The sequence below is a fragment of the Emydura macquarii genome, unplaced genomic scaffold (assembly GCF_026122565.2).
Source record: "Emydura macquarii macquarii isolate MOO-44397 ecotype Brisbane River unplaced genomic scaffold, CSIRO-AGI_Emac_v2 contig_2681, whole genome shotgun sequence".
Taxonomy (NCBI): domain Eukaryota; kingdom Metazoa; phylum Chordata; order Testudines; family Chelidae; genus Emydura; species Emydura macquarii.
Genome location: NW_027132818.1, coordinates 1,198,157 through 1,270,245, shown reverse-complemented (window position 1 = coordinate 1,270,245; position 72,089 = coordinate 1,198,157). Strand labels below are relative to the sequence as shown.

General features: G+C 43.3%; 2 long non-coding RNA genes across 2 annotated transcripts; one reads left to right on the top strand and one right to left on the bottom strand.

Moving 5' to 3' along the window:
- The first annotated feature begins 6,472 nt into the window (after positions 1 to 6,472).
- LOC137164702 (uncharacterized) lies at positions 6,473 to 12,950 on the top strand. Its single transcript, XR_010923169.1, has 3 exons — positions 6,473 to 6,576; positions 8,262 to 8,404; positions 12,747 to 12,950. It is a non-coding gene; the product is annotated as an uncharacterized lncRNA (long non-coding RNA).
- Positions 12,951 to 47,510: 34,560 nt separating this feature from the next.
- LOC137164703 (uncharacterized) lies at positions 47,511 to 64,559 on the bottom strand. The gene is made up of 3 exons (XR_010923170.1): positions 64,428 to 64,559; positions 49,658 to 49,857; positions 47,511 to 47,643 (listed from the first exon to the last, which is right to left on the bottom strand). It is a non-coding gene; the product is annotated as an uncharacterized lncRNA (long non-coding RNA).
- Between the last annotated feature and the right edge of the window lie 7,530 nt (positions 64,560 to 72,089).

Here is a 72,089-nt window from a genome sequence, read left to right as displayed (position 1 = left end):
CTCCCACAGTATTCTTATCAACAAGTTACAGAAGTATGGCTTGGATGAATGGACTATAAGATGGATAGAAAGCTGGCTAGATCATTTGACTCAATGGGTAGTGATCAATGGCTCGATATCTAGTTGGCAGCCGGTAACAAGCGGAGTGCCCCAGGGGTTGATGCTGGGTCCAGTTTTGTTCAACATCTTCATTAATGATCTGGAGGATAGGGTGGATTGCACCCTCAGCTAGTTTGCAGATGACACTAAGTTGGCTGGAGTGGTAGATACGCTGGAGGGCAGGTATAGGATACAGAGTGACTTAGACAAATTAGAGGATTGGGCCAAAAGAAATCTGATGAGGTTCAACAAGGACAAGTGCCGAGTCCTCCACTTAGGACGGAAGAATCCCATGCACTGCTAAAGACTAGGGAACGACTGGCTAGGCAGCTGTTCTGCAGAAAAGGACCTGGGGGTTACAGTGGACAAAAAGCTGGATAAGTGTGCCCTTATTGCCAAGAAGGCTAATGGCATATGGGCTGCATTAGTAGGAGCATTGCCAGCAGATTGAGGGAAGTGATTATTGCCCTCTATTTGGCACTAGTGAGGCCTCATTTGGAGTACTGTGCCCAGTTTTGGGCCCCCCACTACAGAAAGGATGTGGACAAATTGGAAAGAGTCCAGCGGTGAGTAACAAAAATGATTAGGGAGCTGGAGCACATGACTTATGAGGAGAGGCTGAGGAAACTAGGGTGGTTTAATCTGCAGAAGAGAAGAATGAGGGGGGATTTGATAGCAGCCTTTAACTTCCAGGGAGGATGGAGCTAGGCTGTTCTCAGTAGTAGTAGATGACAGAACTCGGAGCAATGGTCTCAAGTTGCATGGGGAAGATCTAGGTTGGATATTAGGAAAAACTTTTTCACTAGGAGGGTGGTGAAGCACTGGAATGAGTTACCTAGAGAGGTGGTGGAATCTCCATCCTTCGAGATTTTTAAAGCCCAGCTTAACAAAGCCCTGGCTGGGATGGTTTAGTTGGGTTGATCCTGCTTTGAGCAGGGGGTGGACTAGATGATCTCCTGAGGTCCCTTCCTACCCTAATCTTTTATGATTCTATGTGTATATACGGTGCTTAGCCCAATGGGATCCCTATCTCAGTTGCGGTCTCTAGTTGCTACTGTAATACAGACTGCAAAAACAGTTGTGTCAGGTACTCAAAAGGAGTTTAGCTAATAGCAGAAAACTCCTGTAAGTTAACTAAACCATCATTTATTTAATCTCAGATCTCCAGAAGTCCAAGGCTAAAGGCTACTGACTAACCCACTATGCCATCTTTGTGCTCTGCTGTTAACAGAAAATAACGTCACTGTCTTCATTTTAGTGAAGGTTGATACTAAACAATTTGAAGCATGTACCTCTGGGTACATTTTTTACATATGGGGACTGATCACACACTCATTAAAGTTAATGGCAACCTACCTGTGAGTCATGTGAGAAGGACCAGACACACTGATGATAGACACTCATAGCACTCACTTTTCTAAAATACCAACATGATTAAATCATCATCGAAGAGGTATTGGATCCTGAGGTAGGGAAGTAAGTCTTTTTAGAGATGGGGAGACTGAGACCTTGTCTACACTACAGGTTGCTTTGGTATAATTTACGTCGCTCAGGGGTATGAATTATCCACATGTGCCACTGCACGTGCTGTAGTGGAGACATAGCTGGAAACACAGATAATTAACCAGTGGCTGCTAGCCCAAAGGCATGAGCAAGGCATTGGAACACTTAGATGGTTGTTTGTACTGCAGTAGTGCCTAGACTCACCCAACCAAGATCTGGGCCTCACTGTGTGAAGCTCTCTACAGGCCTATAAAAGAAAGATGCTGGTCAGGGAAGAGCCTAGCCTCTGAATGGATGAGACAGACAACAGAACTTTGTTACTCCCATTTTGCAGACTTAAGCATAATGAGGTTTGGTCCCTGACTAGGGCTTCTAGGCACTACCACCAGGGCCCAAGCATAATTTTTTTGGGCCCAGTACAAACTCGTGACATGGGCCCCCGCCCACACACATACCACAATTCCTTATCCCGTACGTACAATCTCATGAGCCATGAAAATTTTTTTCCTCATGGTAATAGGGGTTGCAGCCTGGGCTGGGCCCCCCCGGGCCTCCAAGCCCTGGTAAAGTGTACCCTTCGCCCCCCCCCCGCCATGTGGGAGCCCTGACTACCACAATAGAAATAATAATAATAATCAAGCACATGACCAACCTTTGCCTCTAATTAGATGAGAACTTGGGAGTTTCTGGCTCCTAGATCAATGTCTAAGACAATGCCAGCTTTCCGATTAAAGTTTCTGAAGTAGGGTGTAAATTATTTCCATAGGAATCCCTTCTATTTCACTACATGCAATTAACTGTGGCTCCAAACAGGCTTTTTTTTTTTTTAATTATTTCAGTGTGAATTCACAATTAACCCTCATTTTTAAGTCTCTTCACATGAAATAATCCTCTTATTTAAGACAGCTGTACTCTGGCTTGCAACTGCTTTGAAATGCATTACAGATTCACTCGTCAGAAAACACACCTTGCTATAAGATGAGACATGAAGTCCTTAGCTTCCTGCTTAAACTGAGCACAGTTATGTATGGAAGAAATCTTTCACCACATAACTAAAATGCCCATAAACCAGGCTGTATGGTTCAACACTTCATTTGAAAGCTAAATACAATCAAATATGAAATTCCCCATGCCCATCCCAGTCCATTTTGCGGCACAGAAGATATCTTTAGCTCCTCCCCCATTTTACTCCTCTGCTCCTGACTGTGGAAAACAGCACGTCTGGGCTGCTATTGGAGCTTCTCAGGGTATGTCCACACAGCAAAAGCTGGAGTTAGCTGGAATCCAGCTGGTATAGGTAACAATAGCAGTGAAGACAATGCAACATGGGCTTCAGCACAGGTAGTACAAGCCTGACATGGGCCCTGGGGAGGTACTGGGCTTGCTAGCCCACTCTGAAGATTTATTCTAACATTTCAAACCTCTGAACAGCTTCAGGGGGGAACCCACCTGCTAGAGGAATATTAGCTCATGCTCCGCCAAATGTGGAATTTCTCCTCCCTCAGTGCTGGAGCAGGCAGGATTCAATGCTGGGCCAGAAGCAGGTTTTCTATCCATAAACACTTCAGAATATTTTTAACTTGATAGTCTCTCTTTAATGAACAACAAGTTGTACTTTCACTGGAGATGACCAATAACTGCTCAGTGATGCCTGCTCTTACTGGAGGTGAGTCTGCTGGAGCACATTGCTGAAAATCAGTATACCACTGTAGTTCAGCAGTCCATCTTTCTCAAATACAATTTTGACTACAATGAACAGAGTAAATTCATTAGCTTTGCAGTGTAACAATGACAAAAAGAGTCTCTTTGACAATCAAGTGCCACAAAGGAGGAGCTTTGAAGAAGATTCCTCTCTCCTGGAGAGGGATGAAAATCTACAATGCTAAGGAGAAGAAATTTTTCATTTTAGATTTTAAGATTAAACCTGAGGGATTGTTTGTGCTGGACAGCTGCCATGTGTCTTGTATCAATAAGTGAATTTCAATTGCCTGGTTCCTAATCATGTTTTTAGGTGATTGTTCTCTAGTGTAGCCCTCTGATTTCTTGGTGGATTAGTACCTAATTAAGTATGTGGAACAGCAGTAATTCAGAGCAAATTAATTGCTAGGACTGGTTTTGAACTTGGTAAGTAATGGCAAACAGTGAATTTGCTATATCTTCAAGAATTACATTCTCTGCTACCTTCTCTGTTTAAAGTATAACCCCAGAAACAGACATTAGAATTTTGGTATTATAGTTTGTAATGCAAAGAAAAAGTGTCTTTGGGACCTGATTCTTATTTACATTACCAGAGCAAGGTAAAAGGGATTTAAAGTGGGCAGAAATTACATTTACAATGACATAATCTAGGACCATTTTGAGGCCCCTTTAAACTGCCAGAGTGGTGTAAAGAGGCTTTTGTGTAAATGAGAACACAGAGAACACAGAATATCTTCTACTCACTGGTAAACACAGTGGTTTCTTCAATGGTAAGGGAAGGCTAAAGTAAGGAGGGATCCTCTCACAGCACTGCATGTTGACCTGGACCAAAGGGCACATTACAGGAAGAACTCCCCTTCACGCTAGAGTAAGGAGCTCAGGGTGAGGCTGAAATTTCACAGAAGCTTGAACTAACTGTGTCTGTGCTCTTGGTTTGTTCTGTGGCTACATGGAAGTCTTCAGTCTCCAGGACAATTAGTCTGGTACCTTTCAAGATCACGAAATTGAAAGAAAACACTGTAGTTTTGAAATATGGCATAGAGGGAGGTGACACTGCATGCTAATGACATATTTTTGATTGCACTAAATGCCAAAACCTCAGGCCACATTGTGGTGGGCCTTCATGCTGATGAGTGGAGTGGGAAGATGGTGGAAGGAGCTTCTCCCCCATACCTGCACGGCCTACAATTGCAGTCCCTAAGGTGAGGGTTGGCCTTGTGGGCTGGGAGTGGGCTGGGTGCACATGGGGAAAGTGGCTGCATAATCCTAAAGCAGCAATCTGCAACCTTCCATGTTCACCTGGTAACTACAGAAGAGATAGTGTCTTAAAGGTAAGACTGAGCTCTGTATTAATGCATAATAAAGCTGCACTGTTAAAACCGTAGAAGTCAAGGAATGCTAAAGCTAAGGCTCTGGCAGCAATATTAACTAGGCCGTGTTGCACAGCCTGTGTGTCTTATAATGCACGTTATAACCAGAGCAGTAACGAATCCATTTTTATTATCTAATCATTGTTCAACTATCGAAGACATTACATATTCTATGCACAATGCAGCCAAGTTAATGCTGCTGTTGGAATTTTCTATAGTGCCTGACCTTTTGTCATTTTAACAGTGCAACTCATTCTATTTATGTGCTTTTTGGGTTTACTTTTCTTTTTTTAAGAAGAGACATTATTCGTACTTAATGATGTCAGCACTGAAATGGTCCAATCTATGCCCTACCGTTCATACACCACTTACGTGAGTGGGTGAGGGAGCAGTGAGTCCTAACTTTTGTTGCTGTTGTTTGGTTGGAGGCAGTTTTCTGCAAGGCTGTGTTGATAGTGGGCAGCAGCACATCTGTTTTACACTGTGGTTACACAGTAGCGTTGTCCGAGAATTCTCCCATAGCTGCCCGGCTGTCAGCCGGAGCAGGACTGAGAAGGTTTCACCACTTAACTGGCAAATCCTTCAGGTGTTGTGCATCATGCTGCTTTAAGTAAAAAGAAGGGCATCTGAATTCAATCCAGAACAAGTCATGTCGGAACATGAGTTTATTCTTCTAAACTTACTCCTTTAAAAGTTCTGGTGTGGAGAAAATAATATCAGATATCGCACATCCTGAATCCTAAGGGTCTGATCCTGTGTCACAGAAATCAAAGATTTACCATTAATTGTGATGGGAGCAGGAACAGGCACTGAACTACTAGATAATAAACTGTTTTCAAGTGTGGCATCTGGCATTGTTGTTGTTTATTTCCCCTTGGATGCTAAAACCATATGCGATAGTTAGTCTAATTTGCATGGCTGTGATGGGGCCTACAGTATGGAAAAAAATAGTACTATAACTGGGAGGGCCTGATGATTTTTACCTTATAGATCAGTGACCATTTCTCCCGGACTGTCTGAAATTCAGAATGAGGAAGTACAAAATTGGGTCCACACCATCAAAAAAGAGCTTATGAAAGCTACATGATGTTCAAAGAGACTAAGGACACCTAATTATGGCTTTTCTGTTCATCTGTCTAATGTCATGGGGCTTGATCATGCTTCTCTATAGATTTAGAAGTCATTTTCCTTCCCCTCTGCAGTAATAGCTGCAAAAACTTCTCAAAGCTCCTTAGATGAGAACCAGAGCTAAATGTTCATGTCATAATACCCTTATATCCAGTTATCCTGGTTCATCTCAGAGCCTCCTATTGTATAATAATCCTTAAGCTCCAAGTTCTGCTGGGGGGGGGGGGGGGAGCAGGGAAGAAAACAAAATCAAGCAAACTATTTAATTAAATGATATCTGAAGCATAGTTTAAAAAAAAAAAAAAAAAGAATGCTAATTGACTGAATTCAAGTTGAAATAATTGGACATGAGCAGTGTGTTTTCTCTGCATTAAAATAGTTAAGAAGGGAACGTGTTTTTTTTACAAAGTGGACTTTTGTGTTTGTGAAAGGTTTTATGTTCCCAGATCCAAATAAGCCAATGATGCCTCTTTAATTAACTAAAGTGACATTAATTGGGTCAACAAGAAACCTTATGTAACAACAAAATGAATTGATTTAGCACAGTGAGTGAGCGGGCCCTTGTAATCAATTGCCACTAGCCATTCCTGGCTGCAACTGCTCCCAACTGAGCAAGGTTTTTGAACTCCCAGTGTTCCAGGCTTAAAAGAAGGAGCAATCACAGACTCAATCTCCACATTTCTTACGTACAGCCTAAGATGTCGTCAAAGCTAGAACAACTGCCATATACCAGAGATATAGAGATACCTGAGGGAGCCATGTAATTGTGAAGGTTTGGGTGCGTTGTGATTCTTGTGGTAGTGAGTAAGAGGAGACAAAAGAGGGAGAATTTAAATCAGTGGCATAAACCAGCGGCTGAGATATTAAATACCAGGTTCTGCCTGTAATTTGTCTTGCTCAGGCAGTGTCAATGGACAAGGATCTTAATCTTTGATTTATCCTGAAAGGGAGGCAGCTGTTGGTGGGATGCTTTCTAGGAGGGCTCCTAAACTTTGTCATCAACTCCTTCCACTGCTCCAAAATTTGCAGAGCTTCAGCTTGTCTATTTGGTGGGGCATTTGGGAAGAAGGCTTGAGTCTGGGGGGATATTTTCCATCTTTATTACTGGAAGAGTTTGGATGGTTTATCTCTGCCATGTAATGGTCTGTGGGAGACTTTGTAATTCCCCATTGGATGAATCACTTGGGTTCAAGGCCAGTTTCCACTGGTTAAGTGCTCCACTTCAAGGAGCAATGCCTAACTGATTTAGGAGCCTGAATTTAATATTCAAAGGGGATTTAGGCACTTAAGAGCCTAAATCCCATTGCTTCAGTAGAATTCAGACTCCCAAGTGATTACATCCCCTTTGAAAATGAGATTTAGATTCCAAAACCAGTTAGCATTGCAACACTGAGCACCACGCTGCCTAAGTACCTTTAAATATGGGCCCTAGTGCATAAAAACAATTTTTCAGAAGGCAGGGTGAACATCTGTGGATGTTTTGCACTTTAGAACATTTGACCGCCAAGGTTTGGCAGAGTGTGTTATTTCCCACTGGATGAACGCTGGGGTTCAAGGCTGATCTTACTTGCTTGCTTAATTACTTCAGTTCAAGAAAGTTGCAAACTCTGCTGGCAGAAGTTGTGTGAACTGGTTACTAAGATGTCTGTGTTTTACTGAAAACCATGTGTTGTCTTTATATCACATCTATAATTTTAGTACAGTATAGATCAAACTTTTCAAACATGGGTATCTAAAACTAGGTACTCCAATCCATATTGAGACATCAAAGGACAGATTTTTAGAGGTATTTAGGTGCCCAACTCCCATGGAAATAAATGGAAGATACATGCCTAAATTACCACTAAAAATCTGGCCAACAGTTAATATCTTGATTTTTTTTCAGGAGTGCTGTGCTATGATTCGGAGAGACAGATCTTAATGACTCTTAACTTTAGGGGCCCAAGTTTGGTAATTTTGCCTATCATCTGTATTAAAAAACCAACCAGTCTACAGCGAGTTTTCCGCACTCAATGTAAATCATGTCTAAAAAAAAAAAAAGCAAATTAGAGAATTCCAGGTACCATGATTCTCAATAAAAGATAAGGTTGTAAGCAGACATCAACTACATTAAAATATCCAACCTGATTGTTATATGTTCACAGCCTTAACTGTATCTTAATTCCCAATATAATGTTAATGTCTAATAGAAATAGATTACAGTGCATTCAGCATGGAAAAAAAACATAACCACACACTTACCGCAGCACACCCCACCTGTGTAAGGTTTGGATGGTGGTGGTGACTTTAGCAACATTGGCCAGTTTTGAAATGTTTTCAGCTCTTTTATACTATCACTGTACAATATATTAATGCAAACTGACCTTTTTTGCAAGTGACATACAGCAGAGCACAGAATGATGGTGCTAACAGATGTTTAAAAATACCTTCAACCAAGTAACACTTCAGCTTTTATTATTCCAGAACTAACATTGGAAGCTGTTGGAACTTTGCCTTCTCATCTGCTGGATCTTTGCATTCTCATGTGCACATGATGTTCCTACTAGCTACAGAAAATCTCTGCATTGGATAATTTCTGATGAAGATCAAGTTAGTTACTCTAATACGTGAGTTGATGGAAGGTTTGGTTTTGTCCTCTTGGTAGTATAATTCTTTTTGCATCAACAGTACAGCAATTGTCATTGTAAACCAATGAAACTACCTTCTTACTCTATTCCAAAATATTAGGTCTCAATATATTGCACTGTTGACACATAGCCAATCCTATCCATTAATTAAGCAGAATTATGTGTCTGAAGAAAGTGTGCCACTTAGGTGACAAAAACCTTCACTTTTTTCTCTGGCTCCGATAAAGCAAGGTACTTGAGTATGTGTGTTACTAGAAGCATATGTATAGTCCCGTGGTCTTAATGAAACTATTCAGATACTCAGTTATGTACACGTCTAAGTACTTTGCTGAATCAATTTCTATCCTCTCCTGTCTTGGTATTCATACTGCACCAATGCCTGTGTTTTCTGAGTACCTATGGCAATGTATGTGATGCTAATTACAATGTTAATTTGAGAGAGGTAGCTTTCAGAACTTCCATAATATAAATTACATCTTTAGAATGACATATCAACATATATGTAGCAATCCATGCTGGCCGAAGTGTTTTGTTTGAAGTGTATTTTCAATGAAAAATGTCTTTTTTTTTTTTTTTTTTTTTTTTTTTTTTGGTCAAAATAGAAATTTCCATGAAAAATATCTGCTTTCAGTGGAATTTTTCAGAGAAAAAGTTAAGAGCTTTGGTTTTCAGCAACCAAAACTTGAAAAATTTTGCCTGTCTGGACAAAGATTTTCAGAAAAACTAAATATTATTAATTGACTAGCTGAATTTATTTGGCTTTTGTTTGCTGAAAGTGGAAAAAATGTTTGTCTTTGGGGTTTTAATTTTTTTGACAAATGTGAAATGTTGAAAAATCTGTGATAAAAATAAATTAAATTTTCATTTTTATTTGATATTTTTGTGGGGGCAACCACAACCAGTTCACCAGCAATCAGTGTTTCAGGCTCTTAAAAAACATTGGTATTGGACACACACCTAAAGCTATCAGTGAGAATGACAGGCAGACTAGATTTTTTTGTCTTCATTTCACAGACATCAAAACCTTTTGACAACAAGGAAGAAAGTCATTAAATTGTTTTCTGGAAATAATGTGACATGTAGGTACTGTACTTTTTATCAGAGATGGGTTCAGTGGAAGCTGTCGATGCTGTCCTTAGATATAGGTCTCTTTGTGCCAAGGTGATATGGGTTTGCACTGCATTAGCCCATGTTTGTGCTCTGTGGCTGGAATTATAACCTTGTTCTATTTAATATTAACGCCTGTGACACCACTACCAGAAATATTTTTCTGGTTGAAAAAGCAAATATTTTAAGTTGATTCAAAGGTTTTTTTTATGTCTTATCCCTTCATAGGGGTAAGGAGTTGCACAGTTGATTTTAGTCTGAAGTTTCCAAAATATTCCCTCAGCAGTGTTGTATGTCTTCAGTCCCCTGTTATATCAGCCCTATCCTCTATTTCCTTCTTCCATGTCTCCTTTCTCCTCCAGTCTTCCCTTCAGGGCCTTTCTGTTAGTCCCCAGACTTCTTTGTTGCAGAAACATAGCACTGTGTAGACCTAAAGGGGCCTCTTCTAATTCCACGTTTGTCTGGGCATGGTCCATTGATCAGGGCCACCAAAAACAAGAGCAAACTAAAGAGGGACACATGTAAATTAGCCAATGTGTATAGTAAAGAAAGAGATCATTTTGTCATAGAAAACCAGAATGGATCCATCTTACTGTTATATTGCAAAAGCCCAGCTCAGTGTCATGTCAAGCAAGTCCCATGTCTTAAGATATGCTCATTGAATTACATGGAGCAAATTCCACCATGGGACATTCCCCCAGGATTCCCATTGACTTTAGTGGAAACTATTCCGACCTATATGAAGGCAATATTTGGTCCAATTAATTTCCAAAACTTTTACTTTTTTTCCCCAAACCAATAATAATCCACAATGCAAAAATAATAATAACCCCCCACCACCAAATTCTCTGCAGTGTAACAACCATTTTCTGCAAGTCCCTGTGTGCTACTTTCATGAGTGATACTTTCATAATTTTGGAAAGCATTGGTTTCTTTCGCTGTTGTTTAAATGACTTCCTGGAAGCTTGAAAATGGAATCTGATTCTTTACTGAAATATTTTTCCTCCATTGTGAACATGCCAATTTGTTATTACAGAGTTGTGCATGATTGCTAGGCTGCTGGCATTGTTTGGTTGGTGAGGGGGAGGGGAAGCTGAAGTACTTAACTTGAGGAAAGCAGATGTGCAGAATGATAGCATGGGTTTTGCAAACAGTAATAAGGGGCCCAGTTCCGCTCCACTGAATTCAATAGAAGTTTATCTTCATTGGTAGCAGTATCAGGCCCAATGTTATGTTTTGGGCCCACTGATCTTTACACTGTCTCCTTAAGAAACAAACAAGCTGATTTTCACATGATTTTCAGTTACTAACTAATTATAGTATTAGCGAAAACATTCTACAGACCAGGGCTGAGCAAACATGTGACAATCTATGTGATGAATTTTGCCTTTCTTCACCATTCACAATTTGTTCATGAACAGACTTGGAGGGTTTTTTTTAGAAATTTGTTTACTATTCATAATTATTTGAGGAATGTTGCATGCAAACCCACTTGCATCTGTGAATTACTCTCAATGTATTTACTGTATGTACTTGCTATTAGTTATCATCACTGTCTCGTTCAGGCAGAAGAACAGAAAAGATTCATTGAAATCTTTGTCAAAAGCAGTCCTTCATTTTGGTGAATAAATATTTGTTTTATTGATGATTTTTTTATCAGCTCTGCCACTGTGAAATTAGTCACCCACTGTTGACTTTGTTCCCTGATTGGATAAGTGCTATTGTAATGGAACAAGGAGAGAGTGATTGAGATGGTAAACCAAGGATTCTTGCAGGAAGAGGGAGAGCAATTTGTGTAATTACAAGGACCTAGACTGGCAGGATTAAGGAATTTTTAGGACAGTTCAAAACTTCCTTTCTGGGCCCCTGGAAATAGACCTTTCCTGAGACTTCACTGCTAGGCAGTTACGATATTATAGTCTAGGATCAGCTTTAGAATGTGTTTTTGAGTTGCAGCATGGTTAAGTGGATACGGCAGTGATGTAAATTCTAATCCAAGCTCTGCTCCTGACATACTGTGTGACTTTGGGGAAGTCACTTTACCTCTCTTTCCCTTCCCATCCTTTATCTTGTCTCTTTAGACTGTAAAAGCTTTGAGGCAGACACAGTCTCTTACTGTGTGCTAGTATAGTGCCTAGCACAATGGAACTCTGATCTCAGCTGGGTCTTTAGGTGCTAATGTAATGCAAGTAATTAATAATAATAATAATTTTTCTCTTCCATCCTCCTCCTCATCTTCTCTCCTGATCTCCTTTATCTTCATCTTTCCATTCTTCTGTTATCTTTCTACCTCCATTTTCTCCCCCAATATTCTCAGGCTCTCTTGCCTACCTTGCTTTCTCCTTGCCCCTCAGCAAATTTTAAAGATGGCTGCTACACTACATCTGTTTATAATACACATATTGGGCTAGGTTGTGCCTTACAGGCATTGGTCTGTGTTGAGTACAGTGCAGCACTATCCCAGCTGCAGCTCTAGAAAGGATTGTGCTTGATTATTATTATTATTTATGTTGTGTTAATACCCAGAGGCCCTATTTTGCTTGACACTGTTACAAACATATCATATGAGACTGTCCCAGCCCCAAAGACTCACAGCCTAAATAGACAAAACAAAAGGAGTGGAAACAGGCCCTGAAAGATGAAGCTACTTGTCCAAGGTCGCACAGCCAGTCAATAGCAGAGCTAGGAATAGATCATAGGTTTCCTGAGCTCCAGTCCAGTGCTCTCTAATGGAGACCCAATCCCTCTTAGACTTCTCAGATGAAAAGAGAGAGTGTGGATGCTTTATCATCCTTTAGGAAGCTATATCAGGCTCCAATCTGGGCCTCTGGTTGGGATGAAAGCTGCCTGACTCTTGCACAGAGGGAATGTCCTTTTGCCATCTGTCCTCTTGCACACCCACCCGGGGTCAGCAAAGTCTAACTCCTTACACTTAAGGATAATTTAGTACATGGTAACCCCCTACTTCCCAGGAATGAGAGATGACACTGGTAGCATTCTCAAGCAATGCCTCATTTGACAATATGGCACTTATAATACAGTGTCCTGTGGCTATCCTGCTTACTCACATTGACATCATAAGATATGGGAATATTTTTATAATAATGTATTTTCCAGAAACCCTCGGTTCAGAAACAAGAGTTTTATTGTAAGTAAAAAGTGTTTTAATACATGTTTTATTGATACCCTGTACGTTCCTCTTTTCATATTACAGGACATCTCACGAACCAATTTGGCTTTGGGCTACAGAACATCAAAGTTAATCTTTAGTTTTATTTCTATCCCAGAAACCATGAATTGTGAAGCAGATGCCCTATAAATAGAAGTGCCCTTGGGGGAGAGGCAGATATATTCTCCTTATAAAATGCTGAAATGTGAAATAACAAAATAAATATTAAGAGATTGCCAAATAAATGATTCCCACTCCTTTGGTCTAACTTCAAAACAGAGTAGGCTGATGGTTAAAACTACACATTGTATAAGTAGTTTGCTTTAGAGCATATGTAACCATACAAGGCAAGGGTTCTTCGGCAAGCTTAGTGATTTGATATGTTTCCATGTATTTTATATATAAAAATATACACACACTGCTCACTATGAGCCACTATGGGCTAGTGTCAACGTGAGTCATTTCAGTGGGGTTTGGGACAGGCCCTAAGGGCCATCAGATTTGATGGTAAAACTCCCATTTGCTTTGTGTGTTAGATTGAGCCCTAATGTACTGAATTTCTTTGGGTAACACCAATCTCAAAATTTAGGAGGAGAATCAGGGTTTGTATCATGGTGTGACACACATCAGTTTGGACTAGAGCATGTAATCATTAGCCTAGCTTTTTAGGAGGCTGTTGGATGCATATGTGAAGCTGCTGGTTCATCAAAAGTTTCTGGAAAAACAAGAGTGAATTTTCCAAGTGCTTTGGAACATTCTCACAGAGTTGGCCTTAGTGTTTTTTGTCTGCCCCGCCCTCCTAAATGTAATTCTGATTCCTGACCATAATAATTACATCACTGTACGCAGGGTCATTGTAAGAATTTGGGGCAGTTTAAATGAGATGATTCTTTGGGATGCACCCTACATTTAAGCTGCACCATGGCATGTCCGTGAAGCCCAAAAATTGAATTGTGAGGAAGAGCAGGGGGAATGGTTAAAAACAAGTTACAGAACCATCTGGAAAAGTGTCAACAGGGTCAAAACGTCAGAAACAAAACCCTGTAAAGTGGACACAGCCATAGTCCTGTTGACAATGGGATCTATTCACTACCACCCATCCCCAAAATGATAGCTACAGACTTTGTGAAATGAACCAAACGTATTTTCAAATGGACAATCGCTGTCTATAATCCTCATCGGGACTCCTGCTGTGAGTTTCCAGCAGCTGCTTGTACTGCTATTGGGGCAGCTGCTGTGTATCTTTCCATCAAAATTCATGTTTTTGATGCCAAGGCAACCAAACGCCCCCATTGTCAGAGGATCCTGAAGGTTCCTCTGGGGAACTGAAGACTCACAACACACAAAGGCAATGGAGATTTTGCCATTACTTTCAGCGAGAGCAGAACTGGCCCTTTAAGCTGCAATTATCTTTTTGACATAGAATCTAAATACTATTTTGTCTGGGTGTCATTCAGAGAAAATGTGATTCAACTCATCTCCTCCCACCTTACCACAGGCACATCCCTTCTTTTGTTGTGTGTGAATATACCTCAGTTGTTATGCATTACACTAATTTAAACTATGAACTGGTATGTGACACCATAGCACATAGACAGGGTTTTCATTAGAGGGATGCTTGCAAGGTGCTTGTAGAAGTAGGTTTCTGTACAATCATCTTTACTCAAGCATCTGCTGTGAGAAACATTGCTGCCTGTATGACCTCAGGAATGGTCACGACAGCCAGGCAAGAGCACACAACATCTACATTTGGCAGTGTGCTTTACATTTATCCCAGGTCATTGAGCTGGGAAAGAACTCTCCTCCCTTCCTTCAGCTGGCTGGGGACTCTGATGAGCATACTCTGGGGGATCCTGACATCACTATCAAGCGCTCAAGTGCCAGAGCCAGCTGGGATTGGCTGTATTTTGTTCCTTTCTTAAATATTCGAGTGGTATCTGCAGAGATATAAGCAACACGTTGTTTCTTTCATCATTTGCTGTTTTAAAAAAAAAATCTTTCTGTGTATCCTTGATATCTTATTTGGAGATCCTGTTATAATAACCTACAAAAATCATTTCTTTGAGGTTGCTTATGGCACTTTCAATAAGCATCCCACATTGTGATATAGAAATGTGCATATCATTAATGCAAGGACATTTTTATGGGTAAACGGAAAGGAGTGTGTGCAGAGGGAGTCAACAAACTGAATCTTTTTTTTATTTCTGAACGATTATATGGATTTTACTTTTTAGTTTAAATCCTAAAACTGCTGATTCACTTGCAGGTCTTGCATGTGGCTATTTTATTTTCCATGCATTGGATCTGCACTGAAGCAGATGCAATACTGGAGTAACTGTAACCATTTTAAGCTTGATCTAGCTTTAGCTGACTTTGTGCATTCCTACACAATCTGGGCCAGACCCTCAGCTGGCCTAAATGGGTGCAGCTTCAGTGATGTTAATAGAGCTGCTCCCATGTACACCAGCTGAGGGTCTGGCTCTACAGTTACATTATACATGTATTAATTACTCTAATGCAGGGCTTTCAACCTTTTCCATACCACGACTCCATTTTCCACAGAATACCTCCAGTCTAGCCAGGACCCCCCGGACATTTAGCAATATGGGAAGTACAAGGTGATTGTGACTGCCTGACACCTTTTCTAGTCTACATAGGTTTAATACAGTGCTTATCACCACAGCATCAGAGTGCCTTCCAGTAGTGCATTAAGCAACATGACTGCACATTGGTCACGTGGCATTAGTTCTCTCATCATCTCGCCAGAGGGAGAAGTGTGTGCAGTGGAATATCTTATTTTGGTGGTTTTAAAGAATAAATATACTTGTTGCTATGTGTTTATGTGAGAAGTCAAGGGCAAAGAAATGCGCTTTGCGTACGGAGTGGAATGTGGAGAAGTTTGTGATGGTGCTGAGTTTCTGCGGGGAGTTCGTTCCACAGTCTCAGACCACACCCTGGAGAAAGTTCTGTCTTCTGCACAGATGAGCTTTTTTCTTATTGAAGAGCGTTTCATTGTGCCAGAGGAGTGGAGATGTCTACCCTTTGTCCCAGAGCTTTATATGATCTTTTAGATATCCTGGGCCCTGGCCTTGGAGAGCTAGGAAGATAAAGACTGAGACCTTGCACTTGATTTGAAATTCTTGGGAAGCTAGTGCAGAGAGCAGAGGACAGGTCTGATGTACTCACGCTGGCCTGTGTTGCTGAGGAGATGTGCCGCAGCATTCTGTACTGGATGGCATTTCCTAAGTGCTGAAGGTTTGCATTGCTGTAGCCTAGTTGAGAGATGACGAAGGCGTGAATAATTGGTCATGACCCACTTCCACATGAGATCACAACCCTTAGGTTGAGAACCCCTGCTTTAATGTTACATGGCTGCTTATCCCCATGGCCAAAATCTCTTCTTCCTGCACAGTTAAGTAACTTTCTGCAAGCTAGTTGGTTGCTGACCTCAACCCCCCAGATGACAGCATTTCAGTGATGTTGTAATTATATGGGTCCTGCTCCCCTTGAAGTCCATGGCAAGATCCTGTTGACTTCAGTGGGGCAGGTGTGGGCCCCACTCTTCAAATGTTTTGGGAAGCTTTGAGATGAAAGGCACTACATATGTGTAAAATATTATTTTATTATTATTCTTTAGCTAATCAATTTTGGAAGACAGCTGTACATTCTTCCCTCTGAGAACTGATGAAACGTGAAAATCACTTATTTGAGATAAAACCCACAAAGTCAACACAGTAAATTGTGAGTTATTCAGTTGCTAATCTGTGAAATGAGCTAGGTCAGGCATGCTTAGCTCCTGTGATAAATTGTTATTCTTGGAGATCTCATCCCTTCATGGAAAAGTACTGAGCCTGTTCTCTGCTCTGTTGTTACACTGTGATCGGCATACAGCTGCAGGTCAGTGGAAAATTGGAGAAAATCAGCTGCATGTAGGGCATTATTTTTAGATGCTGCATTTCTTTGACTTTGCACAACTCCCTGTTAAAAACAAGGCCTTTATAAACAGTTGTTGCACCATGTACAATGAAACTGTTCTTTAGAAATGAGATGCTAAACAAAATAAACAGAAGAGAAACAGATCTGTAAATCTGTTCAATGTTCAATCATGGGATTAGAGGGAGATTTCAGAATTAAAACATGGGAATCTCCAGGAACCATGTGAGCTGCTGTAAAGTGAGACACCTCCTCAATGAACTTTTAAGCTTGGGGGATCGAACTCCAACTGGATCTCCCTCTTTTCCTCCATGGGATGTAAGCTAGTTTGTTTTATAGGCATCACTACCTGTTGTGACGTGCAGCAAGGATCAGAGCTCGATAGTAGCTTTCTCACAGTACCAGTCTGTCATCACAACAGGGGAGCTAATGTGAACAGTTGCCGGCCCAGGTCTGTCTAGAATAGTAATTAGACAGGTCTAAAATGTGCTAATATGTTTTCCCATACACGACACATAAAAACACATACTCCCAGTCTAGATGACTTTTAGGTTATGGAAAATAATGAAGAAAGAGAGAACAAATATAAAATCTCCATGGGCAAGAAAGCAGTATGTCTCTCTCACTGTAAGATCCTCGGTCTCCAAACTCCTTACAGCCCTGCCTCTTAGCAGACAAGTAGATAAACTTGCCATTAAAAACGGAGTAAACAGATAAAGGAATTGAAGCCGTATGCACCATTGGTACATTGTACACTTTGGATCTGCCTCTGCAGGGCATCATGGCGAATCAGTGCTAAAAAACAGATTACTTCATGGCTTTTACTTACCCTGACGTTTCAAGTTTGGAATGCAACTGGTTAGTGAAAAAATAGGGTATCACACAGTCTGCTGTTAAATGCAGATCCTGGGAAATGGTCAATAACATACAGTGTATTTTTGTTCTCATACCGATATTTTCTTTAGCATTGTTTCTTTTTTGCTTGACTGTCTCTCCTGTGCTCTCAGTGCTGCCCCTACTGGTGCCAAGACAGCATGAAGGAGAAAGCCACCTGACTCAGATAAAGAAGGGCCAAGAGCCTCAGTTGGGGGGTGGAGGAAGGGCAGTGGAGGAAGTAGATTGAGACTAGGAGCCTGGTAGGGGGATTATTTATATTGGATGTGGAGAATCTGGGACAAGGAACCTGGGAGGCGGGGGAGACTGGGACTGGAATGAGGAATTCAGAGGGTAGAGACTGGGATGCCAAAAAGAGCATACAAAAACTATAGGGTTGCGTACCTCCCAAACACCCTTTCCTGGCTTGAAGTTGCTCTGCAGGCCCCCTGCCATCAATCTTTCTCCTCTTCAGGGCTCCCCAACTAAACTCCACGTGGATCAATCCCACAGGCCCTTCTGGCAGAGATTTTTCTATATAGCTGGGCTTGCTTTTTGCCTTTAGCTGTATCTCCCCCTCTTCCCCCCAGTTACTGCCAGGCTTCCTGTCTCTGGCTGTCCCTGCAAAGCAAAATCCACCACTTAATCTGCCCACCTCCCTTCTGCTTCCTGCTGATCTTTAGGAGCGAACAGCTGATCTCTCACAGGTGTGCCTCTTCAGTAATCAGGGTTGGCTGGGCCCAGGATGCTAGCCCATAAAGGGGAAAGTCACCCTGTTACACTATATTAAAAGGAAGTTAAATTTGCAAAGTCAAGCACTCAAAAGTTAGGAAATACCAGAATGGAGGTTGCCTGTGCAACATTAATTTGTCTCCATGTACATATGAATTATGATGCAGCCTTTTTAATTACAGGATCACATACTATTTTTTTCTACTGGATCCTCGGTTCATTCAATGCACAGGATGGATCTGCTCTGGGAATGAATCAGGCTGTAGTGAAGGAGTCTCTTGCCTGTAGGACCCTGTCTCATTTGTTGTAGAAGTTGGAAGGTGTGTACCTTGTGCAGGTACTGGGATGAGTTGGAAGATATGTAATAAATAAGGCAGGGGAGTGCATGAAGAGAAGGGATGGTCTTCTAGTTAAGGCCGGTGAACGCTGCCCAGGATAACTGGATTCTATCCCTGCCACTTGGTTGAGGGGGCAAGATTAAGTAACACAGGTGGAGTTCTGTGCTACTAGTGGTAGAAACCACTCCCTCCTCCTCCTGCTGCCTCACTGAGCTGCCACACAGGCATTCCACTCCATGCTGCACTGCTATTTCCTTTTGCAACAGAGACGTGGTAACCACACGGAGCCAGTAGGAGGTGCAGCAGAATAGAGCGGTTATGTTTCTCTTGGCCAAAGCTTGTTGGGAGGAGAGAAGGGATCCAGCTGGCTCAGGACTAGCTGGTTGGGAAAAGACGCAGCTCTTTTCTCCCTGCATTATGGACCGCTTATTTTCATGCCCGTTCACATGATCGAGAGAGAGAAAACCAGAAAACCCCTGCGCAAGGAAGATCACCTCTCTGACCTATGTACATTACGGAGAGTAAATAGGTAAAGCTGGGGGAGACTGGAGCTAGGGTGGGGGAAAGGAAGGTTGTGAGGGCACCAGACAAGTACAGGGCTCAGGGGCAAAGTGGGGCATTTTGGAGGGCCAGGGAATAGTGTAGGGGTGTATGGGAGATATGAAGGATTTGTGAGGGCAAGTGTGGAGGTTCTGGTGGGATGGAGTGAGCCATGCAGGGTTTGTTGGGGAGAAGAAAGACTGTTGAGAGTTTTGAGGGGTGAAGGAGCAAAGGGTGTAGGAGTAAGTAAGGGCTTAGGGGGACACAGGAACTAAGGGGATATATTTTTATTTCTCTGGCACACAGTGTAATACCTTGTATTACACCCTGAATCGCCTTTCTCCCTAGTGTAGACAGGAGCTGGGGCTTATAAAATCATAAAGAAATTGACAGGAAAGAGGAGAAATTGAAAGTGGAGATATCCAAAAGAAAGGGAGAAGAAGGGAGTGGGAGGGCAGGGAGAAAGATTAGGAGCAGCAATGCCAGCTGAGAAAACCATATCTGGAATCTCTCAGTCAAATCATTTCAAGGTAGGAGAGGGCAAAAATCCTGCAGGAAACTTTTCAAAAACACAGAACATTTCTGTTCTTTTTATGTCAGAAACCAATTGTTCAACTTGCCCGGAAACTTCTAGGAAACCTTCACCCTAGCAGAGGACCCAGCATGCCCATTAGGAGGTAGATTGAGTAGAGCTTATTGAAGTTGAAGGGTTGGGGAGGCTGGTTTTTGTATTCAGCTGTATAATGGCAAGTGAAATTCAACCTTAACTGTGTTGTTGCTACTGTGTCTCCCCAACAGCTACTGGAAACTGTGATGGCTATTAGGATACCTGAAAGCTGATGAGTTGTTTAAGTTTTTGAGAGCCCGTAAGCCTCCTGTTTTGATTATTTACTGTTTCAAAAGTGGGATGTAGGCAGCTGAGGCTCTGAGAAAAATCAGGGAGGCCAGCACTCCTCAAGGTTATTTTGATTTGTTTAGTCCCCCGAATTTAATACACAGTGGGAACTGATTGCATTTCTCCTCTTTTTTTATGTTATTTTCTATTCCTTCATCACATTGCAGGAGAGTGTTCCATTATGTCCTAAGGGCAACCTCCCTCTCAGAGTCTGCTTGTTTTGGTTGTGTTATTTACAGGCCTAATCTCTGCTTCATATGTCTGAGGTCTGATTTACAAAAGAGACTAATGTAAAATGACACCCCTTTTTTAATCCCCCACCCTTAACCATACAGGCATGGAGCAGGATGTATTTCTTTCTATTTGACTATGAAGTCTGTACTCCCAAATTCAGACCTGTGGCCTGTTGAATCCCCTCTGACCATACAGCCAGGGAGATGACTGGATAGATAGTTATTCATCTCTTTGGTGTTGTGATTGAGCATCACAGTTCACAGTTAGTTTACAGGTCTCTGCTAATCAGCTGAGGAATCAGAGTGGTTCAGCACAGAGGGCATGGCAGAGGGCACCATACATGTGAGAGATGTCTCCAAAAGAGACATCATTAATGTTACTTGGTTGTTAGAGTTACCCCTGTGTGAACTTTGGGACTCAGGGGGGCTGAGTGCAGAGAGTTAGAGTGCCGGGTGCAGAAATCTAAGGTACAGTGTGCACCAAAAGCTAAGGGCTGTGTGCAAAATGGCAGGAAAACAATCTATAAAGGTTCTGCAGCCTCAAGGTTTCTGGCTGTCCATCATAGTGGCAGTCACTTGCGCGCGTACCCACCTGCTGGAAAGAAGAAGAGAAGGAAGAAGTTAGCTTACCTGAGTCCTGGAGTCCATTGGTGTTCCAGTGTTCCTGTTCCTGTGTCCCTGATTCTGTGCTCCTGAGTCCCACCCTTGGTCCCGGCATCCATCCTTTCATCCCTGTGTGTTCCTGTTGTGAGTAATACCCGTTTAGCTGTTTGTTTCCAGGTTTATGCTTACGAGGGGAGTTGGTTCTGATTCTCAGGTAATAAATAAATCCATTTCCTTGTTCAAATAATGCTGTGAGCGTCCTAATTAGATGAGCGAATGATAGATGTCGCAGTCTTTGAACGAGCACCTTGGATCAGCTTAAAATAAATTTAAGCTGTTCACTGGATGTTACCCTAGGTATAAACAGGCCCATCGGCTGTGGGACTAAGTGAGGATCTGATTCAATCAGCCCTCGGGATATTTGGTAATAATTAAGAGACAGCTGTAGCTAGATGCTTTCTGCTTATTACACACCTCCCAGCCAGGCAGTTCTGCCTGCACACTCCAGACATCTTCCACAGAGATATTTCTGTCTCATTTGTCAAGAGAGAGGCAGGTAATAACGATGCTTCTTTACTGAGAATTGCTTCTGCAGATGCACTCCTGGGAATATGGCTTAGTACAGCCTGTAGAAATACCTATAGCAGATCACAGGAAATTCTGAGGCTGGATTCATTAATATTTATAAAGCATTTAGAGCACCTTCAAGGGAAGATGCTAGAAGTGCATTGTGTTATTTTTAAAACCCAGTTAATGCAGTGCTTGTGGGCACTGCACATCACAAAACGTGCTCCTCAGAGCTTGTGCATCCAAAGCGCAAATCTTGTGACAGACTGAGGTTAATAGCTCTGAAAGTGCTAGTCGTATAGCTCAGAGTATTAAACATGCAGCCCCCCCGTCTGCAAATGATTCCAGCTTAGTGGAAGTCAGTGGAGTTCTGCAAGCGTGCTGGGGTCTGCTCACACATATCACTTGGGGTTATGTGTACACTGCAATTAAAAACCCGCGGCTGGCCCTTGCCAACTGACTTGGGCTTGCTGGGCTCAGGCTGCGGGGCTGTTTCATTGCGGTGTAGACATTCGGGCCCAGGCCGAAGCTGGAACTCTAGGACCCTGTGGGGTTGGAGGGGTCCAGTGGTCAGGCTGCAGCCTGAGACCAAAGGTCCTACACTCTGTACCGTAATTAAACAGCCCCTTAGGCAGAGCCCTGCGAGCCTGAGTCAGCTGGCACTGGCCCGCCGCAGGTGTCTAGTGGCAGACACGTACTCTGGCAGGTTTGTTGCCTGAGAGGAAGCCTTTAGATTTTTTTTTCCTTTCTCTTTGGTTTATACTCATCCTCTCTTGCCTCTTTTCCCCATTTCTTTACAAACCAAAAGAAGGAAATTATCCCCCTCCTCCCAAATATATATTAACATAATATTAACATTATGATTTGAAATACTCAAAAGTCCAGAAACAGCCAGCAAAGGGTTTCATAGTAACAACATACAACGGATTTTCTTTTTTAAAAAATGTATGACTTTAATGCATTCTAATGTATTGCATTTTTCTCTGTGGTACTTGTATTGCATATATTACCGTACGGTCTGAGCACCTCGCAATTTTTCGTACATTTATCCCACCACACTTCTGTGAAGTAGAGTTACTATTAATGCCCATTTTACAGATGGGAACAGAGAGACTAAGTGACTTGCCCAAGGTCACACAGGAAGCCTGTGAAGAACAAAAAATTTAACCTGGGTCTCTTAAGTCCCAGGCTAGTGCCCTAACCACTGGACCACCCTTCCTCTCCCATCTTCCTTTGGGGCTGCTGAAGACCTTTATGTTAGCATTAGTCTTTGTGCATTTGCTGTATTCGGAAGAATGCCTACTGGAGCACTGGGAAAGCTTACACCAGGACGAGAGCTGTGACATCATTTATAAGGGTATTGCGAGGGTGCCCACCTGCAATCATGATGATTCACTGGGCAGTGAGAAAGAGCTCAGAGCCAGGGACCTGACCTTTTTTTATTTATGTTTTAAAAATGTTTTTATTTGAATGTACTTATAGTGATAAATATATAGGGCTAGATTTTCAGTAGAGCACAGGGCCAAATTTTCAGTGGGTGGGATTTTCAAAAGTGCACTGCATTGGGATAACTCTTCTCCCACTGAAGCCAAAGGTAAAAGACCTGTTGACTTCAACGGGAGCCGAATTGGACCAACAAGGAGTGCTTTTGTAAATTCCACCTTTGCAAGTGCTCAGTGCACACAGCTGGGTCAGATTTTCCAAAGTGCTCAGCACACAGCAGCTCTCAATGTGATGTATATCACCTGAATGACAAAAGAGTTCAGCACCCAGTGTGCTGAGTTCTTTTGTTGATCTGGCCCATGATGTAACCGTACAAATGACAAATTTGTATACAATTACGCTATCTGAAGATTCAGCTATCGGCAAATACAGTTTTCTTAAAATTACCAGCCAAAAATGTTATGTCTATTATAATTTGAAAAAAGTCCATTATATTTACAGTTTACTCATCATGATGGTTTCAAAGTATGTCCATTGTTAGCGAGGGTAGGAGACAATTCATATCAAATGAGTAGTAGATTAGATAATTTCACAAACATTTTGCAGATGTGTAGATTGCATGTTGCTCACGTTAGCTCTTCCTCACATGCTCACGGTCTAACTGATTACCATAGCTGGGGTCAGGAAGGAATTTTCCTCCAGGTCAGATTGGCAGTGACCTAGGGTTTTTTTGCCTAGCCCTACAGCAGGGAGTACGGTTCACTTGCCAGGATTATCTGGGTATATCACACTTCAGCATTACCTTGTCATTGAAGGGGCCTGGGCATTGTTGTATCTCAGTCCCTGTGTATCTCAAACAGCCTGTGGCACATGGTTGTTTAGTCTTCTGTGGGCTATAATAGTTTGGTTTAAATTTGATTGTTGCATTTAGGATGTGGGTGCAGGTATATCACAGGTGTTGATGGTCTGTGATATACAGGAGGTTAGACTAGATAATCCGGTGGTCCCTTCTGGTTTTAAACTACATTGCAAAAATCCCCCTGCGGCAGTGATTCTCAGAGCCTAAGTCAACTGACTTGGGCTCGCGGGTCTTGTGGTATGGTGCTATCCAGAGCAGGGTAGACATTCCCGCCTGGGATCTGAATCCTGGGGGGGAGGGTACGAATTTCGGGTCAGTCCCAGAGGGGAACTCCGCCATCCCTTCTCTAATCAGTTCCTAGGCCTTTATCTTCTGTCAGGGAGGTATGGAGAGGCCTTTCATTTACTGGGCTTTCAAATGGTTTGTATACTCAGAGGGAGAAAGAGACATACAGGCCCTGATTCAACAAAGCACCTCCTCTGTCCTCTGGGCAGGCTGTAATTCAGAGGTTTGGGACTCAGCTCCTCCCAGGCCTAGACACCTTCCACTGGCAGAATACGCCTTGTCCTAATGTACTGGGAGTAGAGTGCAAGAATCAGAATTGTGCCTGGCCCCTGGACAAATGTAGGAAGTGGGGAGCTCTCCTGACGCTTATGCACTTAGATGGAGCTAGTCACAATCTAACCTTTAGTATCAGTTGTGTCCAAACAACAAAAAAGCTGTAAAGTGCCAAAGACAAAATAAAGCATCTACATTTCACCTCTGTCACCAATAGAGGGCCTACACATGTGCAGGATAGTGATGCGCATTTGTGTAGTGAAATGCTCAAGATATGCACGGACTCCTTAGGGACATGCACACTTGGCATTTAACAAATCCCCAAATTCCAATTGCCGCTGTCTAGACCTGGCACTATATTCTTCACCAATTTCAGTGCCTTTGGTCAATGCATTTTCAGCACTGACCAAATGAGGTTGTATTCTGTATCCAACTGGAAGTAGAAGTGCTTGTGTGTCATTGCTAGTCTCTAATTTTACGGCTAGATGCTGCTTTTGCATGTGTGCAGACGTATGGCTTTCATTGAAATCAATAAGAGCTGCAAGTACATACCTGAGGTTTGCTCCTACTGCTATTGGAGGGAAATATAAGCTTATTGCTGGCAAAGTTTGCAGATGACACAAATAACGGTGGTGTGGTAAGTAGCGATAAGCACACACCAGTTCTACAGAGCAATCTGGATTGCTTGGTGCACTGAGCTCACTTGAACAACACTTGATATGTGTTTTAATACTGATAAATGCAAAGTTTCACCTCTAGGAAATAGGAATGTAGATCACACTGATAGGATGGAGGATTCTGGAATGCTGGGGCTCAGAAAAAGATTTAGGGGGTCCTGTTGGCTAACCAACTGAATGTGAATTTGCAATGTGATGTGGTGGCTAAGAAGAGCAATGCAATCCTGGATGTATACGAGGAGGAATATCGAGTAGAAGCAGTGAGGTGTTATTACTCTGCACAGTTTTAATGAGGCTATTACTGGAATGCTGTGTCCAGTTATGTGTCTAATGCTGCATTCCAGTAATAGCCTCATTAAAGCTGTGTAGAGTAACAACACTTCACTACTTCTACTTGATAATGTGTCCACACTATAAAAAGGATGTTGACATATTGGAAACGGTTCAAGACAGAGCTACAAGTGTGATCAGAGGTCTGGAAAACTTGCCCTATAGTGAGACACTAAAGAATCTCAATGTAATTAGCTTAACAAAGAAAAGCTAATGAAGTGGCTAGATCACACTCTGTGAGTACCTATGTGGATAAAACGTTTCTGATAGTAAAGAGAAATCTTTAATTTAGTAAACAAAGGCATAAGAAGATCCAGTGGTTGGAACCTGAAGTTAGACAAGTTCAGACTTGAAATAAGACACACATTATTTTACCCTGAGTGTAATTAACCATTGAAATAGTTTTCTTAGGGATGTGTATATTCTCCATCACTGGTATTCTTTAAATCAAGAGTGGATGTCTTTCTAAAAGAGAGATGTTGTAGCTCAACCAGCAGTTATGAGCTTGATGGGGGAATCGTGGTGAAAATCTGTATGTTATGTAGGATGTTGACTAAATGGTCATAATGGCCCCTGCTACTTTTAAAATCTATTATTATGAATATATTGAAATCAATGGCAAAACTCCCATTGACTTCAAACAGGTGCAGGATGGGGTCCTTATTGAGTCACAGCAGAAGAATGGGACTGACTCGTATTGCATCCTACCATGCAGAGCACATTCATAGAATAAACAATGTATCTATACTTTTGCAAGGTAAGTAGTGGATGCCCCATTAGTTTTAGTACATTAAATTTAGACTGGACAAGCACTTGCATAGGTTTGGGCCAGATGACTAATAGGTCTTTCAGCTCTCATTTCTCCACTGGCATACAATATGACTTCTTTTATATAATTTGTAGTTAAATGCAACCTTCTTAGAGTTTGATTTCCTGACCTACTTTCATTGTGTTGCTTTTTAAGGAACAGAGAAGGATGTTGTTTTCAAAATAAAGTGAACCTCTTAAAAAACAAAACCAAATCAAAAGACCTTGTGATGTTATGGAATCCAAGAGTTTTTGAATAATACTTCTATACTCCATATAGAAGAATAAACGATGGAGCTTTTGAGAGGCTGGGAAATCAACATGTTATGTATTTACTCTTTCTTACAAGTGAAGTCAATGGCAAAACGTTTTGGTAATGAATGGTAAGTTATTCATGGATTTTTGAAGAAGAAATAACAATGTGCCTTGTGTGAATGTTAAGTACGAATAACCTACAATAAAAGGAGATTGTGAGTCACACACAGATTTTTGAATTATTGATGTTCTAGGGTTCTCAGTCTTTAAGAGCTTGTTCTATTTTTTCCAACTCCTTGTAGGCAAATAGAATGTATATGTATGTATGTAAAAACATTTCCACAATCAGATTCAATAATGATTGCTGTTTGAAACTGTCATTAAATAAACTTATGAACTTCCTTTCCAAAGCATCTATTTTTAAACAACCTGCAGCCATCATTTTCCCAAAGGTCGTTCAGGCATATCTTGTCTGCTCCAGCCCAGTACATTTCCATTAGCTACAAGCATTGTACTATTCTGCATACACCTTGCTTGCTTTAGGCATTTCCTAAAGCTGACAATGGGATTATGATTCACTGATGTACTATGTATTGTACTGTGTGCATATATTAACACAAAACTGTTAAAAATTAAGGCTGCCAAGTCAAGCACTCAAAAATTAGGAAATGCCAGAATTAAGATTGCCTGTGCAACCTTAATGCAACCCTCTTATACGTTATGATACAGTCTTTAATTACATGATCACATGCTATATTTTTTTCACAGGACCCCTGATTCCTTCAGTGCACAGGACGGACAGAACTTATTGACTTAGGTTGCTATTCAACATTTCTGTTTATCCTCATCCTTCGGTGTGTGACCCCAGGCCATATGTATGGTACACCATGCAAACCCTGACGTGAATACAGAATTATTAATTTCCTTAGTTCCGCCTATATGTAATTTATTTGATTATATTGTGTGTAAGTATTCAGGATCAAATTCACCCATCTGCAGAGGGTCAGGACAAAGCCTATGCACCACTTAAGTCCCACATAAGCCCACCAAATGAGGCTAAAGTAGGATGTAAGTAGTGCATAGTCTTTACACTGGCCTACTGCATATGGGTAAATTTCATTCATATTGTACAACCTATGTAAAAAGCAGGGTTGGTAGCCCAGGCTATAGTTAGGATTGCCCACTTTCCATTACAAGATGCTGTTTTCAGTTGCTTATAACATTGCCAAACTTTAACCATTTGGGCTGAAATTTTCCCTGCTCCCTGTTTACCACTGGATGAATTTTTCGGGGGAAGTTTAAGCTAAAATGGTTCCACTGTTTCTGAGAATAGGATTAAGAGAAAAATATGTTTTCCCTGGTTAAGAATTCTTACTACCATTTTTTTGAGACTCTCTAGCACCCCCATGCTTTCAAAAAATGGGCTTGAAAGTTGGCAGTGGGGTTACGCTAGCATCAGGTATGTGCCTTTTCCTGTCCCTGTGAAAATTCACTCAAAGTTTGATCAAGTTGTAAGTCTCTGAAACCTCTCAGTTCACACATGCTCAGTAGAAACTCGTTAAAGTTTGGCAGCTAAAATCTCCAGACCATGCACCATCTCCGCACAGCTCTTACTTCTAATCAGACTCAGCACAAGTGCCATCCACACAGTACCACTAAGCATGCTCTATCCTGGGATTGCAGAGGCTGAACAGGACTTTCCCTGAGTGGCTGTTCTTGGCTGTTGGAGGCTACTGCTGTATTGGACATCAGAACTAAGAGAAGGGAGACTGTTTCTCTTATGTTCTTATAGGTCCCTCTGCTGGAGCTGGGGGAAGGAGGAGCAGGAAACTGCCAGGCTTGGCTGAAGAGGGGCGACAAGTTGGGCAGGGGAGAGTAGGTTGTTACCAGGCCATTTTTTAACCAGCCTGGCAGGTTTTCTACTGCCCTTGCCTGTAAAAAGATTTCATATGCCCCTTTTTTTCCACGTTAGAGTGCTATATAATTCACACCCTCAAGTCCATTGGTGCTGTGTTAGGGTAAGATAATAAAAATGATAAAATAACATCAGAATACACAATTGTGTTATTTTTGTGTGTAAAATGGTTCTCTAAAACATGTTAGTAATAATTGACTATAGCCGATGCTCGGATGCTCTTTTTGGTGGGACTGTGCAGCCAGTGGCTATTTTTTCTGTGCCTCAGAGGTGGCAACCCTAGGAGTGAGGGAAGAGACATAGGCTGGGGGCAGGAGCTGGTGAAGGGAATAGAAGCTTGGCAGAGAGAGGGTTTAGGAGTAGAGGGCAGGAAGGGGAACAGAGAGAAGAGCAGGGAGGGGGGTGGGAGCAGAAGACAGGAGGTGCAGGGAGTAGAAACAAGATGGAGAGAGAGCAGCTGCAGAGAGGGGAGGGGAGCCAGGAGGATAGGAGAACATGGAGAAATGGGCAAGAACCAGGAGGAGTAGAGAGTGAGGATCTTGAGTAGGAACCAGGGGATAGCACAGAGGAAAAGACAGGAGCAGGAGCAATGGGGGTGATAGGAGGAGGAGAAGAAACAGAGACAAGTCGGGGGCATGGGACAGAAGGGTCTGTTACCATTAGCACACACTCCCCTATAGAACCTGGAATTGAACCGGTTTTGTATCAACATTCCTTTGCTATCTAGTAAATAGCTTTGAAACCCACTGGCAAAGTGTGCATCTCCATTCAAGAGTGGATGGTTTTTCTAAAAGACGTACTCTAGAGAATTATTTTGGGGGAAGTTCTATGGCCTGTGGTATGTAGCAAGTCAGACTAGGTGATCACAATGGTCCCATCTTATGGCAGGTCTGCGTAGAGGATAATAATGTTCTCCTGCTATCAGTTACTCCATTAGTTCAAGTGGCAGAGGACTGTGCTGCGGATCTGAAGAGCTCAACACTTTTGACGTCCCATGTAAGTGTCAAGATGTTTCCACACCATGACATTTTTGTTTTTAAATTTTTTAAAAATTGTAGGAAATGATGTTAAAAAATCCTACATTAAAAGAACATGAAGGTTGCAAAGTCAAGGAGTCCAAATGTTAGGAAATGACCGAATTAAGGGTGCCTGTACATCCTAAATTCAGCCCCTTTGTGCATATGCATTATGATAAAACTTTAAAGATCATATACTATTTTTTTCTGTAGAACTCCAATTTCATTCAGTGCACAAGACGGACAGTGCTCATGAAATGATTAGCTATTAGATATTTCTATTTGTCCTTACCATTCAATATATGGCCCTGGGCCTTATTTACTACACACCATCCAAATCATGCACAGAACACAGAATTATTCATAGATTCTAGGGCCAGAAGGGGCCTCCATGATCATCTAGTCTGTATAACAGGGGCTATAGAACTTACCCAAAACAATTCCTGTTTGAACTAGAGCCAATCTTGATTTAAAAATGTACATTGGGTGTCCAGTTCCACTAACAGCATTGTGAATCCCCCTCATCTCCTAAACTCATGATATGTAAGTAGCCAGATTAGGGGTGTCTTCTGTGCAAAAGTACAAAGGAAAGAAAAGCTCTTTCCATCTTTTTTCCCTCCCCATCCATACAACTGGATAAGAAAAATCAGAATAGGGCCCTATGAATATATGAGAGTGTCAAGAGAGTCCTCCAAAGAGATTAACATTCAAAAAAAGGGATGACTGCTTCCCAAGTGCCTTTCAAGTGTTTGTTTGTAGCTCTCCGTACCCATCAGCGTGGGCTGAGTGGTATGTTGCTAATATTTTGAACAGTGAAGCATGATGAAACTCTGCTTTAAAATAAAATTTGCAGGGAATTCATTACAGTCCTGCTGTCTCTTAGGAGGCACTGATGAAGCAAATGGTTCAATGCAAATAAAAACAAAATGGTCATGAAGGAGATTTCCAGGCAGAAAATGAGTTTCAAAATATCAACTGAAAAATGTGCAAATTATCTTTTTTTTCAGATGCAACGTTTATACCAAATGATCTTTATTGGTTTGTAACGACTTCCTGATCCCCCACACTGCTGTCCATCTTCATTTGCTGTTATGTTTCATTTAGATGTTAAGGCTTTCAGGGTGGGGATCTATTCTGTTAATGTTTTTAAAAAGCTCCATGCTCATATATGGAGTTGTATTAACAGTAAATGTGATGCTGTATAAAATGGAAGATAACTAGTTACACTAATTCAGTTACCACTGTTACAAAATTGCAATAGATCTTGTACAAAGTATGTCATTTAAAGTATCAATGGAATAGTTATAATCGGTTAAGTATGATTATCCTGTTTAAATCCATGTATCGTCTGAAGTGATGAATATTGACTGTGTGTTTATATCTCAGATATGTTTTGTTCTTGGGTGACACCCACAAGGCAAACTTGCATCCAGATTACCCATCCCTGTGTTGGGCCTCTCTACGTTGATGGGCCATTGAAGAGACTCTGGTCACCCAGTGAACCCTCCTGGAGACATTTCAGAGAGCACGGAGGCAGTGGCTGCACCAGGATTCAGCAAGGCATTTAAGGACCTGGATAAGGACATGTCATCTAAGACTCCATCTTTTGCCAGTAACTTTCCATGCACTGAGGCTGAAAGTATAAAAGGAGACTGTGACATCACTCCTTTGTCTTCAATCCTGCTCCACTTCTCTGGACTGTGATTTCTAGTAACAAGGAAGCCCTGAACAAAGGACTGATGACCCCCAATCTTTCTTGGGTGATACAGAGACACTTATTGCAAGCTAGCAGAATTACCATTACTGCTATGAACCTGATCTACAAACTCTGAAATCAGTTGTAAAGCATATGATTCCTTTAACCATTTAATAACTCTCTTCTTTTCTTTTTATTAATAAACTTTTAGCTTAGTTTTACTAAAGGATTAACTGCAGCGTGGTATTTGATGAGATCCTGAAAGCATATATTGACCTGAGTAAGTGGCGGGTTCTTTGCAATTGGAAGAACTTTATGTGTGATTTCTGGTTTTAATAATCATTTATCACAAAAGTCCAGTTATCTGGGTGGTATGCCAGGGGCTGGAATGCTTCTTGTTCTCAGTGTGGTGATACAAGAGCTCACTTTTGTTACTGGCTTGGTGAAATCTAATTATATTACAAACTGCCAGTTTTGGGGTGTGTCTCACCTGTTTCTTGCCGTCTGTCCTGACTTTGACATTCTCAGTGGTGACCCATAGCAGGCAGCATGACTTAATAACATGTCACCTGGTCTGAAATGTTTCAAAATTGCTATATTAGGGGGCCAAAGGGTACTGGAAAATACATTCTTCTTCAAGTGATTGCTCATGTCCATTCCAATATAGGTGAGTGCATGCCACTGTGCACAGTTCCCGGAACCTTTTTCCCCTTAGCAGACCCCGTAGGGTCGGCTCTGGTGCCCCCGGAATCCTGCGCACATGCTGCGGTATATGAGGCACCACCAGCCGTACGGCCCCTCAGTTCCTTCTTTCCGCCTGTGATGGTTACTGGAACTAGCCTTGCACTCGCAAGTACCATTCTCCATTGTTTGAACTTTGTTTTCTGTTCTTTATCTTTTAGTTAAGTAGAGTTAAGTAGTGTAGTTAGAGTAGGAAAGCCCTCAGGGGCTTAGGGTGGCCGGGCCATGCCCAGGTCACCTGGCTTTAAGCCGTGTGCCTCCTGCAGAGCAACCCCCATGATCGCTGCCTTAGGTGCTTGGGGGAAGAGCACAGAAAAGAAAAATGTAAAATTTGTAGGGCTTTTAAACCGCGGACACAAAAGGACTGTGATATTTGGTTAAAAGACATTCTAATGGAGGCAGCACTCCGCCTGGCCTCCGAACTGGCTTGATCTTCATCGGTGCTAAGCGTGACCTCAGTGCAGAGCGCACCCCCTGCATCGACTTCGACCTGGCGCTGAGGGGCTTTCCCGGCACCGAAGAAATGGCAGCACACAGAGCGCGAATGCTTCCCTGTGCCACCGGTACGGGCAGGGTCGAGTGCGGAAATGCACCAGCACGGCCCGTCGAGTCCCCTCCAGTGCCTGCATATCCGAACAGGGAGCCTCCCCCAACTCCTGGGAGTGGGGGAGTGCCCCTGCCGGCACCGTTGACACCGGAGGCTTTCCAGAGCCTTGCTGGCCTTGCCTACGCCACCTCCGCCCCCACCCCCCTCAGCCAAGGGAGAGAGGGCAGGTGTTCCGGGGCAAGCCTGTGTTGGGTCCCCCCGAAGGGCGGTGGAGACCCCTGGTAGGGGTGGAACAGTCTCCCACTGGACGGCCATTGAGAGTAGAGCGAGGACGCTCCCCTAACAGCAGCTTCAAGTTCATCTCGTCGAGCAGATCCTCCCCTCGGCACAGAAGTCAGTCCCTGACACCGGAGGCAGCACAGAAAAAGCTGCACCGCTCAAGGTCAGCCGTGCGGCATGGGGATGGTTCCAGGTCCCAATCCCCGGTACCGAGGAGGTTGCCCACAACTAGGCGGCGCAGGACCAGATTGAGGTCGGAGAGCTCAGTACTGAAGGGTTCGCCCACATCGGTGCGATGAAGAACCTGGTCGCCCTCACGGAAGTGCAGCATCTGATCGACAGAGTTGGGATTGGCACTGCGATGCTCCTGATGGCACTGCTCCCGTTCCCCTAACGGTAAACAGCACCAGAAGTCGTCGGTGTCAAGATGGCGTTTGACGACTTTGAGCTCTTTGGAGCACTCCTCCGTTCGCCGGCACCGACATCATTGCTCCAGTGGCTCAGGGTCCCAAAAGGGGGGCAGCATGGGAGATGCTTATAAGGCCAGCCGATGTACCCACGAGTCACCCCAGCCAGAGCCGCAGCCAGCCCCTGGTTGGCCACAGGGTCTCTGGCAGCAACAATGGCCTTATTGGGGCCCATGGGGCATCCAAATGGGACCGGGACCACAGTCCGTCCCCTCATCGGGGTCCAATCTGAGCCTCCTGCACTGGACAAAGCCCATATAGACCATTCCTCGGATGAGGACTCGGACCCAGGAGAGGGATCCTCCATGGATGCACCTCAGGGGGGTAACGGTCACAGGTTGCACCTTGGCAGTCCTCCTTCTCCTCCCCAGATGAGGCAGCCTCCAGGGACCAAATGGCGCCACTGAGGGACTTCAGGGCGCACCAGGAGCTGCTTAACAGGGTGGCCTCTAACTTAAGGCTAGAGGTTAAAGAATTAGTGGAGGAAGAGGATACCCTCTTCAACATGCTGGGGGCAGAGGGCCCAGCAAGGGTGGCTCTGCCCATCCATGACAGGGTCCTTAAAATTGCCAAGGCCCTGTGGCAAACCCCTGCCTCAGTCGCCCCTACATCCAAGGGGGCTGAGAAAAAGTACTATGTCCCGGCCGAGAGGTTTGAGTTCCTGTTCACGCACCTGGCCCCGGGAACCCTGTTGGTTGATGCTGCCAACCAACGGGACAGACAAGGTCATCAGGGGTCCACTCCCAAAAACAAGGACAACAAGAAACTGGACTTGTTTGGGAGGAAAGTTTATTCAACGGCAGCCCTACAGTTTAGGATTGCCAACCACCAGGCCCTGCTGGGCAGGTACAACTTCAATTTATGGGACTTCCTCAGACGGTTCGTTGAGGCTTTACACTAAGACCAGGCCGCAGACTTCACCACGGTCCTAGATGAGGGGATCATAGGGGCTAGTGCGGCACTGCAAATGTCCAGCGATGCAGTGGACTCGGCGAAGGGCAATTTTGATGGTGCGTCCGAGGGTGGCACCCCTACCTTCTCCCTGGATCCGCCCCGCCCCTTTCTGCACAGACTAAGACCTTTCTATGCAAAACGGGCAAGCATTACGTCGAACTGTTGTGTCCTTGGGATAGTCTCAGGGGGCTATGCCCTACAATTTGCATCACCCACCCCCAACAACCCTCCTCCTCCATCTCTCTTCAGGGACCCCTCTCACTAGCAACTCCTCGTACAAGAGGTGGACACCCTCCTCAACCTGGTAGCAGTGACAATGGTTCCTCAAGACAGAAGGGGAAAGGTTCTATTCGAGGTACTTCCTCATTCCCATGGCTAAGGGGGGGGGTCTGAGACCCATATTAAGCTTACGTCGTCTAAACAAATACATCAAATGACTCAGGTTTTGCATGGTTTCTCTAGCCTCCATCATCCCTTCTCTGGATCCAGGGGACTGGTATGCCCCCCTCGACCTCAAGGACGCATACTTTCATGTATTTATCCTCCCCAGCCACGGGCGTTTCATCCGTTTCACAGTGGCTGGCTCCCACTACCAATTTACAGCCCTACCCTTTGGCCTCTTGTCAGCCCCCAGGGTGTTCACCAAATGCATGGCGATAGTGGCTGCTCACCTGAGGCGCAGAGGTGTGCAGATCTTCCCTTACCTGGATGACTGGTTAATCATGGGCAGATCCAGGTCACAGGCGCAGGACAGTGTGACCCTTACCTGCTCCACGTGCAGCAGGCTGGGACTGCTCATAAACAAGCAGAAGTCCACACTAACTCTGGTGCAGCGCATAGAATTCATTGGGGCCACCCTGGATGCTTCCCAGGCCAGAGCCTTCCTCCCACAACTTCAGTTCGAGGCTATGGCAGCGATTATCGCCCAGCTGCACCAGTGCCTCATGACAACAGCCAGGCACTGCCTACAACTGTTAGGCCACATGGCAGCCTGCACGTACGTAGTGAGGCTAGCTCACCTGAGACTCAGGCTGCTTCAGGCATGGTTGGCCTCAGCATACGTGTCAAGCAGACACCCCTTGGACTGGGTGGTCACGGTTCCCCCGCCAGTCTTAGCCTCTCTAGACTGGTGGCAGACTCCTAGGGCAGTGATGAGGGGTGTCCCCTTCAGAGACCTGGTCCCGTCAGTCATCCTGATCGCCGATGCCGCAGATGTGGGATGGGGAGCCCACATCAGCGCCAGTCTGGACACTTGGGCTCTGGACGGGGGAGGAAAGACACCTGCACATCAATGTAAAAGAGCTCAGGGCCATTTGACTAGCGTGCAAGGTGTTCCTTCGATTCTTGACGGGCAGGGTGGTGCAGGTGCTGACAGACAACACTGCAGCCATGTTTTATGTAAACAGACAGGGGGAAGCACGCTCCACTTCCACTTGTTTGCTGCTCACCTCCCGGGGGGTTAGGAACGACGAGGCGGATCACCTCAGCAGGTCGTTTCTACCCTGCCACGACTGGTCGTTGCACCCGGAGGTCGTGACTTTGATCTTTCAGAAGTGGGGTGTTCCCCAACTGGACTTGTTCGTGTTGTCCTGGAACAAGAAGTGCCCGAGGTTCTGCTCACTCCAGGGTCGCGAGCTGGGATCAGTATCCGACACATTCCTCATCGAATGGACAGGGACCCTCATGTATGCGTTTCCACCCATTCTGCTTCTGCCCAAAGTTCTCTTGAAAATCAAGAGGGACAGGGCGGATGTGATACTCATTGCCCCGGCTTGGCCGAGACAGCATTGGTTCAGCATGCTGATGAACCTGTCGATCGCCCCACCCGTGGAGTTCCCGAGACGGCACGAACTTCTCTCCCAGGACTGCGGTCGCTTGCTACACCCGGACCTGGACTCTCTGCACCTCACGGCCTGGAGGCTCTGTGGCTGATGGAGGGAGAAAGAGCCTGCTCGGCGCAGGTCCAAGAAATCCTGCTGGGCAACAGAAATCCTTCAACAGAGATCGCGTATCGGGCTAAGCGGAGGTGGCTTACCTGTTGGGCAGAGTCCCAGGGTATTCTGCCAAGCCTCTTTCCTATTCAGGCGATCCTGGAGTATCTGCTCCAGCTAAAGCTCCAGGGTCTGGCGTTGGCCTCGTTGAAGGTTCACCTGGCGGCCATTTCAGCCTTACATCAGCTGCTAGAGGGGAGATCCCTGTTCTCCCATCCCATGTCGGTCAGATTCCTCAAGGGGATGGGGAGGCTTTATCCGGAGGTCCGTGACCCAGTTACCTCCCTGGGATTCCAACCTGGTTTTCTCTAGACTCACGGGGCCCCCCCCTTTGAACCCATGATTTCATGCTCTCTGCTCATGCTTTCATGGAAGGTAGCCTTCCTGGTGGCCATTACCTCAGCTAGGAGGGTCTCCAAGGTTAGGGCCTTAGCCTCGGAGCCACCTTATACAGTATTCTACAAGGACAAGGTGCAGTTGAGGCTGCACCCAGCCTTCCTGCCCAAGCTGGTGTCCCAATTTCATTATAACCAAGATATTTTTCTCCCCATGTTTTTACCCAAACCACATGGTTCGGAGGAGAAGCAGAGATGGCATTCGCCGGCCATGAGACGAGCCCTGGCCTACTACATTGAGAGGACAAAGCCGTTCCGGAAATCGATGCAGCTCTTTGTTGCAGTGGCGGACTGGATGAAAGGATCCCCTGTCTCCACCCAGCGTATCTCCACGTGGATCATATCATGCATCAAGTGCTGTTACGAGCAGGTGAATGTTCCGCTTCCGGGTGTCATCACAGCGCACTCAACCAGAGCTCAGGGCTCCTCTGCGGCCTTCCTGCAGAGAATGCCCCTGCAGAACATCTGCAAGGCTGCCACCTGGTCATCGATGCACACCTTCACTTCCCACTACGCCATCGTCCAGCAGGCGAGAGAGGACGTGGGATTTCGCAGAGCTGTGCTGAGGGCAGCTCACCGGTAACTCCTACCCACCTCCAGGGTACTGCTTGTCAGTCACCTATATTGGAATGGACATGAGCAGTCACTCGAAGAAGAAAACAAAGTTACTTACCAGTAACTGATATTCTTTGAGATGTGTTGCTCATGTTCATTCCACAACCCACCCTCCATCCCCGCTGTCGGCGTTGGCAGAAAGAATGGACTGAGGGGTCATAGGGTCGGCAGTGCCTCATATACCATGGCATGTGCGCGGCACTCCAGGGGGTACCAGAGCCGACCCTATGGGGTCTGCTAGGGAAAAAAAGTTCCAGGAACCGTGCACAGTGGCATGCACTCACCTATAGTGGAATGGACATGAGCAACACATCTCGAAGAACATCAGTTACTGGTAAGTAACCCTGTTTTTCCTTTGGGAATCCACCTTTGTGTGAAACCAGTTGGAAGTGGCTATATTTTACAAGAGAAGGATAAACAGCTCTCAAACAGGAAGTCACTGTGTAGTAGTGCTGCTGCATTTTTGATTAGTCACTAATGTTCTCCAAAGGGATGAATTCTGCAGAATTTCCAATGCAAACCCTTTACTTTGAACTGACCACTGGTTCAAAAGAAAAATGTTGCTGTTAACAAAGGGAAATTGCACTTAGTGATGAGATGAATCAATTTGGAAAGCTTTTGGGTGTCTATAAACAAAAGGTGTTGGGTGGGTGGGTGGGAAATGTAAGTGGAAAATTCTCTTCCCTTTCTACCTTTCAATACAGCATGAAGGCTGTTCCATCTGTGGAAACAGGGCTTGGTGTACATTCTTTGTAAATAAACAGGATTGCACCAACAGAATACACAATATCTGATGTGTATCATACATTTCTTCTCCTAACGAAACAACCCAACAAAGCCCTGAATACTGGCTAGTTGCTCAATCCAAAAGGGGCAACAATAGGCAATAGTGAAACGTAATCGTGCTTGGAATCCCAGAGATACATGAAAATGTTAGAAAGCTGAGAGGATTATGTGCTGGATGTGGTCCAGAATGCAAGTTTCCTTGTATTTTCATATAGACAAAATATACAGTTCAAAAAGTTGAAAGCTCTTGTTGCTCCTAGGACATGCTGCTTGTTTTCTCATGTAATTTAAAATTGGCCATGACATCTGTCAGACACTGCAATAGGTGCTGGCAATTAGTGGAGTTTCTCATGCAGTATTTGGCCTTGCTGTGTAGTCACCACAGCTGAGATTAGAGCCAGGACCTGTGTGATCTGGAGGCAACAGCAGCAGCTCCGTCATCTGAACCTACTGAAAGCCTCCATCTGACAGGAACTGCACTCAGCTCACCGAAGTTACACTTCAATCATGTTACAACATTCAGGAATTCTGATGTAACTAGAATTTGTGTGTGTGTGTTGGGAAACCCAGACAATGAAAGAGTTTAGGCAATCCTAGATTGTGAGCTTTCTGGGGAGGGACCATCTTTGCATTGTTCGTTTGTACAGTGCCTAGCACAATGAATCAGTTCCCTCACTGGAGTCCCTAGGTACTACCATAATAGATATAATGAATATCAATAGTATTATTTTCTTTTAGGAAGTGTTTCCTATAGATCTGGATAGAACACATTACACTGGGTTCTGAGATAAAACAAATCAGTAATGGAATTTTTTTGAAGATCTTGCTACAAAAGCATGGTTAGAATATGAACCATGGTCTATTGATTTAACAAAGAATGAGGAGTGTGAGAAATGTTATGGGGCCACACTTGGTCCTTGGGTAGGTACAAATGGTTTCCATCAAAGTTAGAGAATTGGATGCAGGTAACTGAGGATAGAATTTGCCCCAAGTTATTGCAACTTCTGAAGAACCGACTGCGTATCGTGTAAGGTATAAATGCAAAGTGATCATTTGCTGTGCTTGATTGCACACCATACCCAGGGGTGTTGATTTCCAAAATTGCTTTGTGGATTATGGGTTTTTTCACACCACAAACAGGAACCATCAGTTATAAAACTTTGCTAAATCTGCTTTAATGTGGATCTTAAATGTTATGTGAAAGCTTATTTCTTATTTGCATTTGCTGAGATATTTGCTGGCACTTTAAGGGGTGACTTTGCATGGTGCTGAGAACTCCTGCATGGTGCTGAATGCTTTCATTAGTTTGAGTGGGGGTTAAGGGCACTTAAAATTCTGCAGAAATGCTGAGTGACTTGCAGGATCTACTCCTTAAGATATACTTCTTTGTACAAATGAAATTGGATAGGTCTGGAAATGTAGCTATGTTCAATGTGAGTGTCCTGTGCCAAACAAAATGAAAAAAAAAAATCAGGATACAGTATTCTTATTCACTTGTCCTAAACTGTTTTGTATATTGCTGTGTGTGCTGTTAAGCAGATCTCCTCATGTGGTGGTGTAAAGTGATCCTGACGGGATGTGTATCAGTCTGTTTTTAAAGCATTTGGAATCCTCTGAGTTGAAAATCTCTCTAGACACTGTTATTATGACCACCTCCCCTCCTATACTCATTCCTGGGTGGAGGGAATATGCATGCCTCGCACTATTTTGTTGTGCAGGCTATCAAGGTATTGTTTTTTTTCACCCTGCATCTGATTGTTCTGTTACTCTCTCACTGGACTATCCAATTAATGCAATTAATGCCTTTAACATGGTAATCCTACTGTGAGGCAGCAACACAGGCACTCTGGCAAACAAAACAGGTAAAAATCCCTTTTATATGAATGTCCTTGTACTGTCACCTATGGCGAAATGTCAGTATTTTAGGAGAGAACATGTTTTCAGCTGCTTACAAAGGGATTTTTAAAAGTGACCACAATTTGAGGTTCCAATGTATATTCTTTCGCTCTCTTACTTTATGAAAATTTATTATTTATTTAAAATTCTCCCTGTTTTAATTGGAATGTAGTTAATTGACTTGGAAGGAGTATAATCTCTTGAAGAAAAACATGCTTACAGTGTAAATAGCACCTTGTCAAAAGATTTGCAGAAAGCAGATTATGTGCAAATTCTTCGCATATTCTTTGTTGCCAAACACTGTTGGATTCGCATGGGTTGGTCAAGTCTCAGCATCAAAGCTTGATTTTTTATACTTATTTATGTTAGCAACTGTCATATGGTTGTGGCTGTCCAATTATTAATGCTATTAGTAGAGCCATACAAGCCATTCATAGCAATAGCAGAAACCACACACAACTTGGCTCATTTCAGGTTCAAACAGGGAAATGAAAATAGATGGGTTTCAGACAAAACTGCTTGGGGCTATGAACCTTTCATGAAAGCTGCAAGAATGATTTGTGTGGGTTTTTGTTTTTGGTTTTTTGGTTTTTTTTTGCTATATGTGGCTAAGCTTAAATTTTAGAAAATGGGTTTTGTGGATTCATAACTTCATAACTGTGGCTACACAGTGTAAGTCACATGATGGGTCTCCTGGCTCCTTGATTGACTGTGCATACTATTATTATGATATATATAGCACCGTTGGTAGACATATGTAACCACTGATGAGTGTGTTGATAGGGTTCTGGCCCCCTGGTGCTGATCCACAGAAGATAAGAGTTGTTAGAGTTGCTCCTTGTTAAGCTTTGGCACTTTAACTCAAGCTCCAGCAGCCCAGCTGTTTTCGATCTAGAGATCCCTGGTTCAATCCCTGATATGTCAGCCAAAATAGCAACCATCACATAAGTGGTGGTTTAGCTGGGATCTGAATTCCTGGAGGCCTTTGATGCCTTGGGAAGAGCTTCCTTTGATCAGAAGTATGTAACCCAGTATGAGTTTGTTACAGGACCTCTGTGTGCTGTTCCTCAGAGGATATGAGCTGTTGCTTCCCCAGCTACAGAGCTGTGTGTTGGCCAAGAGGATGGTCATCATACATGCTCCTCAAACGCTAAAGAGGCAATCCCTGTCTCAAAGTACTTATGATCTAAGCCAAACAATAATTGACGAAGGAAGAAAACATGAGAAGATCATGACATTTGAATGGCTTAGCTTTTGCACATATCTTGTTAGTTTCAGTTTTGCTCTTTGTTTCTTAAAAATTGCTTGATATACAATAACTTTGATTTTTTTCAATACTTTAAAATAACTGTGTAGTGATTTAAAGTAGGTGGCTAGTGGTGGGAGGATTATTGAAAGAAATGACTGAGAGGGACAGCCATAATGCTTGAGGGTGGGTTCTCACAGGTAGATGTTGTGATTAACTGAGTTCTGTAGTTTCCATGTCCCAAAGCACACACTCAACCATGTTTTCGTCTCACACAGATTTACTGTATTTGTGCCGTTAGGGAGTCAGGCAGGGAGTAGCTGGACAGAGATTTTTTTGTTTTGTTTTGTTTTGTTTTTGGCAAAAAATCCAACATTAATCTCTCAGCGTTTATAGAACACTGGAGATTCTCATCTGAAAGGTGCAACGTACAGTAAATGCAAAGGATTGGGTTATCTCATTGGCCTCATAACATTTGCTCTTCAGTCTGGGTACCATCTTTTTCTGCAAAAAAATTAATTCCAAAACAGCCATTTTTTGTCAAAAAAAAAAATGTTTTCAGTCAAATAATTGTGACCAGATCTAGAAAAGATGACTCAGTTAAAGTTTACTTGTTGTAACTGATGTAACCTGTTGTAACACAGGATCCTTGTGTTCTCTCATCTCATTTAGGGTAATGACTGTTGAGACTTGATCTTTGGCGTATATACCTGTCACCGGGAGTTGAAAATTCTCCTTTATTTACTTGAAATGTCTTCCAGTTCTTTCTTGTAGTTTTTTGGGGCCCCTATAGCTGCTCAGCACAGAAAAAAGGAAGGTAGTTTATAAATATTTGGTGAGATTAGGAAGGTTGGTGGAGGGGGAGAGGCTATTCTGGTAGCAACAGATTGCTTCCCTGAGGTGAACTCTTCAGCCTGATATTTGACATTCCCACTAGCAGATGAGTGTGGCTGAGAAGATAGCAGAGAATCAAGAGGCCTAGGACATTAGCGGGGAGCAGGTGTTCGGTTGGTTGAGCGTCATGGTGGAGCTTGGGGCTTTGGAGAATGGATTAGAGGTGAGGATTCAATGAACAGAGAGAATGAGAAAGCTGGGAGGGAGGGTTGTCTGGGAGAGCCTAGGGCAGCAGCGGGGGAGTGGTAGGGGCATTACCAGAGCCTGACCTTGTGTCCCACTTGCCATCTTCCCACTATTTTCTTCCAGTGCCTTGGTGCTTGCAGCTTCCCAGTGGCTGGGATCCAGGAGAGGTAGTGGTGCCACTTGGCTGCCTGCTCAGCAGGCCCCACACTAACCCAGAGATCTAAGAAGAGATAGGGCAGGGGAATGGTGGTGCCTCCCGTCAGCTGTGCTGGGTAACAGATTGCGACAGGGCTAGGGGGAAGGTGCCAATGCATGACTATCACATGAGATACCTGACACTTGGCAGCCCTTTGGGTGTCACTCTCAAAGAGGTTTGGTTATGTACCAGAGCCCATTACGAGGAGGGCTTTGCCTGGGTTGAACTTGTATGGAAAAAAACAATTAGTGAATGGGAGTGCCATGATACATAAAAAACGCACAGTGTGACGTTTAAGAGAAAGCACATAAGCCTTCAAAGCAAAAAGGCATGAAGGCAAACTGCACAGTCACATCCTCTTTCTTTTTTGACATCATTTGCTATATCAGCTTAGACGGGGTTTTGAAATGTTCATATTGCTTTTTCGTAAGTGATGCGGGTTCACTGGGCCCTTTTGTAGCTCTCTTCCAAGAAAGCTGGAGGAGCTGGTCCTTGAAACCTGTAGGCTGCTACCAGATGTCAGCAACTGAACAGCTTGTGTTTCCAGACGCTCTCAGGAGCACTGGAGCTTCCTTAAGGTGGATCTGAGAGGATGCAGGCCACTCCAACCTCATTTGATAGTTGCCAGGCAATATCTATTTAAAACTCACACAAATTTATCATTTAACTATGTTTCTTTCTTTTGGGACCTGTGAGGATTATGTGAGTAAGAAGATTTAAGACACAAAATTCTTCTTCTAACAATAACAAATTCACCTCCACCATGAAAACGTTTCACTCTTTTTGATTAAAAGTATAGTTATTAACATGTTTTAAGGAATTATTTTTCTGGATTGTAATTTCTTTTTTCAGCATATACTTCTTTTAAAAAGTAATTCAGATTGGACTATCTAACTTTCAGGAGGACTCTGATACAGTCTTCAAGAAACACAACTGCTGTTTGAGAAGAAATAGAGTTAAATTGGTCTTTTCCCTTTCAAAACCCATATTATAATTTCTAGTCTAATAATTTCTAATCTAATTGACATTTTATTATTAGGTACCTGTAATCAGACTGAAAAACAGCAGTCTCCTGATTTGGCTTTCATTTAATTAATGAGCTACTGACAATATGGCTAATGTATGCAATCAACCTAGGAAGATTATTAGGTCCTGCTAAACCCTGGATTCTCTGCTTCTTGACATGCTTAATGAATATTTTTTCACATATATTCATAACTTCAGTTCTGGCACATTAGGAAAGAAAAATGAAGTGCTGAAAAGTTGCTAAAAATGTAAAGCAAAAATAATGTAATCAAAAGCATGGAAAGAAAATGTTGTGCTAAGTAGCCGAGAGCTGAGCCATGATTTTGATAAGGGTCCTGTGTTACAGTGAAAAGCGGATCCAGCCGAAAGGGAAGAAGATGGAGGGGCTGGCAATAGGGTTGTTAGTAGTGCTAGACTCAGACTTTTGTAGTTGGAGTCCCACTGTAACAATGACAAAATACTTACATCAAGTGTTTAAAATGCAAACACTGAGTATTAAAAAACCATCACTAATGTATATGCCTAGCTCATAACGCAGTATGAATCCTTTCTAGTCTTAGCGTTTGTAAGAATTCCACCAGGTCTTTCTTCCCTCCTTCCTTTTCAGGCATGTAATTCGCGTCAGATTTTTTGAACAGTAGCTAGGGAAGGCTATTACCCTCTTGTGGTCAAGATGTGGAACTGAACCAACATTCTACAGCTTCAACTTTGGGAATGTCAAACAAAACAGAAGGGAAATTGCTGATTTGTCTTTTTAGAACAATATTGCAGAAACAGTGTTGATGAGCATTTGTATGACTTCCAAATGGCTGTTCAGCTTGATCATATCTGCATCACTTAGTATCCACATGAATGGCTTTTGTTTTTTTGGCATGACTTGTTCTTCATACAGATGCCCATATGCAGATATGAACAAGGGCATTTGTGCACAGATTATACATTTGCTATTCATTATTCACCAGGCCTTATTTTCCTGTTTAACAAATTCCCTTCTCCAACCAGAAAGCTGAACCAACATCACAGTGTATGACTTATGTAACCCAGGCACTCAACACAAATAACAAACAGCAAATAGTCAAAGCAAACAGTTTGTGAACAGCCCACAGGCTGTTCTGTCTTGGCCACTGGATGAGTACCTAGGAATAATGAATATGTTCTCAGAAATCAGGATGAGCTTTCAAATACTTCATGAACAGGAAAAAGGATTAAATTTGTTGGATAATTTATTTGCAACAAATAATTCCACTGGTTCTAGTAATATTTATTTTCCTTAAGACAGTAATTCGATCTTTAGTTATTAAGGTGATATCAAATTACAGTGGAACTACCTGCAAAATGCTATTCAGTTTGCATTTTTTCTAGGCTCAGAACAAAGGGCATGCAGACACACATAGGGCAGGATCATCTTGTCCAGCTGAGCTGTGCTAAGCACAGTTCCAGAGGGGGAGATGCAAAGGAGACTTTATGCCACTTTTGGTGTTCCTCAATCCTGGAGTCAGTAAGAGGCTGGTTAATTCTTGGCATAAATTACTGCAGCCTCAAGGCTGCTCGGAGCCTGGGGGGAGGGGAGGAGGGACCTTTCCAGCAGTTGGAAATGAGCAGAAAACAGTGTCTTTAAGCCCCACTCCCTGTGCTAGGTGCTTCATGGTTCGGTGGTATAGAGCTACTATTCAGCCTCTGCCTCACCTTGGGGTTCTCCCCTTCACAGGACACTCCCTGCATAGCCAGCTAAACCTGAATTATGGCACTTTTGAGCCACTGCGCAGTGCAAAAGGTCATAGCATGGAGGATCTGGGCCACTGCTTAAAATGGGAGGGCAAAACTGGGAAAGCAGTTATCCAAAATGAGCCCTAGAGGCGATGCTGGACTGCACTAGACGAAAATGCTTTGTACTGCACTTTTTCAACCTTGACATGGCATATATGCTCAGGACTATTTAATATATTAGCAATAACAGAATCATTATTAATCATTAAAGTGCTTTTGGTATGAAGACTTGGGAAGAGGCCAATTATTATTATTATTATTATTATTATTATTATTATTAGCTATGGTAATTTTTTTATGAATTACTATTATTATTATTATTTATTAGAGTTGTAGTAGCACCCAGAGACCTTAGCCATACTTCTGCTATACTAGGCACTATACAATCCGTAGAAGAATGACACACTCCAAACCAGATTTTGTAGTCACTATGCAAGTAGAGCTTTCCTTAGCTCTACCCCCTGGTAGTAGGACTTGGCACTCATCAGAGCTGCACCTGCTACAACCATCTAGGTAGAGAAAGTGAAGATTGTCACTTGCAAAAATAGCATGGAATCTTTGATTATCAAGAATAGTCAGGGCCTCTGTTTTATATCTTGTTTGCCAGATAATCTCTCTAGCATTATAAGGGTCTCCTGGCACCATTCTAGAGAATAGGTTCATCCTGACTAAGAGGGAAGAAAGTCATCTTCTGAATTGCCAAAACAACTTCTTACTGCAGCTTGAGCATTACTCGGGTGACTCCAATTCACATGTTGACCAGTTTATTAACTTATGAGGCTTGATAAGATCCCAGCACAAAACAATATGGAGGCATGCAAAGAGTGGCAGGTTTGGAAGCTGTCCTGGCACATCTAGCTCAAATGCCATCTAGAGGAAATCCCTCCCTTGTGATACACTGGTGGTTGCAAATGTGAAGGAAATTTGGCAACAATATTAGTGGAAAATAAAAAGAATTCACTGTGCCTTCTTGAATCCCTGGGCCGTGATTTGGCAAAGCATACAAGCATGTATTTACAGCTAAGGATGTGTGTGATGAAGTAAAGAAACCTTTTGCCAGCATGGAAGATGCTAAAGAGAGCCTTTGGGCCCAGCTAGCCCCGCCCCATTATACCTGCAGCCAGTGCCAGGCCTGGAGGAGATAGAAAAGGAGGGAACTTGGCTCAGTTTGGGGCTGACTGGTGAAGAGAAAGGAGCTAGCTGCCTCCCTACCTGACAGGAAAGATCACTAGCTTGTTAGTCAAGACAGCCATTAAGAAACAAGCACCATCTCCCTGGTCAGAGGAGACAGAGGAAGCACGGAGTGATGGAAGCATGGTTCTGACCCCTCCAACACATGGCTGCCCCACCTAGAGGAGCCTGGGACTGCAACAGGATGCCATTCAGGGTCCGCTATTAGAGACAAGCCACCACTGCAACTTGGACTATATGGGCCATGCCCCAAACTGAAGGGACAGTAGGAGGAAGTAGCCCAGAGGAGTGAATGTAGACACCCTAGTGGGAGGTCCCCTACTCAGGGGTTGACTTACACAGAGCCCTGGGCTGGGACCCAGTGGATTGGGAGGACTGAGGTCCCCCTCCCTCCTGCCCCCACCCACCTGCCTTAAAGACTGAGGCACCTCAACCAAACAAGAAGCTGGAAATCAAACACTCTAACCACTAGGCTGCCCAGCCCTCCAAATTCTCCTGTTACAATGTGCTCAAGTACTCTGTTGAAGCAGAGCTTTAGTGCTTGTCTATACAGGGACACTCAAGGTTTGTCTCCATTGTGCAGCTGCGCTGCTGTAGCACTTTAATGAAGACACCACTACACTGATGGGAGACCATTTCCTGTCAGTGTTGTTAATCTACTTCCTCAAGAGGCAGTACCTATGATGACAGGAGAAGCTCTCCCATCTACACAGGGGGTGGGATTAGGTCGGTATAACTACATTGCTCAGGGGTGTGGATCTTTTACACCTCTGAACGATGTAGTTATACTGATATAGGTCTATAGCGCAGACCTGGAAAGTTAAGGTAAAGCAACTAAAGATGTGAAGTCAATGAGCACTGGTGCACTGTAACTTAATTCTCTTTGGAGTCACAGAGAACTAAGGCCACTTTACTTCCATATGAGGGAATCCATGCAAGTGTTTAATGTGCCATAGCCTATGCACATTGACTTCACACGTTTAGTTGGTTTGCCTTAACTTTCCTGTCTGTCCCATGAGGACATTGCCTTAGGGCTGGTCTATACTGCCACCAGTGGTCGATGGGAGATTAGCAAGCTACACAATGTAGCAGTCCTGCAGAAATCAAATTTGTTAGTCTTTAAAGTGCTACGGTGAGAAGTATGTACATTCGGCCAAGATTTGGCCTAGTCTCTATATTCAGCCACTTCCCAGTGTTCAACAGCATGCCCTACTTCTTCTCACACATTCCATACGTCCTTGTTGATTGGTTTTCAAAGTACAAGCCAGTCTGGCTTCATTCAGGAAAGACTGCCCCCAAATTATGATTTATGATCATCTAGAATGATTTTATTTCATCTCTAAATTAACATCCAATCAGAAAGGGGTAAAAACAAGACTTTTTGAAACAATAACAAATAAAGAAAGCATTAGGTATTAACAACAAAAATTTACTCCATCATTCACATAGTGGTGTGTGGGATTTCTTTTTGAAGAATCGATGGTTAGACAAGAAGCTACGTGCAAAAAGAAAAAAAAAATCATGAAATTTTAGCCAGATTTTTTTCTGTTGTTAATTACAAGGCTCTGAATCAGCTGGCTGATTTATGGCTATCTTTTCTACAGAGAATAGTGAACCATATGCCCTTAAGTAGTATTAACCCTGCCAAAGTTATGTTTTTTGCTGAAAGGACTCTGGAGCTGCCAGTGCAGTCACTTTAATCTGTTTTGCAGATTAAGAGAGAGAAGCACAAAAAACCTATTGTACTCTTGCTTCTTTTATAGTACAGCATGGTATGTAATAGCTGGGTGCAAAATCACTGTGGTTATATGTTCAGATGAAAGTGATAGGAACCTGGACTGATGTTGTTTTAAATAGTAAACATAATATATTTAAGCCTATTAAAGCAGTTACTGAGGGTGGGATGAAATGCGATGATACAATTTCTTCAGTCCTCGTCTACAGTAGCACTTTTGTTGCTCAGGGGTATGGAAAAAACCACCCTGAAGGGCGACATAAGTTTTGCCAGTATAAGTGGCAGTATGGACAGCACTGTAGGCAGGAGATGCTCTTCTGCCAACATAGCTACCTCCACTTGTTGAGGTGGTTTTATTATGTTGGCAAGAGAGCTCTCTCCCACCGATATAACACATCTACCCAAGCGCTCTTACAGCAGTACAGCTGCACTGATACATCTGTGTTGCTGTAAGTTTAATGTGTGGACTAGCCCTCAGTCTTTTCTTGAGCCAGTTTTTTTATCTCGATGAAATTGCAGTGAAATTATACATATATTTTAAATGCCAGACCTCTGATCTGTGGTTCTTGAACAAAGCGTACAAGCATGTTTTCTGCAGATTTTGTAAATTTACCACCTCATTAACCCTACTATGAAAGGGTATTGACTTGATTTATTATAAAATTACTGCAAGAAATAAGAAATATTTCTTAGTGTGTTTAAACTGGGGCAAATTGCAATATGTTTTTTAAAAATATTCTCTTAATTTAATCCTTCATTGCATAAAAAGGCATTTAAATAAATATAATTATCAGTGCATTACAATTCTCCAAATTAAAGCTCTGGAACCCAAGACTGCAAGGGACTATTAACATGATTAAAGGCCTGAAGGACTTGGTCTGTGTTCCTCTCCACCTATATGCACATGAGGGCCTTACTCATGCAAGTAGTCTCATGGAAGTAAAAGGTTGCAGGATCAAGCCCTTTATTTGGTTCTAGTGTGTGCATATTTATATCCGTATCACCATGGTTTTGCTAACCAATGTTCTGGTAATGGTAACGTGTTTGTTGATTACTAGTCAGTCACCAGTGGCTTGCTGTTAAACTAAGCCTGGTCTACACTGACAAAGTTAGGTCAATGTAAGTTGCCTTGTGCAACTTGTGCCTATTTGTGCATGCATCTACACTCCAATTTGTCTCCAGCCAGCTTAAGCGCCCTGTTATAGTGACAGAGTAAAACCACCTCCCCAAATGGCGTGGAGCCATTGTTGACCTACAGAAGTTGATGCAGTGCAAGTGTGGATACTTCATGACCTGTGTCAACCCTAACTATCCTCCAGAAGCTGTCCTACAATGCCCTATTCCTTGCGAGAGTGACTGCTCTGGTCATAGTCGTAAACTCCACTGCCCAGGAGTCACAGAGACTGGAAGCCACACACCCTCTTTAAGCTCCTTCATGTATTTTTGAAATGCCTTTTTCCTGATTGTCCACCTTGGCAAGCACACCTAGCAGCTCTCTTCTTGCTGTGCAGCACTACCCAACATGCTGGCTCCACACACACTAGACACCCTCCTGCTTGGAGCAGACAGGAGGTTTTGGATCTCCTGGGCTTGTGGGCACAGCGATGGATCAGCCATAGAAACATGGACCTCTATGAACAGCTTGCTCAGGGAATTCAGGCAAAGAGGTATGGCTGGGATCAGCAGCAGTGCCGTGTGAAAATGAAGGAACTTTGCCACTGGGATACCAAAAGGCCAGGAAGGCCAACAATAGATCTGGTGCTGATCCACTGACCTGCTGCTTTTAGAAATTGCATGCCATACTTGTCAGAGACTCCACCAGCACTCTGCAGACATCTCGGAGAAGCCCAAGACACAGACCTCGATTGTGAACAGCAAGGCAGAGGACAAGGTAGATGTGTTGAGGGGCTCCAGCCATGCTGAAAGCAGGGACCTGTTCGAGACTGCACCACAGGCTAGCCAGCATGGATGAACCTGATGGAAGGGAAGGGACTTCAGTTAAGTGTGTACATGCATTTTTCCTTGCAATGTTTAAATTTCAAGCTGATGCCCAGCCCAGCCCCAAGTTCACAAAACAAAGGTATTGACTTTGCATTGTTTTACTCCTCTGAGAAGTGGTAGAGGTACAACAAACAGAGCAGCAGAGTTGGCATCTGCTTTCATTCCCCTGTTGGGTTAGGTGGGGGTGGAGGACATGCAGACCATTTTGTGTATGTATGTAGGGATGTCCCTTTTATCTGTATTCACATCCTACACACCGCTGCAATAATGTTTGCACAAAATATGCCTTGTAGGGTATCATTTAAAAACTAACACCACACTGGTCATTAATATCATTGTAAAATGCATGTGATAATCTTATTTCTGAAGTTATGAATTCTCTCTGTATGATGTTACTAGCACATGTTTAAAACAAAGACAGCTTAGCATAGGTAAAGGTGATAAACAGGTTTGTCCTTGTAGGAAGGTGCAGTGGCCTTCCTCTGAGCCTGGGCCCGAGGAAGGGCCACAACCGTGGGGCCGGACAGTAAAAGAATCGGCAGTCCAGTCTGCCCAGCAACCAGGGAGCCGGCCAGTGATAGGTCCTGCTGGCCGGCCAATCCGGCAGCAGAGGGGCAGAGCCTCAGCCAGGGCTGTGAATACAAAAAGCAGGCCCCACAGCTCAGTAGGGAGAGAGATGCTGCTGGAGGCAGGTGTGCCGTCCCGCTGGCTGCAGCAAAGGCATGAACCGGGCCGGGCCGCTGGCCCAAGCGAACACCTCCCGGAGCAGAGGCCCCAGGAATGGCCCAAGCAGCCAACCCCTAAGGGTTGGATAGGACCTCCAGGCCCCCTAGACGAGCCTAGGCTTACAGGCCCCAAGGATTGGGCCAGGCCTCTGAGCCCCAGTGACTGGACTGAGCCTCCTGAGCCTGAGGGCTGGGAGATCCCCTCTAAGGCTGGCCCCAACCTGGAGGAGCTGCCTGATGCCAAGCCCCCAGAGACAGGACAGGACATGGAGGAGCTGCCTGAGGCTGAGCCATCCCCTGTGACCTGGAGGAGCTGCCCCTCTCAGAGAAGCTCCCCGCCTTGCCACCTGTGGATGAGGAGGGACTGGTGGGCCTACCCCGGGCCATGTTCCCCAGTGACCCCAAGGACCGGCCGACACAGGTACCTGGGGATACGGGGAGGAAGTGGCCCAGGGACAGCCATAGCCATGGCTGAGACAGGGGCAAGCCCCATCGGCATGTTGAGGCGGGAGCCCCGCCAACCCAGTAGCAATGCCTTTGCCACTGCTAGGGCCCTGGGCTGGGACACAGTGGAGTCAGGTGGGCCTGCGTCCCCCTTCTCTCCCCCCCTTGTCCTCGCCACCCAGGGAGTGCTTGCCGTCCCCTGCTCTACCAACCAGAGGACACTGCTTGCTTGCCCGCCCTCCCTGCCTGAGGGCTGGGGCTTGCTTGCCCGCCCGCCCTGCCTAAGGGCCGGGGCAATAGACTCATAGCAGGTGCTAACATTCCCCTTGTAGGAAGATGCAGTGGCCTTCCTCTGAGCCTGGGCCCGAGGAAGGGCCACAACCGTGGGGCCAGACTGGACCCCGTGCTACAGTCCTAGACAAAAAAATATAGGTCAATTTACATATTAGTCATAAAAAAAGTTATCAAGATTAACCAGCAGGGATTATCTTGAGCCTGAATTTGAGAGACCAAGAATTAACATGGCTCCTGCACCCCAGAGAGACACAGGAGACTGAATCCCCAGAAGGCCTTCCTAGTGTTGAGAACAAAGACAATTCTTTGGGAACATAAGGGTCAGAGAGAGATTCCATCTTTATCTTTCACCTAAGAAGACAAGGCAAACCTGCACTTCTATGGAAGGTCCTGACAGAGAGATAATCAGCCATTAAACAAAGTATAATTAGTGAGAAAAACCTTCTTAAACAAAGTCTGTATCATGCTAGATTAAGTTTTGGACTTTTAGATGCATGTTTTCACTTTTATTTGCTTGTAACCATTCCTAACTTTATTCCATTCACTTGGCATCACTTACCCTATGTCCTATTGTTAATAAACTTGTTTTTAATCTAAACTGACCCAGTGCTGTGTTTGAATTGAAGTAACTGTTAACTCCAGTACATTTGCAAGATGCTGGGTATTGACTCTTTTTAAAGAAGAAAACAAACCATATTATTTTTCGGAGTCATCCAGGAGAGGACTGGACAACTGAGGACAGATGTTTTTTGGGGCAATTCAGGATTGGAAGTGTATTGGGGCCATCTTGCCAGTTGTAACCAAGGCTGGTGGAAACCAGGGTGGGGCTGTTGCGGTATAGGCAGACTGCTGGGAGCAGAGTGCTGAATTAGGGCTTGCACAGCACTCTGACACTCAGGATGCTGGCCGTTGGTGTCTGGGCTCTGAGCGACAGCAGCAGAGCATTTAAGGCACCCACAGTTATGGGGCAGGTGGTGACACAACCCCTTACAAGTCTGGATTGCACCCCAGAATGTGACCTATCCTGCGGAGAGATCTCACTGAAACTTCCGTGGAGATATTCTGCAGTTCTCTCCCGAAGGTTTCCAGGATGGCTCCCTTATTTCTTCCTCCATGTTAGGGCACTTTCCCATGCCGCTTTGCACTCAGCTTGTCTGGCCCCGTTGTAGTAACTAGGCTAGCAGCTTATGGACATAAGGGGCAGCTGTGCTCTCTGTGCCTTTGTAACCTTCAGGTGTGATAGATCAGCTACAACCACCTCTACCTGGTGGAAAATAGTTCCCATATTCAGTGCCATTGCCCTATACTCATATAAATCGAATAGGGACTGAAATGTTATTGTTTCATGCAAAAGAAAATCCTTTCCCCCCTGCTCTTGCCACTGGTAGGCTGGACTACACAGAATCGTAAGATTGGAAGGGACCTCTCGAGGTCATCTAGTCCAGTTCCCTGCACTTATGGCAGGACCAAGCATTATCTATTCTAGACCATCTCTGTCAGGTGTTTGTCTAACCTGCTCTTAAAAACCTCCCATGATGGAGATTTCACAGCTTCCCTAGGCAATTTTTTCCTGTGCTTAAATATACTGACAGTTAGGAAGTTTTTCCTAATGTCCAACTTAAACTTCTCTTGCTGCAATTTAAGCCCATTGCCTCTTGTCCTATCCTCAGAGAACAATTTTTTTCTTCCCTCCTTGCAACAGCCTTTTATGTACTTGAAAACTCTTACCATGTCCCCACCTCAGTCTTCTCTTCTCCAGACTAAACAAACCCAATTCTTTCACTCTTCCCTCATAGGTCATGTTTTCTAGACCTTTAATCATTTTTGTTGCTCTTCTCTGGACTGTCTCCAATTTGTTCACATCTTTCCTGAAATGTGGCAAAGAAAGCTAATTAGGTTGGTTTGACACACTTTGTTCTTGACAAATCCATGCTGACTTGCTTGTCACCTTACTATCTTCTAGGTGTTTGCAAATTGATTGCTTAATTATTTGCTCCGTTATTTTTCTAAGTACTGAAGTTAAACTGACTGGTCTGTAATTCTCCGGGTTGTCCTTATTTCTCTTTTTATAGAGTGGCACTATAATTTCTCTTTTACATTCCTCTGGAATCTCTCCTGTCTTCCATGACTTTTCAAAGATAATTGTTAATGGCTCAGAAATCTTCTCAATCAACTCCTTAAGTATTTTAGGATGTATTTCATCAGGCTCTAGTTTCTTAAAGACATCCAACATGTCTAAGTAAATTTTAACTTGTTCTTTCCCTGTTTTAGCCCCATATTCTACCTCATTTTCACTGACATTCACTATGTTAGACATCAAATCGCTGCTAACCTTGTCGCTGAAAACGGAAACAAAAAAGTAATTTACCACTTCTGTCATTTCCACATTTTTCTGTTCTTATTTTCTTCCCCTCACTGAGTAATGGGCCAATCCTGTCCTTGGTCTTCCTCTTGCTTCTAGTGTATTTGTAGAATGTTTTCTTGTTACCCTTTACGTCTCGAGATACTTTAATCTCATTTTGGACCTTGGCTTTTCTAATTTTGTCCCTACATACTTGTGTTGTTTGTTTTTATTCATTCTTTGTAATTTGACCTAGTTTCCACTTATTGTAGGACTCTTTTTTGAGCTTCAGATCATTAACAATCTCTTGGTTAAGCCAGGGTGGTCTCTTGCCATAATTCCGATCTTTCCTACACCGTGGGATAGTTTGCAATACTTCATTATCTAGTCCAAAGCTGAAGTGTCAATAAGCATTTCTAAGTAAAAGTGTTTGAGATTTATTTTGCTCTTTTGTTGTGACTGTAAATCCAAGGGCACATCTGTCTGTTTTTATCAGCAGCTTCTGGCATGGTGGCCTAGAGGGGTGCCACCTCAGGATGCCTGGCCCTGTTGAGGAGAGAAAGAGGACTAGGGAGGACATGTTCAGTGAGAACCTGAAAGCCAGTGCTTCATTGGACTGTGAACAAAGGGCCTGGAGGGCCAATATGACTGACAGCCTGGATAAAGGCTTAGGCACCCCCACCAGGAAAAGGAGCGGGAGATGCCCCAGGACATAATGGGTCTTCTAAGGCAGAAAACTCAAAGGCTGCAGATCCTGGTTGACTCCCATGTCCAAAAATCCGGGACGCCCCATCCATTGCAGTCCTGGGTGCCTTTCCCAGCTCAATGAGACATATTTCATCCTAGTTCTTGTTGAGCTGACATGTTCTAAATAGAGTGTAGCCGTGGCAGCATGAACAGCAGGATGGGCTACTTGCCCCAAGTATGTGCCTAGGGTCTTGAATGGGTATGTACTTGGGGGTGGCTAGCTCCTTGCGCTGCTGTGGCTATGTTCTATTTTTCGCGCATTAGCTGGATGAGAACTAGCGTTAAGTATGGGAAGTATATCTCCAACTCAAAGTGTAACAGAGCAAAACAAAACAAAAAAAAGGCCACCTCAGCAGCAAGTCTCAGAGCCTGGGTCAACTGACTCTTGCTTACAGACATTGCACTTTGGGGCTAAAAAGAGCAGTGTAGACATTCCCTCTCAGGCTGAAGCCTGAGCTATGATACTGACCCTGACTGACTTGCCAATTTTCAGAGCCTAGGCTCCAGCCCGAGTGGGCACATCTACATGGATCTTTTTCACCCTGGAACACAAGTCCTGTGAGCCTGACTCAGTTGACCCAGGCTCTGAGACTTGTTGCTGTTTTTTTCTCTTTGCAGTGTAGAGATACCCATAATGTCTTTGGGCCTCAGTTCCCATGTGTAAAATGGGGATAATAGCACTGCCCTATCTCACAGTGTTCTGAGATGAATATGTTAAAGACTGAGATGTTTGGTGATAGGATGATGTGGTGATAGGAGCCCTAGAAAAAGCTTAGATAGATAGAAATACACAGGAGAGATGGAAAAAAGATGTGGAACTCAAGAAAGAAAACAAAAATTTAATGACAAAATTAATACTCTGGGCCAAATCCCTAAGTGCAGTTTATTGGAATAGTTCCATAGAAGTCAATGCAGCTATGCTACTTTATATCAGCTGTAGAATATATACATATGGCCCAATATACGTACAATATAGAACAGCTTTGTGTATCGGCCTAACTTTTTTTAAGGGGTATTTTTCTATACCTATTGTGTAGCACAGCCTTCCCTTTCGCTAGAAATACAAGGCTTTATTCATTTTTTAAAACAGAATTATCTTTTAAAAATGGGTTGAAATTTCAGAGAAAAGATGTTCTGAATCTGAGCTAGCTAGTTCAAGAGGTTTGCAAAATGTTGAGCGTGAAGTTTGCCCCTTCTTTGCAAAATGTCTTAATCATTATTTCAAATAAGAGCCAGACTGGCTCAGCCCTATGTTTGAGAATATTTTACATCTGTGTTTCATGTGAAAAATATCACACAGATCTCATTACATAAATCTGGAAAAGATTTATTTGGGGGGAGGTTAATAAAAAATTCAGCTGATGTATCTTGTTTTAATTAATACTCTTCACCGATGAAAAACAATTCTGATTTTTTGCTTATAATTAGCAGATAATGCTATTATAGCCCCAGTTCAGAAAGGTACTTAAGCATGTGCCTAACTTTAAGCATCTGCCTAGTCTCATTGAAACCAATGGGAGTACTCACATGCTTAAAGTTAATAACTTGCTTAAGTACCCTGCTGAATTGGGGCATGGGGGTTTTTCTGGTTTCCTTTCTGGCTTCCAATTGCTCATTTATGCATAAAAAAAATCAAGTTAAAAAAAAAGAAGAGTTAAGCAATATAAAGGTGTGATATTTTTTAAAACTGCCATGTTATAAAAGAGTTAGCCAATAAATGGCCAAGTTAAGCAATACATACTTAGGGCTAATCTGATCCTCTTTCCCCTGTCTAATTTTGAATTCCTGTGTGTGGCTTTATAAACCTTATGAGAGAGAACAAGTTAGCTCTTTCTTTCTAAACTTGACCAACCCTCTTCTAACACACTTTTATATTGTAGATGCAACATCTATAGATAGCTGAACTCTTTTTTTCCTAGCTTGGTTATTCTTTTACACATGAAATGCTTTCATTCAGATTATTTGTGCTGCAGAAAAATGGTAAGAATGTATAATCATATTAACAGAGAGCTCAAGCCCATCCCACCCCCTGGGTCTGAAAGGGCCTTTATTATTTACGATAGACTACACTTAGAGAGATGCACTTATTTACTGTACATGTCACTGTTTAGATGGTTGAAACCGAAGTTTTTTGTATCATGAAATGCAATGGCAAACAAACACATGTCATTTTTTCAAACTAATTAAGTCAACACATCACACTGTTAGCACCTATAGTGTGCTTAGAGCTGTTCACACACACATGAAGACACATGGTTTACAATCATGCCTGGAAGCTAGGCTATTTGAAATGAACTGTATTTGCTAAATAAATTGTAGCGAGTTTGGTTATTCTATACTATTTGATAAATCAGGAAGGAAAAAGAGTGAACCCCAGCAGGAAGTAATTAACATAAAACATAGTTTCAAAACAGAGTATTTGTTCAGATGCCCAGATGATGTGGATAATATTTGAAGGGTAGCAAGAGTTAGTACCAAATGTTAAGACTCCTTTTTAATTAGAGGCAATATGGTCTAGTGAATAGGGCACTGAACTGGGGTCTATTTCTTAGCTGTGCTGTGGACCTACTGTGTGACCTGGGCAAATCACTTCATCTGTCTCTTCCCTTTGGCCTTTTGTCTTGTCTTTGTGGTTGGAAGCTCTTTGGGGAAGGGACTTTCTCACACTATGTGCAATGCCTACTACGAGGCCCCCCCAGTGTCATATGGGGCCTCTAATTGCGACTGTAATACCAATAATAACACTTGGCTTATATATCTAGTTTACAAAACCTCATCTCTCACATAGGCTCAAAGAGTTCTTTGAAAAGGTGAAAAGATGTTGATAATGATATGCACCCATGAAAAAGTAGGAGGAAACGTGAAAGGATTATATATTTTAAAGCAATAATCAACTTAATTAAGCACAAGGTGGATGAGGTAATATCTTTTATTGGACCAACTTTTGTTGGTGAGAGAGCCACTTTTGAGCTTGCACAGAGCTCTTCTTCAGGTCTGACATCATTTCTCTAATATCCTGGGACTGACATGGCTACAATAACACTTAATTAAACATGGTCATTTAGGAGTACAATTCTAATTGTGTAATGGCACTTGAACTAAAGAATGAGGTAATGTACAACATGCTAATGAAAACTTTTAGTGCCTCGCATGGTAAAGCTCAAGAAGACTGTGACACACACAGAAACATTGATCCTGGAAACACCGTGTTGGGTCATGTCACAACTGCCTAGAGAGAGCTGCTGAATGACAAACATTGTGCTATGGGGGATAAAGAATGTTCTGCTCCATGAGGTTCTCATACATCTTAACAGTTAGGATGTAACTCATGGTCAGGCCTAGCTAGCTCTGCTTATCACAGCTTTTCCATCTATTTGTGTTTATAGACTGCTTAGCTTTTATTTTGTAAGTAATTTTGATTAGCAAAACAAATAATTTTACTTAAGACCAGCTGAATTGAATTTAAGGACTATTAAAGTTCACAAGCATGGTCTGATCAACTGAACACATTCCAAAGAAAGCTGTCAACTCAGGGAAGGCTGAATCATGAGACAAGTTATGATCTAAACACTACTTCCAGGCAAAGGAATACTGGGGGCCTGTGATGGGGTATCTACCCTACACAAGGCAGAGTAGGTTAAATTTAGCTCAATTAACCTAATATGCTGTACCTGGAGGAGAGCCAAGGATCAGTAAAACCTAATGGAAGATGAAGCTCAGCTGGGAAAGAGCAGGTTGGGAAGTAGTCTACAGTTACTCTCTGGGAGGAGGGAGTCTGCGCAGGGACTGGATGATAGAGAAGGAAGTAGGAAGGAGTCCAGGGAAATAGTGACAGGGTATGGGAGCAAGCAGACTGTAGTTGCTAGACATAATGGCCCTGGGCTGGAACCAGAGTAGTGGGTAGGCTTGGGTTCTCCTACTGGCCACTGGGAAAGTGGTACAGACCTGGTCTTGGACCAGAAGACTGTCTGGAAAGGCATGAGGACAGCTGATTCAGTGGAACTTTGATACCCTGGAAACGGATGACTATACAGTGACCTGGACAGAGGACTGAGTCATGAAGAGGGAGCACTGGGAGCATCGATTTCCCTATACCCCCTCCTGAACTCTTCCATCACCTCCCCTCCAGTGGTCAGTCAGGATGAAGAACATATCAAGAACCAAGAATATACCAACATGTTATCTGAAGGTTCAAGTGGTGTATCTATATCTGATTAGCTACCTACTGAAGAACAGTGTTTCCATGACCTAAAGGCAGTTGTCGGTCAAACTTTTATTGAAGTTACAAAAAATGGCTACTGGTGCACCTCCTGCAAAAAAGCTTACGAAGAAGAAAAGCTTCCCACTGCTACAGCTGGAGGAGCTTGATTTGCCAGACTAATCAGCAAAGCCAATAGCAATAAACGATGTGAAAAGGCTGAAAAACACAAAGCGTCTAGACTAGCAGAAAACCTTATAAGTCAGTCACTGTGAAAGCCAGTTTTAGAAGTACTTAATAAGGCTGTTAAGAATGCCGTAGACACAACACAGTTTACGTGAACAAACATGGCTGTCGCATCATTCTTTCTATTTAAGCAAGAGATATCACACACTACAAACTGGAGGTCAACGTTAAGTGCATTGTCACTTGTTAACCTTGAAGTTGGACACTGGTTCCAAACAAGACTAGCAAATGCTCACTGTAACTGGGAGGTGTGGCCTCCCTCGGAGATTGACAGCGAGGGAGAGCCAACCCGCCCCCCCGGGGGTTGGAACCCAGGAGTACACCACCTGACTGGAAGCAGGTAGGTGGGGCTAGGAATATAAAAGTCAGTCAGAGCTGAGCGGCCGAGGGAGAAGGACGCCTCTCCCTGGGTGCCTGTGCCTGTGCCTGTGCCTAGGGCCACACCTGACTGCTCCACTGAGGAGAGGTTGCCGGAGCTACCCACGGCATGGGGCCCTGAGGACCTGGAGGAGCTGCCTGAACCAAATGAGCTGGAGGAGACCCCCGGATCATACGACCCGGAAGAGTGGCTGCTGGAGCTGCCCACTGCCTGGGGACCTGGAGGAGCTACCCAAGCTGCCAGTCCCCGATGAGCCAGAGGGGACCCTGTGACCCAGAGGACCTGCCTTCCACAGACGACTCCGAACAGTTCCCAGACCTGCCGTCAAGCAATGAGGCCGAGGGCCAGAGCACCCTGAGGAACCGGGGTATGGCTCAGGAGACCAGGTACTATAGGGAGAGGGTGGGAGGAAGTAGCCCAGGGGAGCTGACTACAGTCCGGCTGAGCTTGCACTTGCTCTGAGTCAGTGTGTTTTGGTCAGAGCCCCACTGACTCAGTGATGGGACAGCCCGTCACTGACAGGGCCCTGGGCTGGGACGCAGTGGAGACAGGTGGGCCTGTGTCCCCCTCCCTCCCCTCCCAACCCCAATCTAGGGGGGATAGCCCACAGAGGGCCAGAGCCTGTTCCTTGATGCCTGCCATGCCCTGTCAAAGGGCTGGGGTGGAATTAGCTACTCACCCTGCTGAGGGCTAGAGACTGCTTCCCTTCTGCCTGCCCCACTCTTCATAAAGGCCGGGGCTTTGGGCCATTTCCTTGCCCCTCTGGGGGCTAGAGACCGCTTCCCCATTGCCAGCCTGCCCTGCCGGAGGCTAGGCCTGAGACTGTTGCCTCGCCCTGCTGAGGATTGAAGGCTATTCCCCGCTTCCTGACTGTCCCGCTGAGGGCTGGGCAGTAGACTGTTTACTCGCCCTGTGAAGGCTGGAGTCTGCCTGTGGTGACGCCCACCCTGCCTAAGGGCCAGGGTGTCAGAACTGTCTACTCGCCCTACGCAGGGCTTGAGACTATTCCCATTTGCTGGCCTGCCCTGTCTAAGGGTCAGGGCCCTGAGCTACCTGATAGCCCTACTAAAGGGCTAAAAACTACTATCCCTAAGAGGTGGGACCTGAAACCAAGGCTTGCCCTGCTAAGGGCCAGAGGTGGCCCCTTTATTTTGGACTCCCCGCAGGGCACAGGCACCGGGAGGTGTGGCCTCCCTCGGAGATTGACAGTGAGAGAGAGCCACTGGTGCCTCCCACAACAGGAGAGCCTCTACACTCACTATCTTTCTGCAAGAAACTCAACTGACTGGTTAGAAGCATCCAGTGCAACAGTGAAAGACTCAACAGTTGAAAAAGTGAAGAACTTTCTCACCACACTAAAAAAACTTGCATACATGGTGGTTGAGTGCACACCCATGCACATGGGAGTCAAGCATTAAGTCATTGCATATGTTATCTTGATGTCAGTGGTAGGCCAATAGATTCATTTCTAGATGTTCAGGTTATAGAAGACACATCGGCTGCATCTGTGACAAACCACATCTTTGAAAAGTTAAATGCTTGTAAATTGGACACCAAACAGATGGCTGCTTGTGCATTTGATGGAGCTGCAAACTTCTCTGGAAGACAGGGTGGAGAGAAAAAGACATTTGTTCAGAGAAAAGTGTAACCCTAATCTTTCCTATACACACTGTAGAGGCCATCGTAACTTCAATTCCCAAAAAGATAATGAAGCAAATAATTAAGCAATCAATTTGCAAACACCTAGAAGATAATAAGGTGATAAGTAACAGTCAGCATGGATTTGTCAAGAACAAAGTGTGTCAAACCAACCTAATAGCTTTCTTTGACAAGGTAACAAGATGGAGAGGAAGCAGTAGATGTGGTATATCTTGACTTTCATAAGGCTTTTGATACGGTCTCGCACGACCTTCTCATAAACAAACTAGGGAAATACAAGCTAGATGGAGCTACTATAAGATGAGTGCATAACTGGTTGGAAAATCATTCCCAGAGAGTAGTTAGCAGTGGTTCATGGTCAAGCTGGAAGCATATATCGAGTGGAGTCCTGCAGAGATTGGTCCTGGGTCTGGTTCTGTTCAATATCTTCATCAATGATTTAGATAATGGCATAGAGAACACACTTATAAAGTTTGTGGATGATACCAAGCTGGGAGGGGTTGTAAGTGCTTTGGAGGATAGGATTAAAATTCAAAATGATATGGACAAACTGGAGAAATGGTCTAAAGGACATAGTATGAAATTCAATAAGGCCAAATGCTAAGTATTCCACTTAGGAAGGAACAATCGCTTGCACACATAAAAAATGGGAAATGATTGCCTAGGAAGAAGTACTGTGGAAAGGGATCTGGGGATCATAGTGGATCACAAGCTAAATATGGGTTAACAGTGTAACACTGTTGCAAAAGAAGCAAACATCATTCTGGGATGTATTAGGAGGAGTGTTATAAGCAAGACACGAGAAGTAATTCTTCTGCTCTATTCCCTGCTGATATGGCTGCAACTCTAGTATTATGTCCAGTTCTGGGTCCCATGTTTCAGGAAATATGTGGACAATTTGGAGAAAGTCCAGAAGAGAGCAACAAAAATGATTAAAGGTCTAGAAAACACGAGTTATGAGGGAAGATTGAAAGAACTGGGTTTGTTTAGTCTGGAGAAGAGAAGACTGAGGGAGGACATAACGGTTTTCAAATACATAAAAGGTTGTTACAAAGAGGAAGGAGAAAAAATGTTCTCGCTAGCCTGTGACTCTGACTTGTTGGGCTTAAACTGCAGCAAGGGAGGTTTAGGTTGCACATTAGGAAAAACTTCCTAACTACCAGGGTAGTTAAGCACTGGAATAAATTGCCTAGGAAGGCTGTGGAATCTCTGTTACTGGATGTTTTTAAGAGCAGGTTAGACAATCACCTGTCAGGGATGGTCTAGATAATACTTAGTCCTGCCTTGAGTGCAGGGATCTGGACTAGAAAACATCTCAAGATCCCTTGCAGTCCTATGATTCTATGATCTACTAAACTAGCTCTAGTATGAGCTGCAGAATCTTCCAAAGACATTAAAAAGTCAAATTGAATGTCTTTGTTAAACAGTGTCTTTTTTTTAACAAGAGTCCAAAAAGGCTGAATGTCTTAGAAAGAACAGAAGATACTCTAGGACTGAAGTTCAAATTAGTCCAACCTGGGAAAACCCTCTGGCTTTTCATGAGCAATCCTTAGCTGTTCTATTAAAATTACTGCAACTGTTATGACTGCCTTTGGAAAGTATCTACAAAGATGGGATGCATCTGAGTAGTGAGGCTGGTGGATGACTTTTGCTACTATGTTCAGAGAAGAGAGTCACCATTCTTTCTCTTGTAAGTCTACTGTTAAACCACTTGGGTCATTAAACAATGCCATCCAGGCATCTAGTACACAGTAATAGATCTTTGTCCAGCAATAGAAGCTACATTTGGATCAATCAGAGAGATATCCATTGAAAATGTACTGGAAGAAGCAAAGACTTCAGGCCAAAAGTAGACTAAGGAAGATTGATTGATTCCTTAAGTGAGGAGGACAAGAAGTATTTGTTAAGCCCTCTGAAAAAGTACACAGACCTGATTCTTAAAACTCTACAACAGCGACTTCTGGATTCTACTCAACCTCTACGTAGCTTTCAGAGATACCTGTCTTATAAAACGCCGATGGAATGAGGCAATGCCAGCAATGGGCGTGCAATGTGATCTGGACAGAATAGAGAATTTGAACATAGTGAAATTTCACATGACGAATGAAGATTGACTTCAACTTCTTTTTTATCATCACTAGTGGCTTGATCTGATCTTTGTGCTCTGTTTCCTGGGATGAAAGAAATAGGAATTCATCTCTTGCTAATCCCAGTCACGACAGCTACAGTTGAGCATTCTTTTTCATCATTGAATAGAATTTTGTGTTCTGAAATAAGTCGCCTTCTGCCTGATCATGTGAATGAACTAATGAGCGTGTCAATTGAAGGACCGAGTGTACCAGACACATGAGAAGCCACCAAAGATGAATGCACTGCATCTGGGAAGTTCATTAACAGAGTTAATGAAATTACAAAATTGCAAAATTACAGCAAGAGACCAAGAAGGATGTAGATGTAATGCTTCATAGAAGGCTTGAGTAGCTAACTTTAATTTGTGTGATGATTTTAAAACATGAGTTAAATCTAATAAAAAGGTCATGAAACATTTCTCAGTTCTTACTACGGTGCCATACAGCTCACCTTCACCCTCACTGTCTCATCCCTTGGCCCTCACCGCCTGTAAATTCGAACCCCTTGCCCCAATTTTAATTTATGGGGAAATGCCGACTGCAAGCCCTGTAGAGTGAGGAAAGACACAGTGTGAGCAACAATCAGAAGGGGGCATCTGAACTGAAAGGTACTAATCCCTAGAAATAGCCACAAGGAGGCAGCCCAATGGTGAGTAAACCCCATTACAGATTTCTGCTCTCAGAAAAGTGCTACAAGGATGTTGGCTGTGGTCTTTAGGGGGTATGGAAAGAAGCAATAAAGTGTGAGGGTTGCTAGGCACTAGACTGTACTTCATTTTATGTACAAGTGTATTTACCTACTTTTAAAAACACATGCTGTGATTGGTACAAGGCTGGCAGGGGGTACAGTTAGAACCCTTCTTCTGTCTGGAAAATTATGGGTTGGAAGTGAAGAGAGGAACGAAGAGTGCCCTCCATAATGTGAATAGGAAGGAAATAATGGACTTGATGAGCAAGACAAGTATGCTCCATTAACAAAGCAGCCTCAAGGGGATGAAACTTAAAAAAAAACTTGGCTTTCAAGTAATTATGTTTTTGCAGCTGCAGCTTGACTGTAAACAGGGAACATATTTTTTCCTGCTGAAGAGGGCATAGTACATAAGTGGGCTAATCAATGGTGTAGGGAGGAGCTAAACCCAATCAACTACACCAGTGTGGTAAGAACTGCAGAGTTAGCTGCTCTTTAGTAGTCTGAGGAGCAAACAAAACATTCATACAAAAAAGTACTTCATACAGATTCACCCTACAGCATTGTGGGGCAAGTAGGAATCTCAGGGGATCAACAGGGCCCATAAGCTAAAGTAGTAGGAGAAAAACTATATGTGCTACGTATGCAGAAATAGATAGACCAGCAAAAGATTTAGTCCAGGTCCACATTTACCTGAGAATTTGGCGACAGTTGACAGGAGCTACTCAAGCTGCGCAGAGTAGCTTGCATAACTCTCGTCGACTTCTTAACTTCCGTTGTGCGTGACATCTCCACTGCACTGCACCGATGGGAAATGCATTCCCATTGATGCAGCGCTACGCCATTTGAGGGGGTGGTTTTCGTGTGTTGACTTCCGGATTGATTGAGCGAGTCTTTACTGACCGCTCAATCGATCTAGAAAGATCAATCTGACGGGGGCAAATTTGCTGCTGTCAGTGTGTACATAGTCTTAGTGTTATCTGACTAACAAGATAACTGGATTCTGCTGAGACTGTGGGTCTGTAATGGCTGTAGATTGCAATGACCCAGTCTTGGCTTTCTACGAGTTCAGGAAAAATCAGGTTCTTTCATTCAAAATTAAAAACAAATACTATGAAGAAAGAAACATTGATCTTGTGTTTCTGGCTTATTTACTCTCCTTTTTCTGTCTATTTCCCCAATTCTCAGATTCCTTTCAGATGCCTCTCCAGCTTTTCATTTTGTTCCTTTTCATCTTTCTCACTCTGAATTGAGTCACTCTTCCCCATTTTCTAGTCTTTCTTTATTTGTACTTATTCTTTTCCTTAATTTCTAGTTTTTTGACTAGGAGAGCTCCAAAGAGCAGGCAGGTACTCCAGCAAGGGTGTTTCTCATTCAGCTGCTGGCGATCATCTTTTCGACTCGGTACATGACCCACCATAGAGTTATAGGGGCCTGTGCTGCTTCTATTGCTGCCTTTCAGATGTGAGAGAAAATCAAGTGAGATGACAACTTGTACTCACTTCTTGTTCCATGTCACACTTTGTAAAACTCAGTGTTATGTCTGGTTAACTTAGAGCAACATTTCTTATTAGGCAATTGCATTTTACTTAGTTAAGTCCCATTATATTTTCAATTGGAAAAAGTATTCATTGCTTCCTGTTTTAAAATGCTGGGTAGTACTCTTGATCCGTTTCTCTCTTTCCACCAATGACAACATTTCAATTGTGGATTAAATGATCCCTGGGCATAGACTAAATTGGTTACAAAAATGTTGCAAAGCACTTAGGATGGAAGATCACTGTATTAATGTAATGGCATTATTATTCTTGAGACGTAATACACTTAGGAGTTTACAATGACACCTAGATTCCACAGTCCCTGTTATCTTACTTTCCCTGAGACCTTAGTTCCTCTTGTGCCGCTGATATATCGGGCAATGTAGTTCCTTCATTGATTATAGTTGTTTGCTAGTTGCGGTACTTCTTCACAGGTGATGCCAGCATATTCAACATCCTTTCCCTCTATCTTCGGTCAGATCTTCCTTGGCCTTCCTCACTTTCTCTTTTCTCCCTCAGGTACCAATTCAGTGCTTGGTTAGCATGTCTTCCCTCTTCCATATGCTGCACATGTCCCACCCACCTGAGCCTTCTTTCTTTGATGACATTTTCTAATATGTCCTGCTGTGTCAGATCCCTCACTCTTGCATTGGTTGTTTTGTCTTTATATGAATTGTGTAATATTTTTCTCGGCCATCTGTGATAGGCAGCCTTCAAATTCTTTTTGTTAGCCACTGTCATTGACCAAGTCTCTGCTCAGTACACCACTGTACTCAGTATGTATGATATAATCTAACCCTCAGTTTGGTGTCTGTTTGACCAGATGTTGTGCATCCTTCCAAAAGTGGTGTTTGCTTTTCCTAATCTTGTATGAATATGTTCATCGCAGCTACCTTTAAATGTCACCACACACCCCAGATAGCAGAACTCTTCTACCTGTTTGATTTTTTTTCCATCCACATACACCTTTGCATCTGTTGTCCAGTTTCCTAATTTCATAATCTTGGCTTTCTCAGCATTTGTTTTCAATGTTTTCTGCTCATTAGTAATAATAATGAGGGACCCAGCGAAATCTGACATTTTGGAAAACAGATGTTTGGGTGGGACCTTCAAAAACGACCAAACAAGTTTGGAGCACAAGCCCCTTGGCATTTGAAGGGCACTGACTTCTGCCCCTGACTTACTCAGAAACTTTTGAAACTCCCTCCCTTTAACTATTAAAAAAAACTACAAACAAATAAAAACCCCTGATGGGAAAGAATCAAGCATGAGCCAGGTAGTGATTGATAAAGTACATGATATTGCATGACCAGACTTTTGAAAGTATAGTTAAAAACCACTCCACTATGGATATCTCACGAACCTGGGGTCCATGGGAATCTGAATAGACTACATTATCTCAGTATTTGTGGTAGATTTGTGTTTCTGTTTTTCAGGTTGTTATGCTAAAGGGAACCAATTTGGGGGGCAAAATAAGAGTTGGGTCTTCTTCTGGCATTTCAGTTCCTGGAGGGTGGCAGTACTAGTTATCTTGTTATCTTGCATCATTAAGTACCACTGGGACTATTTATAAGTCTGTGGAAAAGCAAACACAAATCTAAATTCTCCAATACATACAAAACCCTACTCTACAAGGAGCTAGATTATAAGGCAAATGTGCTGTCCTTTGTGAAACACAATTAATCTCTCCATTTTCATTCACAGGAACTGAAGTTAATGATGCATTGGACTATGGCAAGTTCAGATGATGGCATCACCAAGAGCCTTCCAACAATTAGTCACAAACACATACTTTGTCAAACATACTTCAGTGTGACTCTGGAGGAAGTTAGAGAAACACACTGCACTGAAAGCCATTCATTTGAAATGTCTGATCATTTGCAACTGCTCTTCCTCAGTCTTCTGTAGTGAACACTAATATTTTAATGCCAGGGAAATCCTCATGCTGAACACATGACTTTTGGCAGATCGCTGTGAACAGCAAAGCTGCACAGCTTTCACCAGAGGCTAGATCCACAAAGGGATTTAGGTGTCTAAGTCCAAAATTTAGATCCTCACAACTTCTGCCTAACCTTGTAGGCACCACCTAGGTCCCTAGATGTCCTTTGGTAAAGTCCCCTCCATGCCTACATTTCTGCCAATGAGCATGTGTACAGCCACCTAAGTCCTGATGCCTAGCTCACACCTAAGCCTCAGCAAGGCTGATTCTCAAAATAGGTGTTCCCCTACGTATCTCACTTATGGTGCCTGAGGTGGTAGGTCTTCTCTGAGCATGCTTACCAGATCGAGCATTGCACAAAACCCCTGAAAAGTGATGGTGACCCCCTTAAACCCAACAGCCCAGTAGTTCAAATGCTCCCTTGGAATGTGGGAGACCTGGGTTCAAATCTCCCCTATACCTGCTGTGGAGCTGGGATTGGCAATTATGTTTCCTATCTCCTAGGTTGGTGCCTTTACTAATGGGCTAGTCTGGGGGTGGGTTTCTCTCAGCTTTTCTTGTTGAAGCTGTTCCACTTTATATAAAATACTTAAATATTCATTGGGCCAGAGTGAAAAAGACTCTGTAGCTCAGAGATTGGGTACTCACCTGGGATGTGTGAAACCCAAATTCATGTCCCCGTTCCAGGATAGGGTTCAAGGCTCTGAATCCTGAGCAGAGAGTGGCACTTCCCTCTGGCCCAATGTTAGGCACTGAAGTCTCTCTCCTTGGCATTTCCTGTCGACTAGCTTAGTCAGCTCCCCATTCAGCATGCCAGCTTCTGTGAATCCCATTCATAGGCACCTAACTCCTCCCATGTGTTATACAGGGTGCTTGGGGGCTGAACTCTGGAGTTAAGGTCGATACAAGTATGTCACTTGGGTGTGGATTTTTCACACCCCTGAGTGATGTTGTTATACTGACCTAGGTCTGTGGTGTAGAGCAGGCCTTAGAATCTGGTCCACTGTTATCATCATCGTCATCATCATCCTAACAGGGAACATTATCTGAAACAAATTTACGTTTCGGCTGAAAGGCCAGGGTCTCAACCTATATTCCAAAAGATTGTTCCAGGGAGGATTTCGCCAGGAATGATGGGCCTGAACACCGCTCCCCAGCTTTGTGGGAGTTCATATCTGGATCTGAACTTTATGGTTGGATGCCCTTTCCATTTCTAATTATCCAGCCTATATTTACTGAAAGGGGCACAAATCACAAGTAGAACAAAGATCATATTATTGCGGTGTTGACCAACAGCGAAGTCGTGTCTGCTGCCGCCAGCTGGTTAGGTTTTTACAGTGTAAGAGTCACCGCATTGTGTGGCATGTGGCGTGCATGCCAGTGACGTGAAAAGCATGTCACACACACATTTCTTTGGCAGTGGTAGCCTGTTTTGTCTATTAAGGCTATGCCAAGTCATTGCTAGTTTGCTATCTGGGAAGTAGGAGTGATTACTGTTTAGCCTGGGATTCCCGTTTCTTTTGAGGAATGTCTCACAACTTTCACATTTGGGTGACTCTTGACAAAATTCCATTAGAAACAACAGTCATTTGATGATAGTTTGTATTATTCAAGATGGATTCTAGTTTATATGTGTTTCTCACTTATGTCAGTTACTCCTCAGTTAGATTTCAAACCATTTTAATGAAGTCATTTTATATTGCAAAGCTTTACGGAATATCTGTGAACTTGAGATAAATCCAGTGGATCAAATTCTGCTTGGTTACATGCTCGCAACCCCACTGAAGTAAATGGAGTTATTCTTGTATAACTGAGAGCAGAATTTGGCCCTGCAAGGAGTGTAGATTGCATTGTACATTAGACTTTGATACCATAGGGAACCATAACAAATATTCTAAGATAAGACCAGATGAGTCTTCAGTGCCAAACTTTCAATAATTTACCAGCTGGCTGGTCAGCTCAAATTTATTTGCAGACGGTTAAAAATGAAAAGCTGAGATTGAACTTTTGTGTTATGTGCTTATCTGCTGCATTTGCAAAGAAGTATTTGTATACAACAAAGTACCACAGCCTAACAATCGGAGCCCTGTTCTATAAATACCATGTAACATTTTTGTCATGTGTATATGCCATATTGATTAAGGGGTAATAGTAGCCTTTGAGCTATAAAACTTATTTCTAAATGTCTTCCTTACATAGAATCATAAAGTTAGAAGGGACCACAGGAGGTCATCTAGTCCAACCACTGCTCAAAGCAGGACTAACCTCAGCTAAATTACCTACTGACCATTCCTTCTGCAGGGAGGGGCAGGATGCAATTGGTGAATGGCGAACTTCAAAAGAGATTGGAGAATTCAGATCAGATATGCATCCGAAAGTCTGGATACTCAGTCAACTATTGGAAAAACTTGGGTCTGCAAAACTGGCCTGGAAATGTTGAAAAAATTGGCTTTCTTTGGGGTATTTCTGTTAATTTTGCATTTTCAGTTGATTCAGCATAAGCATAGCTTTTCTTGTGGTATTCCATTTGGTTTCTGATGCAGGGGAAACTCTGTGGAGAAAAGGTACGCAAAGAACTGCCCTTAGCTTTATAACTCCCTCTTGTGGACCGCTGAAGAATACACCCAAGCGGCCAGAACTTATATATATGTAAGGTTTAATGATAGGTATACTTGAAATGGAATTTTCATCCTCTTGCACGCATACATATCAGATTAACTGATCATAATGGTCCATTCTGGCATTAAAAATCTATGAATTTGGGACAGGAAAACCCAGAGAGTATTTGTGTTTCATGAAAACTTCAGTACTTTTGTAAGAGATTTAAAAAAAAATATTTGAGAAACTTTTTGTAAAAAACAAAACAAACAAACAAACAAAACCCAAACAGGCCATTTTCTGGCTTTGGATGCACTCACAGCTTTTCCATTTAAGTCAACAGAACCCCCATGCTCATATCCAAGCCTAGAATATGGCCCAATATATTATCAGAGGTAAAAAATCACTGTTTCCCTTCAAAGTTCTGCAAAGGTTTTTCAACTAGGAAATGAAAGTTTAAAAGATTCTGTTTGTGCCTTCCCAGTTCACCTCCCTCCCACCCGGACACAGAATTAGAACTGTAAATACCTTTTTAAAAAGTTGGAAAGAATACAAAAAATCATGTTTCAGAGTTTAAGGCAATCTCTAACAAGTAGGGGTTAGCAGGAGCTTGGTGACCAATTATCCCAAGTCTGCCTAATGAGACGTGTCTTGAAACTTTATTTGAAGCAGCTGGTGCAGGCCACTGTTCCTGTCAGGATAGTGGTCTAGACAGACCCTGGGTCTGATCCAGTCATGGAAATGCCAGTGTTCCTCTGTTGTTGCTGGGCACCGGTCGTGTGCTCAGTGTAGGCGTAGAAGAACATATAGGGACTGAAGCTACAGTTCTTATTCACTAGAGCAACCTTACTTATGTCAATGGGATGCAACTTTGTCTGTAAACCTCGCCGACATTTCTGGTGGTGGCAAGGCGCTCGGGAAAGGAGGCGCCAAGCACCATAGAAAGGTACTGAAGGCAATTATTGACATTATGAAATCAGCACACGGGGGTGTGACGCACATTGGGGGCATGATTTACAAAGAGACTTGTGGGCTCCAGAAGGTATTTTTGGGACTATTTGCGTGAGTAGGAACTATGCATGTGAGTAAAGGTTGTAGGATTGTGCACCTGGTCCCGGCCCCAATGACTTAAAACCTAAGGTCCTGGTTCTACAGTTGGATCTGTGCGGTAGATCCCTTGAGTTCAGTGGGGTTCTCGGGAGCCTTAGGGGTCTGCCCATGCAGATCAGATGGCAGGATCTGAGCTTAAATTAGACAGGCCAAAGAGTTCAAACGCATAATACTCAGATTTAGGTGACATAAAGGCACATAAAGGATGCAGTGTGCCGGTGCACTGGACAGGTAATGATATGTTTCAACAATGCCTTATTCTAGGATCTCTAGGGCATGAGAGTGCCATCCATCCCTCCTGCAACAGAAGCATTGCAGTATTTCTTTTATGGTTCCTGACCCTTGTTCTAAATTTTTTGTATGTGTTTTCATTTAAAAAGTATTAAGAGTAACTTGGCAAAATTATTTGGCTCTGCTAAATGCTACAACAGCTTAATCCAGATTTTATTATACTGGGATTTTATAGTCACTCATTTTATATAATAAGTAGGAATAAGCAAACCTCAAGGAGTTTGAGGTTTTGCAGACCTCTCTAACTAATTTAAGGTTTCACTGATTTAGCATGGATTTATGAACCTTTTCCCTCTGTAATTTTAATCCACTTCTTTCTCCAAGGGAGATTCAATTTTTAAAATTTTTTGTAGCAAAAAGGGAGCCCTGCACTATGTATTAGGGGGTAGAACATTCCCAAAGGCTATGCCAGCATAAATGAGTGCATATGCTACATAAGGTGTATTTTTAAATTAAATTAAATTTTTCTTCCTTCCCTTCTCTGCTTCTTTTCTTTCATACTGAGTCAGTGTTTAATTTTCATTGTGCCCACTCTCTACTCCATTCTCACCATCTTTTCCCATTTGTTTTCTTTTTCCCCAGTCTTCGTTTTTGCTCCTTTTTAAAATATAGTCTCTCCTAGTAATCTAATGACTTTCAAGCTTATCTTTTAATACCATCGTGTTCATGTGGGCTTTAAAAAAAAAAGCAAAATGAGTTCACCCAGCCTGACTTTACAGGACCAATGTCAAAGGTCAGATCCCAGTTTCGCCAGAGGCTTAAGCACATATCAATGGGATAACTCATGTACTTAAAGATGGGCGCATGCTTAAGTACCTTGCTAAATCAGGCCTTAAAAAGGGACTTTCCAAGTGGGAGTAAATCTGCAAAACAGGCTGC